At 40.9% G+C, this 72,089-nt stretch overlaps 2 protein-coding genes across 2 annotated transcripts; one reads left to right on the top strand and one right to left on the bottom strand.

Annotated features, from left to right (window-relative positions):
* Positions 1-10,159: 10,159 nt before the first annotated feature.
* LOC311037852 (store-operated calcium entry-associated regulatory factor-like) lies at positions 10,160-10,936 on the bottom strand (the record flags this gene model as incomplete). The annotated part of the gene is made up of 1 exon (XM_084047142.1): positions 10,160-10,936. One exon carries the CDS (start codon positions 10,934-10,936, stop codon positions 10,160-10,162), a length of 777 nt encoding a protein of 258 aa, XP_083903268.1.
* A 5,489-nt stretch (positions 10,937-16,425) lies between these two features.
* znf618 (zinc finger protein 618) lies at positions 16,426-63,619 on the top strand. Its single transcript, XM_084046739.1, has 15 exons — positions 16,426-16,870; positions 36,914-37,364; positions 38,571-38,648; positions 39,613-39,657; positions 43,183-43,272; positions 43,948-44,034; positions 47,029-47,127; positions 48,091-48,180; positions 53,297-53,359; positions 54,800-54,844; positions 56,089-56,166; positions 56,981-57,148; positions 57,891-58,234; positions 58,904-59,680; positions 60,653-63,619. The coding sequence occupies exons 2-15, from the start codon at positions 36,944-36,946 to the stop codon at positions 61,211-61,213; spliced, it is 2,946 nt and encodes a 981-aa protein (XP_083902865.1). The 5' UTR covers positions 16,426-16,870; positions 36,914-36,943; the 3' UTR covers positions 61,214-63,619.
* The last annotated feature ends 8,470 nt before the right edge of the window (positions 63,620-72,089 follow it).

The raw sequence follows: 72,089 nt of genomic DNA, 5'->3' as shown, positions 1-72,089 counted from the left end.
TAGCAGATCTACAAGCATGCACACAATGTGTTGCATCTGCGACGCATTGTGAGCCGTCGTACATTTAGTCACTAATCATTTGACTGTTAGTGTGCATATATATATATATATATATATTTTATATGAAAGAGCTTTGTATAACCTCTATTTTTGGGGCTGTTGTGCCAAACTCTGGAGCATGCAGCGAAGGTCTGGCAAGCGCTCACACCCATGTAGGTCAGGAAGAGGGAGAAAATAGCATCTATGTTGTCAGCCCCTTTTACCTGTTGGCAGCTGCCATATGCAGCAAAGTGCCCCAAAAAGTAGGTTGACTGGAGGTTGGAACAACCTTGAGAAGTGCTACGTGATATAAAACAAAATTACATTTATTTATTTATTTTTCATGATGGGACTACATGAATTAATGAGCACATTGCTTAGTAGTATATAATTAAAGTGTCATAATGGATTATGAATAAGAGTTAAATGAGGCTACTGCAACATATTGCAGCCTTAAATCACACACTTAAAACAAATCTGTCTAGAGAACAGTGATGTCTAGACATCACTATAAAATAATAAATAGTAAAATGTTGAAGGCTATGCTGCCAATTTCAATGTATGTATTTGAAAGGACTCAAGGATAAGTGTCCATTCCCCTCTATCAGTCAATGCACGGTGCCACACCACACCCCCCTTGTTGACATCAACGTTGCCACTCACAATAGTCACTTCTTTTGGGCTTGTTTTCATAGACCTGGTTGCTTATTTCACTCGCAACATCTGGCAATTCTGCCACTCATTTAGCTATGGCTGCCTGCCCTAATAACATATCCAGAGGTCTTGGCACACCATCCATGCTCCTGAACTACTGGTCTCACCATCTATTTAAACCACAAATCTCTCTATAAATTACACTAATCTCTGCAACAAATCTCTGCCTGTGTATGAAACGGTCCTTCGCATATTATCTCGACAACTGTCTGACCGATCGACTTCAAACTTGCTGTGTCGCAGAGGACCAGAGGGAGTGCGGTGCCCGGTGTGAACGTGGTCGATCAGATGATTCTCCCAAAAATATCTATATAAATCCTCAGATTCCCACATGGGTCTACGGAGATTCGAACCCCAACAATGGCAGACCTACAAGCTTGGACTGCAGATCTGCTATTTTTGGCATGCAACAACAATCACAGAGCTTGTAGATCTGCTATTTTCTGTGTGGAGTTTGCATGTTCTCCCAGGTACCCTCACAAAAAAACATGCAGTAATCCTGGTCTCTATACTGCCTCCCCCTGGTCAGCCTGATGGAGGGGAAAGGAACTGGTTGGAATAACGTGTTCCTTCCACGTGCTACATCCTACTGGGGAAACTCCCCCCTGTCAGGTGACAAGAAGCGGCCTGCTCACTCCTCATGCATTGAAGGAAGCATTAGCTCAGTTCGAGGCTCTCCCCAGGCTGGCAGAGGGAGAGTAGCGCCCAGGATTACAGCTTAGGCAATTGGCACTGGGTGAAAAAATGGATTACAAATATCGTGGGATAAAGATTTTGAAAAAAAAAAAAAAGATCTGCTATTTTCAAAATATGTTTTTATACATGACAAACTTGTGAAAAAATGGGACATACTGCATAGTGAGTACTTTTACTTTTGGTACTTCAAGTACTGTACGTATTGATGCCATATTACTTACTGTACGTTTACTCAAGTACATTTTGAATTCCAGACTTTTACTTGTATTATTTCTACATTGGAGTATTGATACTTTTACTTAAGTACAACATGTGAGTGCTTCTTCCACCACTTGATTTCATTTTTAAAGATCATATCCAATCTTGTTTAATCAAAGCTCATTACCGTACAAATTATAATGTATAATATAAGTTTCCATGGAATGTGTCAGTGCTTCTAGGATAGCTAGTGAGCGGTGAGCCTATCCTTTGTGTCAAACTGGAGTAGCCTACATTAACATTCACTTCTTGTTTTTGTTTTTTTACACCACTCATCCATTACCTTGTTACAATGAGAGTTCTGCTAGAAATACATGCTAATAATGATGTTACTTAAATCAGTGGTTCTCAAAGTGGGGTCTGTGTACAAATGGAACCAAATGGACCCTAACGGTTCCATTTGTACACTGTCAGAGTTAAATTAACATGGATTTTACAATATAAATTGGGGTCCCATAGAAATGCCATTAAATGGGGGTCCGTAGCCTAATGCATGTCAAACTGGGGATCCTTGAAATTAAAAAGGTTGAAAATCACTGCTAGAGCCGTAAAAAAAATCTCTTATGGGGGGCCTTGGCACATCTTTTCAAAATAAGTGTCAATTTGGGGGTCCTTGACATGAAAAGGTTTGAGAACCACTGACTTAAATCATGTGATTTTGCATCAGCATGACAGAGGGAAGCAGAGAGCAGCTGTACCATTCGATGTTACTTTGCTGCCATCTACTGGATAAAGAAAAACATAACGCTAGAGAAATGACAGCTGACAGTGAAGTGACTTTTAAGACCTTTTTAATACATTCAAAAAAATAATATCATTACTACATTTTTTTGTATTGAATACTTTATGCCTCAACTCCTACAAGTGCTCCCCAGTTCACATATGATTATTTTGGGGGGTCACAGCCTGACAAGGTTGAGAACCACTGCTTTAGTGGTCGCATCAACGTCAACCTATTATGAGTTGGGAATGAGAACGGCAGTTTCACATTCCAGTGAGGGTGGATTGTGGGCTAATATTATATATTTTTTATATTAAAGCAGCACTATGTAACTTTCCTCTTCTACCCCGGATTTGAACCTGGTTTTCTGCTAAAGTGCTGAATATTTATTTATTTGTTTGCTCGGGCCGGGGGATAAATTTAATCTTGACCATCAGGTCAAAACATTTGTGTCAGATCCTGTGTCTAGGTGAGACATTTGAGTTTTGACACAAGTTAAATGTCTCAATAGAAGAGCAGGGAGACCAAATACAACTACCCCAATTGTATTAGTTATATTGTATTAACATACTCTACCATACAGATTGGACAAAATTACAGTTTATTCATTTAAAACAAAGTTACAAAGTGAGGCTTTAATGTTGTTATCATCTTATCAAATCTTAGTGTTTTGCCAATTATTTGAGGGCCTACTTGTTATATCCTCACGGCCCATGGGCCCCCGGTTGAGAACCACTGACACTACAATACAATACTGTGTGTTGGACACATCCCTGAGTGGAGAGATTATGGGACAATAGAGTTATTACCATGGTGAACCAGAATATCACCTTTCTGCCACGTAAAGGCCTAATTTGTTTTTATCAGGAAACAATGGAAATAGTACATTCGCTATTTTTTTTATTTGAATCCTGAAAAGTAACAGTTATGGACATATGAGGTTTCCACCCGACAGAGACCATATACAATTTGAGTGGTTAATGCAGTTTCACTTTGAAACTGTGCATACATGGTACAGTAGCACTCCCAAGGGGATTAAAACGAAACCCAAAACAGCTGAAAATAAATTGGGTGGTAGTGAGACCATAGCTCCATGTCTTATGTTGTTGGCCCTTCCCAATTCAAGGGATTCAAATGTTTGACGATTGAAATAGGTTTAGGGTTACTGTAAGGGTATGTAATTGAGACTCACATATAAAGATCTTGCAAAAATAACGATGCCAGTTAACTAGAGGCATGCATGGCCACAGAGCCACAGACATTGTGCTGTATGCAGTGATGGAAGAAGTACTCCCATTTTTTACTTAAGTAAAAGTATCAATACTCTATTGTAGAAATAGTTTGTTACATGTTAGGTATAAAAAATTTACTTGAGTAAAAGTACAAAAGTGTTGGTATCAAAATATACTTCATATCCCTCAAAATTGTACTTAAGTACAGTACTTGAATAAATGTGCTTCTCTACAAATGTGTAACTGGAAGCATATGGCCTATAATATAATTAATAAACTAGAAAATGTGCTCCTCGGAGCACAGGTCTCCGCCAGGCGAGGTGGTAAAAGTCAATCTTAACCAATCAACCAAACAGGACAATGTGAAGTTTCAAGGCCATCGGACGCTGTGTTCATGATAGTATCACATTAGAAAGTTCTGTTCCTGATTAATTCTGTCTTACCTATTTATATTACATATTGTGATGTCACATGAAGCTTGACCAATGTTAGGTGTTCACAGACGGCCGGACGGACACACACACGGACGGACAAAGTGAAAACATACTGTCCACCATGCCTTCGGCCTGGCGGAGACAAAAACATGAATGAAATGTATTCATAGGCTATACTTTTTGAAGTGGTCTTTAACGACTTAGGTCTCTGGGTATATTTTGCATACAGTGCTGCAAACTTTCACAAAGCATTGCTGTGCACATAGGACATTGTCTTCAACTGGCCACTGATTTTACTTTGCAGATGGTAGTCTGCTCCACCAATGAATAATCCTACTTACTTCCACTTTCCAAAGTTTTTCCAACTAGGTTTCTGAAACTCTACACTTTTCCTATTCATTAATTGTCCCCTTTTTGCTAGAAACAGCCTTGGCATAAGCTATCTTGCTGCTTCCTCCTGGTGGTGCATTTGCACCATTACCAATTTGCTGTTTTTCCCCTATGCAGTTTTGCCTGCGTGTCTACCAAAGCCTCAACTATCGTGTAGCACAGTTAGTCTAGTGGGAAGAAGGGGGTATCAATATGTGTAAAAAATGTGTACAAAATGATGAGCTATGTTAAAAAGTTGTTAAAATGTCCCATGGACCATTTATATAGGCTAAATCGATTTTCACTATAAATCAGCCAATATTGCGCCTATGTTTTGAGGGTCAAGGATCAAAATGAAACTATTCTTAAAGTGATCACGTGTACCTGTGGCATGCTGGTGTGCAATTGAGTGCTGCCATTACAATACAATCACATTTGTACCAGTTATTATTATGCCAACCTTTTTAGTCAGCTGCAAAATAATAGCTTTCTTCACCAATGTGCTCGTAACAGTGTCTTCTAACACCTCTCAATTACTTCCGACCCAAATACTCTGGGAAACTTCGTGGGAACCAATCAAAGTTGAGAAGGCCTGGTGTGAAAAACGTAAAAAATATAAATTGGCCAATATGAGCTTGTGGGACGTCTAACTAGGGATTTGTGGGGGTGCTGAATCCATTCCAACCATTAGTGTTTTAGTAACAATGACTCCCCGGTCAGATAATTGGCCGTGCCTACTTTTCAGAGGGCTTATCCATCAAATTGTGGTGGCCATAATTTTCACTTTTTTGTTTGAGTGGTATATTTAGATTATTTAGGTTTCTAGAAAGTCAAATGGAAATGAGTATCAATTTGGCATTAGTCTATGTCCATGTTTGTGATAAACCATTCCCTTGAGTGCATACCGATTATCCGTTTCTTCTTCCCCACACCAATGATGAAGTAGGTAGGTGTCCTTGCATAGCTTATGGTATGGAATGGATTCAGCACCCCCACAAGGCCCTAGTTAAAGTCCCACAAGCTCATATTGGCCAATTTATATATATTTTTTAACTTTTTCACACAGCTTTGGCAACTTTGATTGCAGTAGTGAAGAAAGCTATTGGTGAGCGATTATTTAGCAGATGGAAAAAAAAGGTTGACATATAATAATTGGTAAAACTTTGATTATATTGTAATGGCAGCACTCATTTGCACACCAGCATGCCACAGGTTCATGTGATCAATTTAAGAATAGTTTCATTTTGATCCTTGACCCTCAAAACATAGGTCTAGACACCTTATTTGTTCAGTTAGGTGCAATATCGGCTGATTTATAGTGATAGATGTTTGGATAATGCCACCAATTTGCAGACAAATGGTATATGGGACATTTGACAACTTTTCAACATAGCTTATCATTTTGAACACATTTCTTCTAATCTAGAAACACTGATTAGAAGTATATATATTTCCGGGGGGTGCATTATACCCCCTTCTTCCCACTAGACTCAGACTGACCTACTGACCTGTAAGGGTCCATTTGGAACCCACCTCAAGAAACCCAGAGGGTCCCTGGACCCCTCTTTGAGAACCACTGCTGTCACGTGTTCTATGTGTTTAGACTGAATTTGTTGGACTACTTTTTCATCTTTTCTTTAAATTACATTATTGTCCAGATGCAAGGGAAATATCACTTTAAACTATTATGTCCTACCTTCTAAACTTAAGAAGGAATTAAAATGCACAAGGCTTTCATTTAATGAATTAAAGCCTGGTGCTTTTGAATTCCTCTGGTGGGATAGGGGAAATATTGGAAATGTATTCATCACCTCTTTCTTTCTCAAAGTGGGGTCCAGGGAACCTTGGGATTCCTGTTAAAGCTTAAAGTATTAGCCCTTGCCATTTCTTCACGCTGCACTGACGTTCAAGTGACGTATATGGGTATTACGTCACTGCTGAAGTAATACTGACGTAGATATATATGGCGACAGTTGGTGCAGATTTTGCAAGTGAGCATACACATACATGTAGAAGTAGAACTAAACATATTTAGTGTACTGCAGAAAGTAGAGAAGAGTAAGGAGATTTACTCAGAATTTAAGCGGTGGTGTTAGCCCATATTTAGCAGGTGTCGGAAGAATAATTGAAGACCTGTAACTCTGAGAGAGCGTGATAGTGGAAAAGAGAAGTTAATTATAGCCAACAGTCTAAAGAAGAATGTCCTCCTTGACGCCGCGCATGATGTATTTCGATGAGACATGGAACAAACTGCAACCGACAATCAAGGCAGTTCTGAGGCTCGACTGCGTGGACAGAGCTACGTGGAATGAGTGTTTCTCTGCTATTTATGCCTTGTGTGTTGCAAAACCAGAAAACCTGGCCGAAAGGTTATACACGGAGACCATGGTTTTTCTGGAAAATCATGTCAAGCAGTTGTGCGAGGAGACAAAGGAGTCTAATGAGAAGGTTTTACTGATGTACCACAAATGCTGGGAACAGTACAGCAAGGGCGCCGACTACATGAATTGCTTATACAGCTATCTCAACAATGCTCGTTTCACCAGCAAAGAAGAAATGAAAGAGGGAGACCTCCAGAGCAGCATGGACGATACCAAGCAACTGTTGGAGATTAGAGAGCTGGCCATGGAAATTTGGAGAGAGTTGATGATCAAGCCCCTTCTGGACAAGCTGATCCCCATGCTGTTTGACCAAATAAAGAATGACCAGGAAGTCATTCAGGGGGTCATCAACTCCTTTCTTCATGTTGGAAAGTACAAGAAGGCCCCGCTGACGTTTTATCGGGAAATCCTTGAGCGTTTTGAGTATTACAAACAGGAAGCCTCCAATCTACAGCAAGAGTCCAGCTGTTCACGGTATATGGAAAAGGTCTTGGCGCAGTTGAAAGATGAGGAGCTGCTGGCCTTCAAGAACAGCCAAACGGTGGCCTACAAGGAGCCACAGGACAGCACCCAGATGGACGAGACGGAGCTACAGAAGAACATGAAGTACCTGCTGGACATCAACATGCTCAACCAAGACCCTCAAAAGGAAGAAATAGAGTCCAGGTCCACCTTTTCCTTAAATATGGGCTTCACCGGTGAAATGACAAATCTGAAGATCACGACGCCAATGCAGAAGGACATACCACAGGAGTTGGAGCAGATGAGGAGTACCGTAGACGAGGACCGCAAAATGTATCTACAAGCTGCTATATTGACAATCATGAAGGACCGCAAGGTACTGAGACACAACACCCTCATCCAAGAGGTCATCAACCAGTCCAAATCCAGATTCAAACCCAGCATCAGCATGATCAAGAAGTGCATCGAGATGCTCATCGGCCAAGAGTACATCGAGCGCAGCCAGAGCTCGGCAGATGAGTACAGCTACGTGGCGCCGAAACAAGAAGGGCCAGGACCGTCCACAGACGTCCACCCACCCACCACCCATTGACCAAGTGGCTGGCCGGGTGGCCTGCACAGGTTAAACAGAAGAAAACAACAAGAACAGACTCCTTCATCCATTTAATTTTGGACAGACTTCCCGTCTCCCCCATCTCTGGGAATAAATGGAATAAACACACAGAAGGGGGGAAGGTGTGCTACAGGCTGCTCACTAGGAAGGGTAGAGGAGAGCTGAGCGAGCAAGCAAGAGCATGAGAGAGTGGAAGAAGAGGGTAAAGTGGCGCACAAGAGGGTAGTGGCGTTTTATTTCTATGTTTTATTTTACGACGTCGGCATGGGGTGTAAGCGGCTAACACGCTTCCATTAGGCAAGGGAGTCCCTGAATATTGTTTAGGGAATTCTTTTCACATTTGGCCATGACTTGATATTATCAATAAGACATCTCCATGGAGGGCATGGCATTATTAGACTTCTATGGCCTTTTTTGGTACACCCTGTACATCCAGATTTTTTTTATGCACCTTAGTGGGTGAATTTTCTCCGTAACACTTAAAACCAAGGTTTATTAACATTTCGATTTTTTTCGTTTTGACTTTTTGTTTTCAATTTTAGTTTGCTAGTTTAGTTTAATTAGTATTTTTTGAAAAGGTTTAATCTCCTGAGAGAACCCGTTTATGTTATTGTCCTTTATTTAGTTATTTATCTTTCTCCTCAAAACTAGCTCTAGCTCCAGTACGTTCATGCGGCTAAACTCGCAAACCGCTGGATTTCCTTTGCAATTTTACCAGTAGACCAGGAAGTACTTCCACATTACTTCTTATTTTGTTAGGACTTTGATTTATAATGGAAGTCAGTGGTGGTTGAATCGGGCTCCGGCAGAAACCTTGGGCAAGGTTCTCAACCTGTGGGTCGGGACCCAACCTGTGATTATTTCGGGGGGTTGTCCAGATGACAGTGAAGTGACAATTTTAGGACTTTTAATACCGCCCACAGGAGCCCTTCAGGATGAAGGCATCATGTGGATGGCTAAAGCTCACAGTCACAGCTGACCTAAAAATGACCAAACCGGTATGATTTGTTCATGTCTGTTTTACACTCCCACTGTGCATCAACTCTGTCCCATCCTTTTTTCACACATTGAACCACTTCAGGAACACATTTGAGCTGTGGTATGGTGGTGGTCCTTATAAAGTGTCAACGCATCAACATCACGTAGCGACACCCTTTCTCCTGGAACTTCATTCCAACTCCTGACGTGAACCACAAATAGAAGCTGAACAAGCAATAGATCAATCGTTTCATTGTCACTGTTGTGACAAACTATTTGGCCCAATACCACCTTCGGTGGCATTTGGACTCACCAAAAGTTTGTCTTTACGCATAATACCTCAATGCATCAACTGCCCCCTTGTGGCTTGGCGGTGCAATAACACCACCATATAAGGAATAATACTCAAATAAATCAAAAACACCCATATTGGCTCCTACAGTCACGGCTCCTAACACACCTCTGACGTTTGTAGGAAAATCGCACGCTGCGTGCGTGAGGCATTTTGTTCAAAACGGACCTATCCTGCAAACTTTGGAAGCCAATTTTGTCCCAATTAGTATGAAATATGAAATATTCATCCGTCTTGATCACATGACTATAGAGATACTGCATGTGTACCGATTCCCGAGATCTTTGGACAGTATTTTCGTTGGCCTCTAGGGAGTGTGCGTGAAAGGTTCACACAGATCGGTACAGTTATAGGTAAAAACATCAAAAATTTCTTCCTTGGCCTAATGGTAATGTGCGTGCAAAATTTCACGGGAATCACATGCTGCGTTCATGATTTGAGGTATTTTGTTCAAAACAACCCAATCCTGCAAACTTTGGAAGCCAATCTTATCCAATCAGGATGGAATATGGAAAATCAGACAGATCCGTGTTGATCACATGACTATAGAGATACTGTGTACTGATTTGCATGATGTTTGGACAAAATCTGTAGGAGTAATATTTAAAAAAAACTCTGCCTCCTGGTGGCGCTATAACAGGCTAATCTGAAAACTTCGGGGCAGAGGTTCGGCTTTGGCCAGGGAGTGTGTGTGCACAGTTTCACAGCGACAGGGCCAACAGTGCCGGAGATTAGCTGTTCACGGACGGACGGACACACTGCAAAACATAGTCTCAGCCATGCCTTTCGGCCTAGCAGAGCCAAAGAATCTATCAGTCTTGTACAAAAAAGGAGGGGTAACTTCCTTGGCCTAATGGCAATGTGCACAACAGGTGCTGGGTTGGTCCAGAGGGTTTGTGACACACAGCTTCTATCTTCTCTTGGTTCCTCCAAACCCTGATGCAGTGCGTGATGTCTCAGGGCTGGAGTTGGTGGCCTCTCTAGCAGGTTTAGGTTCGGTGTGGTTGTAGCTGTAGGGCTCATTCCTCCTCTGACGTCCGAACAGGTATCCCAGCATCCCTCCTGTCCCCAGGCCTGTCCAGAAGCCACCCCCTGTTCCTGTGGAAGCACAGCCTCCTGGGTAATCATCTTGGAAGCCATGGCTTGACTTGGCACCAGGATAGTGTGGAGATTGAGAAGGCCCAGTGAAGTCTCCAGTGAGGAGTGTGTACACGCCATAGGCTAACAGTAGCAGCAGTAGCATAGTCACTCCTGGCAAGAAGTTGCTGGCTTCTTGTGCTCTACTGCGGCCCTCCTCCGTCAGCTCCAGCTTGTACTCCAGCCCACAGGAGCCCTTCAGGACGAAGGGATCATTTGGATGGCTGTAGCCCTCACAGCTGACCTCGATATGACCAAACCGGTATGAATTGCCCATGTCTGTCTTACATTCCCACTGTGCATCGACTCCGTCCCATCCTTTATTCACACACTGGACCACTTCAGGAACAAAGGCCCCGCAGCCTGCAGAGCCGCCAACACATTTGAGCTGGGGGACAGGGCTGGACCGGCGGCCTGTGGTGTAGTGGTCCTTATAAAGTGTCAACGCATCGACATCACGTAGCGACACCCTTTCTCCTGGAACTTCATTCCAACTCCTGACGTGAACCACAAATAGAAGCTGAACAAGCAATATGATAAATCGTTTCATTGTCACTTCATCGCCGACTGATATCTTTGCTGGTGGAAGTTAGAGACCGGCCTCGTTGATTGTACAGTAGCACACGCACGACACAGTCGGCTGATATGGCAGAGAGATGCTACACCAAAAGAGTCAGTTGTCGTGCTATTCCAAACTTAGCTCGCTGATACAAGGTGAAGACTGGCTGCGCTGGTCCAATTTATACTGCGCCTAGTGGGATGCCTGTGCCATCCCACTGGTCACAATGACTCAGCCATAGAGTTCTCATTACATCTATGCCCAAATATGGTGTATGTCAGCTAATGTATCTGTATCTGTATAAGAGTCAAATGATTCAGCTGACTCCATATACTGTATGGAGCTCCAAGTCGACCATGACCATTTATGGAGTAATGACGTTACTCAAATTGACTCTCTTGCCCTCTGCAAACAGTATGATTTGAATTTGAGATCACCATATATGGGCATAAAAGGGAGACAGACAGACAGACAGACAGACACAACAGGTTCTCTGACAACGGGTACAATGGGTATTGCATAACCGGGTGGGGCATGCATTCCCAACTTGCATTGTTCCCGACTTGCATCTTCGATCGATATGTCCATATACTGTGGCATACATAGAGATCCGGTTCTAGATTTAGATAGATATTTAGAGATCTGATTTTTACCAATGCCTGGTAATAATTTCATGTGAATAGCATCAAGGTAAATACATTTACTGGACAAAACATTTGAAGCATTCAATATTTATTTTGTGTGTGTGTAAATGTATATGTTCAGTATAGGCCTATACGTTATTTTCAGGGTATTGGGGGTGTAAATGTATATTTATTATATATAATTAATGTTGTATTTCAGGGTATTGGGGTTGTAAATGTGTATTTATATATAATGTATGTTGTATTTCAGGGTATTGGGGGTGTAAATGTGTATTAGGATTTCCGCTAGGCAATTTGTGCTGGCCACCTTGACCGACAGGATTATATTTTTCCAGCCAAAGAATAAGCGAGTGCGGTAGAAGAGGGATATCCTTATATGGGATGCCTGGATGACTTATTTACGCTTTTATGTAGATCCCAGTGGACAGCATGCACTGTGATAGGTTTCCTTCTTTGAAGAACACAGTGTGGCTAATTGCATTTTAGGAAAAAAGAAAAACAAACAGCCAACCGAAAAGTAACTATTACTTCACAGCCTTCTACAAATGTACTTAAAAGTAAGATATTTGTCTTGGAAATGTACTTAAGTAAAAGTAATAAGTATTCAAAATATCTAAGTAAAGTGCAGATACTCAAAATCTGTACATAAGTACAGTACTCAAGTAATTTTACCCTGTTACTGTCCACCACTGACCCTTACCATAGTCCTAACCCTTCCAGTATGACCCGGAAACCAAAAGACAGAGCCTACAGTGGAAGACCCGAACTTCACCCAAACCCAAGAAGGCGCGCTTGTCCAGATCAAAGATCAAGGTCGTGCTGATCGCATTCTTCGACCAGAAGGGAGTGGTCCATCATGATTTCGTGCCTCAGGGTCAGACAGTCACCCAGCCCTTCTACCAGCAGGTCCTCAATCACCTCCATGACCGGGTTTGGCGCAGCAGGCGGGCTCTGTGGAGAGACAAGTTATGGCTGCTCCACCATGACAGCACGCCTGCGTACACAGTGCTCACTGCAAGCTCTGTCTCTTGGTTTCCGGGTCCTACTGGAAGGGTTAGGGTAGTTGGGTTAGGATTAACCCTAACCCTAACCCTGAAGCGTGTCACTTTGTGCCGTGCTACGAGCTTGCAGATCTGCTATTTTTGAAGAATCGTGAAAACTTGTGCAAATCTTTGAATATATTTATTTTTAAAGCAAACATTTTTAACTAAAATCTTTGCTTCTGGGAGTTACCTGGAACAATACATTTTGAGATGGGGGTGATCGGTGGCCAAAGCAGTAACAGCAGGGTAACAGCAATGTGCTACGTGCCAACTTGTTGGCATTACTCCTGGCAAAAAGTGGTGGCAGCTCCTACCTGGTGACCGGAAGGTATTTTCTGCATCAAAATGGCTTGGTTTCATTCTTGGGGGCTGTATTACAAACATTATAGCCCAATTATAATACTTTACCAGATTATACCTTTAAAGGGCCATATATGCCATAAGAAGCCATTTTCCTTCTGCCAAAAGGTTTTCCTACCTGGTGACTGAAAGTTTGTTTCTGCCTCAAAATTACCTGATTTAATTCTTGAGGGTTATATTTCAAACATGATAGCTCAGTCAGACCAATGTAACAGTGGACATACGTCTAAAAGGCCATATATATGCATATTACTCCTGCCAAAAAGGGATGGTTGGACTGTTGATCTGAAATGTTTAAAACAAAACCCTCAAGAATGAAACCAAGCCATTTTGATGCAGAAAAAAACTTCCAGTCACCGGGTAGGAGCTTTTGGGCCTGATTGAGCTATAATGTTTGAAAAAGAATCCTCAAGAATGAAATACGTTTTCAGTTACCAGGTAGGACTAATGTATATTATGGCTAAGGGCACGGTCACACCGCACTTTTATTTTACCAATGGGGCGGAATCTGCCAATGCTTTGTCAATGCAAATGCGTGGATCCGAGTGAAAGATGTGCAAGACCATGAATCCACGCATTTGCATTGACAAGCATAGGCAGATTCCGCCCCATAGGTAAAGCCGGTGGGACCGCGCCCTAATGGCCTTTTAGATTTCACTCTAAAAAAGTGAAATAGTCTCCTACAAGTGCAATATCCCCTAACCTTTCTCCTATATGCTGCTGAGGACTCCTGTTGTGCAATATTTCTGTCTCTTTATGAACTGACTGTGATTTTATTTATTAGTGAAGAGTTTAGTACTGTAGTATCTTAGCATTCTTTAACAAGGAGTAGTTTTAGATTATAGTAAGCCAGTGGAACGAAATTTCATTCAACTATGCATTTCATGTATTGTTGAAAGTATGTAGGCTATAGTGAAAGATTAAAGGACGACTTCACCCATTTTCAACTTATCCTCATTAATGCTCCTGATAAAATTGTGTTTTTTCTACTAATTTCTTTCTACTCACTCTGTGTCTCATAGGAGGGCTGTGGACATTTCAGAAACCCGTCTACCAGTGACATCACCCATGAAAATGGGTGAAGTCGTCCTTTAACTATTTCTAAAATAAATAGAATATTTAAGGTGTTTTTAATTTTACATTTTAGTTATAGAGGACAATTATAATGTAATAAGGTATATTTGGCATATTAGCCAGGGATCCTTTTAAGAGCACTCAAAACAAACTGATCAGGTTACTACTAAACAGTGGTGGAAAAAGTACTCAAATGTTTTAGCAAATGTATCAATATAATAATAATTGTAGATCTGCTTTTCAAGATTTTCAAATTGCCAAAATGTATATAGTAGGGTTGTCCGATATTGGCTTTTTTACCGATAACCGATATACCGATATTGTCCAACTCTTAATTACCGATACCGATATCAACCGATACCGATATATGCGGGGATTATTGTGATTAGGGTAAGCTCAAATTTCATATCACACACACCATATACAGTAAGAACTCCTGTAACTTATTTATAAAGCAAAAAAAATAAATAATAATAATACAACCGATACCGATATTTTCCCGATATTAATTTTTATGCTAATATCGGCCGATAATATCGGACATCCCTAGTATATAGAGTTGAAGTGGTTAAATTATGTTTTGTAAGATAATCAGAATGTACAAAGTTACTTTTTCTTATAATTGTAGTGGAGTAAAAAGTACATTATTTGCCTCTGAGATGTAGTGGAGTAGAAGTGAAATTACTGAAAACTGGAAATTCTCTGGTAAAGAAGAAATACCTCAAAATTGTACTTAAGTACAAGTGAATATACTTAGTTACTTTAAACCACTGCTACTAAACCTCACTCCTAGGAATCAGCTAACCCCTGCTGATTATGAGGGTGGGGTGGCTCAGGGTAGAGGACAGCAACTTGCAATGGGCCTGGTGGTCTTCAAGCACCGGCACCAAGATACTCAAGGGACCAGTGCAGTGCCCATGGACCTGTTTGACTACTTCAAGAAAGTGAGTGATGCCCACAGGCACAACACCAGAGGGAGCCTTTGCAAACTGTTAATAAAGTATTCAATCAATCAATCAATCAATCAATACTGTAATTCACAAAAAATTATAGTCTTAAAGAGATATTTTTTAATAATTATGATTGATACCTTGTTATGATCAGAATTCAAAACTTCAGTTTATAAAATAATTCAAATAACAAAACAATATGTGGGTTTTAGCTAGCCTATAATCCAGTTTGGATTTTTAAATCCAAACTGAAGACCCATCTTTTTACTCTTGCTTTTTAACATAGCTTGAGGTCATTGTCTGTTGATTGTTTGTCACTGCTTTGTTTTTGTTTTTCTGTTATTATTGCTACTGCTTTTATATGCCTTTACTTTTCTTTGTAAATAGACTAAGGTCTATTTGTTCTTGCTATTTGTTTGGAAAGCACTTTGGGTCAGCTGCTGTTGTTTTTAAATGTGCTATATAAATAAAATTGACTTGACTTACTTGACTATAGACAAATTATCTAAGATTCTTACACTTATTCACATGCCTGCAAAGCAAGTAGAAACAAAAGGGGAAAAAAACAGGCACGTTCAAAAGGTTCTGCAACTTGTGGCCAAATACATTCTCAAAACGCAAAGGATAAATACATTTGTTTTAATTCCAATGGCATTTTCTATTTTGAAATCAAAACTTGTTGGCCAAAAAGAAGCTTTCCATTGAGAAAGAGTTGGCTGCTGCCCCGAGATGCTGCAGCTGTAGTATCAAAATCAGGGATGTCAATTTTACACCGAGTGAATGCATAGATTATGCGAAAACTAGCCATTCTCCAGGAACAGACGGACGGACCAATAATAGATCAATATTAAATGAATCACTATGTTATTAGCCTATTATTATATTATTATGTATTTATCTATCAATCATTTTGCATTGTCAACTCAAATGGGAATAGTTTGAAACACGAACCCATTACATATTTAACATTGCCTACTTGCACATTACTTTATCTAAACAGTTCCTTATGCGAAAACGGGATAGAACGTGATATCTTGAACATAAGTGCGGATTAAAGATGTTAGTTTCATAATTTCTACCAACACTTTAGAAAGTGTTTGTTAAAAAAAACAATGTTGAAGCCATGCATGTGCTATACTTTCTTTAACTGATTTAATACGTCTATATAGGCGTAGGTTTAAAACCTATATCCTATATGAAGTATTTTTTTGCAGCCTGCTCAGGTTAATCTCAGTAAAATTTCACTATCTTTTTTTATTTTGCCTAATTTTCAACTTCCCCAACCAACCCTGTGTAACGTTATGGTCGCACAGCCCTTTCTCTCAATCCCAGAATTTTTCTTTTTTTTTCTTTTCTTTTTTCTCTTTTTTTTTCTTTCCTGTCATGCAGACTAATATAACTGGCCGGCGCTGCAATTTCGGAATCTGTCCTACAGTCCTCGTATATGGCGGACGAAAAAATTTCCACAAGAGGAACCGCAACAACACACAACCCTGTGAGTGTGTGTGTGCGGCGCGCGTGTGTGTGTATGTGAGAGTGTAACAAAATGTGTGTGCACGGGGGCAACAACGCAGACTGTACAACAAGCAGCACAGCGCGGACCAGAGAGAGAGATTTTTTTTTGTTTTTTCACGTCATGACGACTCAAATTGGAAAATGTCGCTCTGTTTGAGGCAATAAAGCGCGTCTGCGTCTAAACATTTTTTTTGGGGAAATTCTGAAACAAGTCAATTTTCAGAGAGAATCGCGGAGTCGTCAGTTGTGTTGTGTTTGTGTTGTGTTGTCCTCTAGCTCGAGGAAAAGAGAAGGTTTTTTAGCTGCTGACTCGCATGAGCTACATCGTTGCCACCGGAGGTACGTCAAACAAATCACTATATTATTGTTTCTGATTCTAGAAACAAAATTTTAGAATTTCGCAAGGGCCGCAATTAGAGCTTATAGTGCTCGCAGCCGGGTCTCATTCTTCCGTGTTAATTAATCATCATCTGAAGGTTGCACTTATTAAATGTATGAAATGTTGCTACTATTCTATATGTCAGGGTGCTGCTTTTTTTAGAAGCCATCCTAAAACAGACCTAATAATAATCTGTTGATTTTTGTCCCCTCTTCTTTTCTTATTTTTAAAACGGCGATTTCCAAATAAAGTTTTCAGCTAGATATAACTGATATAACTAAACTAGCCCCGGTTATGCACCCTAGTGTACTTTTAATAAAGCACTTATGAGATGCTTTGTCCATTCTGAAAGAGCGTGGGAACATAACATGAAGGACAAGGAGGGGAGGAACAATTCTCAAACACAAAAACCTCCTGCAGCCATGTTTTGTGAATTTGCCTGCAAATTTTGACCAAAGCTTGTGGCTGTTGTTAACGTCATGTATGCGCTGGTTTAATACTTTGGCAACATGTGATCTATATTTAACTAGTAGTAGAATCATTCCCAGGGGAGAGAGAACGCAAAGCTCAGCACCTTGTCAACATTTTGACTTCTATCTTCCCCAAAAAATATTCAGGGTTTCAATTCTTTTTATTTGTGGAGTTGGCGCCACCTGTAGGTGGTCATTTTGGGAAAGAATTACGAAATTGTAATTGGACTACTTTGAAATTTGTTTAGTTTTATGGAGGCTTAAGTGTTTATGCACATGTTGGCCACAATATGTTTAAAAATAACACATACATGTTTACATGTTGTTGTATGCATGCATGCCACTGTTGTTCAACACACTATTTGTTTTTTGCTTAATTCACTCGAACATACTTACATGCATTTAAAAAAATATTTTCAAAACCTTAATTAAGTACAATATATGTTCACAAGTACTATTGTATGTTTGTTCTATTCTTTCTGATGCTTCTACACTGACTGCCAGGGAATGTACAACAACTTGAATTTGTGTTGCTTATTGTTGGTGTGATGAATACAGGCTGTCCTTTGTGGTGTCTCATAATTACATAAGCTGCAACAATCCACTCTGATTCCTGTAAAGCTATACTACTTTTGATGGCTGACATCAACAAACAGAGAGAGATAGAGAGAGGTGTGTGTGTGTGTGTGTGTGTGTGTGCGTGTGTGTGTGCCCCCATGGAAATAGGATTGTGGTGCTGATGCGCAATTGTTAACCAATTAAACCCCAGCATGCTTATTCTGGGGAAAACTTTAGCTGAAAATAGCCAATCGAGCTTGTCTATCGGCTATTTAATGTATAGGGGGGGGGGGAAATGAAAACGACATTAGTATAGAGCCCTGTGGAACTCCGCTCAGCGATGCATGGGGTTTGAGTGGTTAAGCAAAGGGGAGCAATGTGCACCAACTCTGTAAATGTGTAAGAGGGACAACAAAACTTAACACATAATAGTGAACTGAATGGTGGCGAAAGAATTCAGGAGGAAGACAGTGTCAGCACATTTTTGGGACAGGAAAAAACAATCAACCTATCTCTGCACTGTTTACACAAATCTTCTGGATGCAAAAACAATTTCCCATCTTGCATGGCTTGCTTTTATTGTAAGGGAATCTGTGAAAGCCATTTTCCCTGTGTGTAATTTTAGCATTGACCTTCAGAACTGTATAAATTTAAATAGTTGATGGAACATTTTATGCTTTGCCTGATGAATCTGAGAATTAATTCAACTTTTATAGGCTTAGGTATCTAATCAAAAAAAGTACTAGGGAGCGTTAATGATATTCAGAAATTATACAGAAGCAACTTGCATGATTTAGGAGTGAAGAGTGAAGAGAAGGGATTGTTTGAAATCAGAATGCTAAAGGAACCAGGATGCAAAGCTCTCAGATAAGAGTGATACTAAGTTTGTTTTTTAATTAAACACGCCTTAGACCATGATTATACATTTGATGACAACAATTATGTTGACCATTGGGAATGCCTGACGTATTATCAAATATTAAATCACAAAAGCTGTTCCCTCAGGCAGAAGGTAGTGGACAAATGAGACTGAATGCATTTGCTGTATTTGTGGCTCAAATGATCATTAACTTAACATAATAGGTCGTTTCTTTATTCTAAGATGTATGCTATAGGAAGTCACTCACTACCTAAATGCCGTGTCAACTATCTATTATATGAATATGATTACAAAATTGTTATGTGAGCGTCGCTGTGTCTTAAGGAAAACACAACCCCTGTGGGCGTAATAAATGTATTTGAACACCTTATGCCCCTGTAGTTTTAGTATTCTCAGAGGCATGTTGCAAATGTCTCAAAATGGCATCACTCAAATTAGACTCAAGGGAACGGCTTTTCAGGGGTTTGGGGCTGCTGCATTAAAAAATTCTGTGCATTCTGCACATATTCTTTTTGCCTGCCTCTCCCTTTTTAAAAAACGAACCTTATTGGTCTCATGAATAATGCATAAAGACTTTCAATTGCTGCAGCAAAAGAAAATTAGGCCTGTTTTGCGTGCGGTGGTTATGTACGCAGAACATTTTTTTTGTGATGTTGATTATTTTTCTGGAAGGTAGAGCGATGGCTGTGCTGCATCTCTGAAAATACAAATTTTCAGCAAAGCAAATCTCATTTTCTGTGAGTGAAAATGGGAGGGGTGAAACTCCTATGGGTTTTAATGAATCCATAAATCACAATGCTTGCAGGTTTGCTCTGGCTGCCTCAGTCTGCAGTGCAATTTTGATTTTCATCAAAAATGTAATCTGCCAGCCTACAAGGGGCTTAGCAGCAGACCGGATGCCGGCTTGAATTTCTAATTTTAGGGCCTGATCTTTCAGGATTTATTTCAGTATAATTCAAGGCTGCTTTTCAATATCTCTAGTTATTAAATTTTAATTCATGGCATTACCATATAGATTGAAAAAGGTTTTTATGGGGGTTTTGGAGTGCACAAGGACGGAATTCTATTCAACTGTATGGCACACTTTCCTTTTTTCCCAGAGCAATCTAGAGGGGGTGGGTGGAATTCTGTCATTTCTCTGCATTATTGCTTTTTGAAATTGTTTTTCGTGAGCCATCTCTGGCGACAGTTATTGTAAAAGAAAGGATCATTTACATTTGTTTCAAGGGAAAAGGGGTAGCATATAGCGAAGTATTTAGGCTGAAACAGGTTTTGGTTCCCCCTTGCCACTGACTTTTTTTGGTTATTGCAAATATTGCACAGTGAAGCAGTACCCTTTTACATATTTACAGACATATTTCAGCTGATTCTTATTTTCAATTTCCCTGGAACATCAAGGTTATGATGAGCCTTGTGTTTCACTTTCTTTAAACCCTCTAAACGTCCTTTCCTGGAGTTCCCCAGGGATCTACTTGGTCCGCTCTTTTTTCCCCTCTATACACAAAATCCCTTTGCTGATCTTCGCTGATAGCTGATCTACAAGCTCACTCCAGAATTGGGAAGGGTGCTGATGTGTATGATGCATTTTAGATATTATTACAGTTTATTTTACATTGTTGGGCACTGGTCTACCCGGGAACGACTTGGGTATGCATGCCCCACCCGGTTATGCAATATCCATTGTTAGAATACAATACACGTTGTACCCGTCTGTCTGTCTGTGTCCCTTTTATGCCCATATACAGTATGAAGTTCTGTGTGCGGCATGCCAAATATAGTGTACATAGAGCTATATAAAAACTAGAGAACAGATGGAAAATCCCCGCCCATTCATTTCAATGAAAGTTGTCCACCCATGCAGTGAACGGAAGTACACTCCTTCTGGGGTTGGCACCACCTTTGGTGCCAATAGAGCAGGCGCACTAGGGTTTCACAAATCCCCCTGTGGGCCACTCGGCGCATCGCTCCCTTGGGGTTTGAAGTCAATCGGTCGGGTGGTTAGATGTGCTTGTGACTCTTACTCACTGACTCAATGACTCGCTCGCTCACTCACAGAGATTTTGTGAATGTACTGTATGTATAGATAGATAGATAGATAGATGCAGAACATACTGATGTGGATGTTAAAGCAAGTAGGAGCACCAGGATTATCCTAGTAGTGCAGTGATTGATTTGGTTCATTGTTGTGCAGGGACAGACACAGTAGTGCACACAATTAGGCCAATTATTTTAAGTACCTCAGTCAGTACAGTGCAGAATACTGAATTGTGAATAAGTGCATCATAGAGATGTATTTCCCTGCATGTGTGTAGACTCCCAGACAACTCCAGCAACATGGCAAATAATAAGCGTTGTGCAGTAGTCTCGCTAGCACATTGTGGTTAATATCCATGTGCTGACATTTAACAAAAACAGCTGCCCCCAATAATGAGCAGAACAGTCTATTGTAAATGTGCTTGCCTCCTGCAAAACTGGTTTCATAAATGGAAATTATCCACACAGTCACAAACCCATTCACACATTGCCCAAAGTTAAACTGTTAACCACTTAAGCCCTATATACTTTGTTATGCAACGAGTAGCTATAATAGCCGATCTACAAGCTCACAACGTGTCGCAGCACAACACGTTCTGAGCTTGTGGATCAGCTGTTTTAGCTTTTTATTCATATTTTGTTTTCTTGGAAATCTTTGAAAATGTTTACCTATAATATGTCGAAAATGCGGAAATGCGGACACCAGGTTGAAAGTAGTGGTTAACCCTTTAAGATCGGGACGCATCTGTGTGTCATTTTAAGATTTCTTAAAAAATAGCAGATCTGCTATTTTTGGAAGAATCGTGAAAATTTGTGCAAATCTTTAAATATATATTTTTAAAAGCAAACATTTGTAAAATATCTCTTCCAGGGACCCCCAGAAGCAAAGATTTGAGTTGCCCATGTTCGCTTTATAAAATATATATTCAAAGATTTGCACAATTTTTCAAAAATAGCAGATCTACAAGCTCATAGTGCGGCACTCGGTATGAGCTTGTACATCTGCTATTTTTGAATGGCCAAAGAAATCTAAAAATGACACAGATGCGTTCCCGGTTTGAATGGGTTAAGCTTTCTGCAGTGGTACTTGTGATGGATCTCTGCTAAAGCTCAGGTGAAAATGAAATTGATGGAATACAATGACCCCATTTCATGGTTGATGTGGCATGGAGCTCTGGGTTAATTCTATTGGCTTTTTGTTTTGGCTCATCAACTTGTGCTTTTAAATGTAGCCTAATGACCGCTGATACATATATTACCTGGAGTGGGCACAGAAAATTCCCGCCCACTCATTTCAATGAAACTTGCTCACCCAGCGCATAGGCTACTTGAGACCGCCGAGACAATTAAAGGACGACTTCACCTATTTTCAACCTCTTTTTTATGTTTGGTCCTCACTAATGCTAGTGATAAAATGGTAAAAAAAATCACCTCGGCCTGTGTCTCATAGGAAGGCTGTGGACACTTCATAAACCCGCCTACCAGTGACATCATCGTTAGGCAGGTTTTTTTTTCTCTTCCAAACAAGATTTCAAATTTGTATTTATTAATAACACGAGAACAATGGCTTCCAGCATGCAAAATTTCCAGGAATAGAAACACAGCGTTTCTATTAGCTTGGATTTCCCATCGATCACTGATCGGCGGGTTTCTGAACTGTCCACACAGCCCTCCTCTGAGACACAGGCCGAGTTAACAGAAATGGTGGCATATTATAATGAGCATTACAGTGAGGACCAATTCTATGAAGAGAGGTTGACAATGGGTGAAGTAGGTCCTTGAAGCGTTATTCTACACTTCGTTGCACAACAGTGTCGTGCAGTTGTTGATCTACAGGCTCACAACACATTTTTACGACATGTTGTTATAGCTTTGTAGAACTGCTAAATCTCGATTGAATCGATTAGTTTGATGTTGCACCTTTGTTAACATACATGATCTTTCTGTTTATTTAGGTATAATGTGCTTTTGAAAATACTAGACAGAAGGGCACTCGGCTGGCAGCGGTAAAGTACCTGTCCACCACCGCAGAGACTAGACGAGTTTGAATCCTCCGCAGGGCATATGATCCCGCTTGGATGAGAATACAAATACAAAGGGGCCTCCTCACTGGCCGGTGAGCCAGCGGGGATGAAGAGCATTAACAATACACAAGAGGGCCTGATGGGGAATGCAGAAATTGGTATAACGACTAAATTGGGAGAAAATAAGTGGCGGAAATAATTGGCTACTCTAAATTATAAAAAAAGAAGGAGAAAAAAACAGAATTTTACAGACAGAAATAAAGGTCACATGACAAAGAGATCCATCATGTGCCTGAGTGTATTAGTAATGGAAATTAACCCATTAAAACGGGAAAGCATTTGTCACTTTAGATTGTAGCTATACACTAACCACATTGGTTCTCAAACCAAGGTAAAAGTAGTCCATATAGCATCACAATCATTTTAACCATTATTTTATACTTTGGCTATTCAAAAATAGCAGATCTACAAGCTCACTCTATGAGCTTGTAGATCTTCTATTTGAGAAAAATCTTGAAGATTTGTGCAAATCTTTGAATATATATATATATTTACTCAAATCTTTGCTTCTGGGGGTCCCTGGAACAAAATGTTTTGAGATGGGGGCGGGTCCGCGGCCAAATACATATCAATTTGGGGGTCCTTGACATGAAAAAGTTTAAGACCCACTGCTCTAAATGTGTTGTCACGTGACAAAGAGATCCATCATGTGCATGAGAGACCCTGTGTTGCAACATGTGACGTTACACTCCACAGCTTTGTGGAGCTCTTCTCTAATGCAGCGCTTCTCAACCTGTGTGGGTCTGGACCAGGGTTGCCAGATCTGCTTATTATAATTTCCCTGCAAGATTTTTATTTGAAAATAGCCGATCTACAAGCTCACAACGCGTCGCATCGCGACGCGTTGTGAGCTTGTAGATCTGCAATTTTCAAATAGCTGATGCATATGTTAAAGTGCTCGTGTGGCCCATGGCCGCTTCTTTTGGGCTGGTTTTCCTAGACCTGGTTGCTTGTTTCTCTCACAGAATCTGGCAACACTGGTCGGGACCCCCAGGGGGGGTCACCGCATGATTATTTTAATTTTTTGGGGGGTGGGGGGGTCCCCAGATGATAATTTTAAGTGACTTTTAAGACCTTTTTAATACCTAAAAGAAAAAGACTATTACTGCATCAAAACTATTCTATTACAACAGGTCAAACATCGGCCAAATTGTTCAATAATATAAGAAAGAGGCAAAAATGTAGAAAATAGCCGCTCGATCTGTGGAACCGAGTCAAACTAAATGTAATGCCCGAACTCCTACATTCCAAGTGCTTATCAGGGTGGGGGGTCCCCAGTTAAAATATTATCTTTTGGGGGGGTCACGGAATGAAAAAGGTTGAGAATGAGAGCCACTGCTCTAATGCAGTGGTTCTCACACTTTTTTCATGCCAAGGACCCCCCAAATTGATATGCATTTGGCCCCGGACCCGCCCCCCCGCCCCATCTGAATGTTTTGCGTCAGGGACCGCCTGAAGAGAAGATTTGTGTTTAAAAAAACATCTAAATGATTCAAAATGTTCCGATACTTTCAAGATTAAAAACAAAAAGTTAAAAAATAGAAAACAAGCTTGCAGTCACTAAGTGACGGGCTGTGAGCTTGTATATCTGCTATTTCTTTAACGGCCAACGTATAAAATATGGATGGTGGTTGTGAGTGTGAAACTGTCAAATTTAGCTGGGGACCCCCTGAAACCCCCCCCCGACCCCCCTCCCACTGTGAGAACCACTGCTCTAGTGTGATTTACGAGAGACTAGTGATATGCTCAATATGAAAACCTTTTGGCCATCGATTGATCTGCAAGCATTTCAGTCCCGCAGGAATCTCAACGATCAATACATCTTTCTCATAATTGTAATTGTTCTCTCCTGAATGGGGGAGATGGCAGTGTGTTGTTTTCTATGGCTTGTATACAGTTTCTTTTTTGTATTTTTTGAGTGTTCATTTGGTTTGGCATTTTTACTAGTATGCTGACAGAGAGGCTGTATGAAAAACGTTGCGCACAGCAATGAACACATTCCATGATGGTGTGGAAATGTAGTGCTTCTTGGCAGATTTGAGATGTAACTGTAGCTACATTATTGTGAATGACATTGGCCTGTACTGCACCAAAATGTGTCATTTTGACATTGGATGGAAAAGACATGTGCTCGTATCCGTCATTCTCATGTAGACTAGCTCAGTAGCTGTGCAAACTAAGTGCCTGTCTATTCTAGTAGCCAATTCAGACTTACTCACACATTGATAACAATTCAATTCACTCATATTTATTCAATTCACTCATATTTATGGTGTACACACAACAAGATCAAAAGCATTTATTTGCCAGTGTTCCCTTGAGTGGTTCTCAAACTTTTTCATGCCAAGGACCCCCAAAATTGATATGTATTTGGCCGCGGACCCCCATCTGAAAATATGTTGTGCCAGGGATCTCCATACAAGATTTGTGTTAAAATGTTTCAAAAATGATTTGGCATAATTATGATCCCACTATAATGACAAATTTATACTCATTTGAATAAATATTTCACACCCATTAAGCACTGCAGTTATTGGCATGAACGCACATACGCACACGTCTGCCCCCCCCTGAACGCACACACACACACACACACACACACACACACACACACACAGAGCGGTGCACACAAGAGTTTGTTCCATTATTAAAGGCTTAAATCTCAAATTGGAAATTGAAATAGACGGCAAACTTGAATAGGCCCTGAATTTGAAAAGGCATTTATAGAGCTGTGAATTACTGGAACATTGTACCTGTCCGGTGCCTAAAATTCAACACTTATCAATTTATGTTTGTCAGTTATTTAAACTGTGTTTAAATAATTGACAACTCCAATATGTTTTGTTGCGAAAGGCATGTCAAAATATTGAATTTGAAAACATGTCTTTGTAAAACGATTCCTACACTAAATGACTAAATGTCAGCAGACACCTTTTCTAATTAGTGTTTCTAATCATTGCTCTTTGTTCCAGTGAATGGAAATCTTAATGCTACAGCTACAATGACATTCTAGACAATTGTGTGTTTTGCAGCTGTATAGCAACAGTTTGCGGAAGGCCATTTCCTGTTTTCAGTATGACAATAATATCCCCAGTGTCCCCCACACTCTCCCACATAGAAACGGTCTGTTGAGATGAGTAGGCCTGTCACAAATCCTATATTAATCCATTAAGACCGGGAACGCAGCTGTGTCATTCTAAGATTTCTTTGGCTATTCATAAATAGCAGATATACAAGCTCATAGCGCGGCACCGAGTGCCGCGCTATGAGCTTGTATATCTGCTATTTTTGAAAATTCTTGAAAATGTGGGCAAATCTAAGGGGTTGACACTAACGCCTGCCCACCTGCCCGGGGCAGGTAAATAAAATGGTCGGGCAGGTGAAGTTTGCTATCGGGTTGCCCGACCGGGCAGGTGCGCATTTTGAGTGGGGACGGAACAACCACATAACTGTTTTTATATAATGTTGAGGTATGACATTTTTTATCGTGCAGCTCCAGAACTCGCAAGTAGAAAGTCAAAAATAAGTGTTAAATTGAACAGTAATTAAAATTTTGCTTGCCATTTTATAATGGATGATTTACTTTTCGGGCAAGTGGGCAAGACCTGTGGGCAAGTAGAACATGACCTGTACTTGCCCGACGGGCAAGTGCCTCTGAGACCTTAGTGTCAACCCCACTATACTGGATATGTTTTAAAGTGAACATTTTTAACTCTGATCTGTGCTTCTGGGGGGTCCCCAAATATCCACTTATTTTGAGATGCGGTCCGCGGCCAAATGCATATCATTTTGGGTGGTCCTTGTCATGGAAATGTTGGCGCACCGCTGATATACAGTAACAACATAACTGTTGGGATTTAGAAAACATTTTTAGATTATGTATTTGGCCGCGGACCCCCATCTCAAAAGGTTTTGTTCCAGGGACCCCCCAGAAGCAAAGATTTAAGTTATAAATGTTTGCTTAAAAAAAAAAAAAAAAAATATATATATATATATATATATTCAAAGATTTGCAAATATTTTCACGATTAAAAAAAAAAGAAAATAGCCAAATAAATCTTAAAATGACACAGATGTGTTCCCGGTCTTAATGGTTTAAATTGCCTAGAGGGTAGACCAATGGTGGGTGGACGTCACGTGTCCACCCACCATTGGTTGCCTCCAGGGGCCACATTAGCCCCCCCCAGGGCCACAGGCACACCGTTGCTCCAATCCTCACCAAACATGCCACAAACACTGTTCAGAGGTCTGCCATATCAATAGTCACACACAAAAAACGGCAACTAAATTGCACACATAAGGGGCTACAGCAGTGTCTAACATTTCAAATGGGCATAACTCGATGACCATTGCTCTGATCATAGGACTGGATTTTCAGGCCTGAAAATCTAGTTATTACTAAATTGCCTAATTGCAATTATTTGACATAATCACAATTAATTTTTGTTTTATCGTCAATCGTTTTCCATTCATCGCTATGAATTAATCTGTTAAAAATGTTCATACATTAAAAAAAAAATTACCAGATTTACCGATCAGCTATTTCCATAATTTCTTTTCAAAGATGTCGAAAGTATTAGATTATTAATAATTGTGGCTTACTTTGGCCATAGTACATGATCTATTTTTGATTATTGGCACCGCTCATTGTCAGTCATTTCTTGGCATATTTAAGTTATTAGTATCACGTCTACCCTGTGTACATTCTTTGTTATGCAAAGCCTAAAAGGCAAAACGGGAATGTCATTTGTATTAATATACGTTTGTCAATGCCAAACACACAATTAAATCGTTAATTGCACTTATTTGTGTGACAATTAATCATCAACTAAACTTTCACAATGGTGACAGATGGGGTTGGGGTTAACACAGGGCTGAGGGAACATAAACATGCTCCCACAAACACTGTAGCACCAATGTGCCAAAACTAGTGAAAGATATCATCTGTCGGATGGAAACCTGATCTACAAGCTATGAGCTTGTAGATATGCTACTTTTGGAAAATCTTAAGTGTGTGTGTGTGTGTGTGTGTGTGTGTGTGTGTGTGTGTGTGTGTGTGTGTGTGTGTGTGTGTGTGTGTGTACAGTGTACACAGTGTTAAAGCGAACATTTTAACTCCGATCTGTGCTTCTGGGGGTCCCTGCCTGGCACAACATATTTTATGATGGGGGTCCGCGAGCCAAATACATATCATTTTGGGTGGTCCTTGACATGGAAAAGTTGGAGCACCACTGATATAGAAACATACTGTTAGGATTTAGAAAACATTTTTAGATATGTATTTGGCTTCCGACCTCCATCTCAAAATATTTAGTTCCAGGGACCCCCCAGAAGCCCCCAGAAGTATTTGAGTTACATGTTTACTTTAAAAATATATATATTCAAAGATTTGCACACATTTTCATGATTTTCAAAAAAAACAGCAGATCTACAAGCTCACGAGTGCCGCGCTATGAGCTTGTATATCTGCTATTTTTGAATAGCCAAAGAAATCTAAAAATGATGAGATGCGTTCCCGGATTGAAATAGGTTAAAAAATGGCAAATATAGCAGATCTAACAGTACAAGCTCAAAACACGTCGCTTCGCACTGCGTTTCGAGCTTGAAGATCTGCTATTTTTGATGCTTTTGTGTGACGCTGTAGTATGATCAAGGAGGGTAAAAAACTTTTAAAAATTAGCATATGGAGATAAGAGGTTTCTGCCCGACAGAAACGATATCCGAGAATAGTGGTGAGTGGCTCTGTGTACAGTAGTCCTACTAGTCCACTAACTTCCGGTTTCTACCATGGCGGTCTCTCAATATAGTTTTTACTAGGATGGCAGGGGTAGAGGAGAGGTCACTGTGGCAAGGTATTTATGTATTATGTTTATTTGGGAGGGACAGCACATATTAATGAACACCACACATACAATGCAATGTAATTACGCCGGATTTAGCAAGAATGCTAATTTCCATCCGTAGTCCCCATACAGAAAGCGAGCAACATTACAAAAAGAGCATATATAAACATGACGAAAAGGTTACAAACAGAAGAGAAAAAAAGCAACAGTAAAATAGGCCTATTTTGACCTAAAATACCAGAGACTCCTAAAAAAACTACATGTAAACCTATTTAAAAATGTTAACATTTGATTGTCCATGATCCATCCTTTTAGTTGGACCTTAAAAGATGTAAAGGATGGACACTATGGATGGACATTATGTTAGTGGGTAGTTTGGAGTAAGATAGGATGGCAGGGGTAGCATTGAGATCACTTTGATAAGGCAGGGGTAGATGAGAGATCACTGTGGTAAGACAGGGGTAGATGAGAGATCACTTTGATAAGGCAGGGGTAGATGAGAGATCACTGTGGTAAGACAGGGGTAGATGAGAGATCACTTTGATAAGGCAGGGGTAGAGGACAGATCACTGTGGTAAGACAGGGGTAGAGGACAGATCACTGTGGTAAGACAGGGGTAGATGAGAGATCACTGTGGTAAGACAGGGGTAGAGGACAGATCACTGTGGTAAGACAGGGGTAGAGGACAGATCACTGTGGTAAGACAGGGGTAGAGGACAGATCACTGTGGTAAGACAGGGGTAGAGGACAGATCACTGTGGTAAGACAGGGGTAGAGGACAGATCACTGTGGTAAGACAGGGGTAGAGGAGAGATCACTGTGGTAAGACAGGGGTAGAGGAGAGATCACTGTGGTAAGACAGGGGTAGAGGACAGATCACTGTGGTAAGACAGGGGTAGAGGACAGATCACTGTGGTAAGACAGGGGTAGAGGACAGATCACTGTGGTAAGACAGGGGTAGAGGACAGATCACTGTGGTAAGACAGGGGTAGAGGACAGATCACTGTGGTAAGACAGGGGTAGAGGACAGATCACTGTGGTAAGACAGGGGTAGAGGACAGATCACTGTGGTAAGACAGGGGTAGAGGAGAGATCACTGTGGTAAGACAGGGGTAGAGGAGAGATCACTGTGGTAAGACAGGGGTAGAGGACAGATCACTGTGGTAAGACAGGGGTAGAGGACAGATCACTGTGGTAAGACAGGGGTAGAGGACAGATCACTGTGGTAAGACAGGGGTAGAGGAGAGATCACTGTGGTAAGACAGGGGTAGAGGAGAGATCACTGTGGTAAGACAGGGGTAGAGGACAGATCACTGTGGTAAGACAGGGGTAGAGGAGAGATCACTGTGGTAAGACAGGGGTAGAGGACAGATCACTGTGGTAAGACAGGGGTAGAGGAGAGATCACTGTGGTAAGACAGGGGTAGAGGACAGATCACTGTGGTAAGACAGGGGTAGAGGAGAGATCACTGTGGTAAGACAGGGGTAGAGGACAGATCACTGTGGTAAGACAGGGGTAGAGGACAGATCACTGTGGTAAGACAGGGGTAGAGGACAGATCACTGTGGTAAGACAGGGGTAGAGGACAGATCACTGTGGTAAGACGGGGGTAGAGGAGAGATTGATTGATTGAATACTTTATTAGCAGTTTCCATTGGGGTCTTTTGTACTAATTCATCGAAACATTTAATGACAGACAAATAATGATAATAATAATAATAATAATACATTTTATTTGTAATGCACTTTTCATTCACAAGGAATCTCAAAGTGCCACAGGGTAAAACATCATCAATCATATAAAGTTAAAAAGCACAGTTTAAAAACAGATATGACTAAACAACAATTCAACATGAAAATGCCCTCTGAAACAAAAACGTTTTCAGGCCTATTTTAAAAGAGTCCAGGGTATATACAATACTATGCAAAACATCATGTAAACAGTTAGAAGATCACTTTGGTAAGGCAGGCGCACCAAGCAGCCGTCATTCTGAAACAGGAATTGATCTTCCCGCAAACTTGGGAAACACAAACACAGTGATTCTCAACCTTTTCTGGTTCACGGCCCAGGCCACAAGTGGTCAGATGGGTGGATCCCCAAATTGATGTAAATGGCCACAGAACCCCATCTGAAAATGTTTTTTGCCAGGACCCCCCAAAATAGAACATTTATGTTCAAAAAATACCTTCAAGATTATTTTTTTTAAAGTTTAAAAATAGCCGATGTACAAGCTCACTGTGAGCTTGTACATCGGCTATTTTTTAATAGCCAACAAATAAAGTGGTTAAAATGATTGTGATGTGAAATGTAGCTGGGGTCCCCCGGGATAGAAGGTGATATTGAAAAGAAAGAAATTAGGCTTTTCCTATTGTGATTTCCTGTATTTTTTTGTTTACCACACTGTCAGAGCTGGTATGTGGACTTCAGGTCTGCTATACAATTACAATAGCGCCGGTTCTCACAATTTTTTTTATTTCAAGGACCACCATAACTCTTTACAAATGGAACCAAATGGACCCTTAACACTCTCAGAGTTACAGGCATGTAACTTACATGCCTGTAACTCTGAGAGCATACAAATGGAACCAAATGTATGATGTAAGCCTAGGGTCCATTTGGAACCCTGTATAGGAATCGTAAAAGGGAACCGTTAATGAATCGGACCGTTAAGAGGGAATCCTTAAAAACCTAAAGTATCCGAACCCTCCGTCCAATACAGTATCCTCAACATGTGATTCTAATTTGAGGTTGATTGGATGTTGCATTCATGTCATATGGTGTTTTCCTTTGTAAGAAATGGGACCCTGGGGCGTGGGGGGTGTTATGCTGAGTTTAGCTCCTTTCCTGGCAACACTATTGATATGAAAGAAGTTATATTGTTACCTCCCTTATAGGGTATAAATACCTACCTTGGACGGTGTGGATATGTTGTCGCCCTATTCCATTGTCAAGCAGCTGAAATCCCCTCAGGATCAATGAAGCTCTGTCAGTCTGCCTGTTTGTCTGTCTGCCTTGAAGACCTTATTAACTTTTGTGTTGTAAAGGTGAAAGATTATAATGACTTGAGCTGATCTTTTTTTTCTTTTTTCTCGTGAAAATGATCAGTAGACTGCCCCAAAGAGATGATTAACTTTTTGGTGGAATTACATCATTCCTCCACGGTGGAAATGCCACATCTTGAGTTTGTTGACAGTTTGCATAGTGGTGGTGTGCAGTGTGCACTCTACTGAGTCCCCAGGGCTTTTGTTGTGTTATCCCTTTAGCCTAAATGTCTTGCTGTACCTCCGTGCTGTTTTACGTTTCTGACTAATAAAGCAGTGGATCTCAAACTTTTTCATATCAAGGTGATATATAAAATGATATGTATGTGGACCTCATCTGAAAAGATTTTGCCTGGGACCCCAAGAAGAGAAGATTTGTGTTAAACATCTTGGCTTAAAAAATTTAAGCACACATTTTCAAGATTTTTCCAAAATAGCAGATCTACAAGCTCATAGCGCGGCACGAAGTGACGAGCCAATAATTCCATGACCAGGTGGCTGGTCAGTAGGAGACTAAAGAGTCTCCTACTGATCGATGACCCGGTCAACTCCTTTAAAACACACACAAAGTATTTATTGTTTGGCCTGGGTGTAAAACTATGGACAGTACAGCCTGTTCCTTTACATCTTGTGGTGCAGCTGACATTTTTCATTGCAATTTGACAGGTGATAATGCTAATATGCTGATATGCTACTATTCTTAGATATTGTAGGTTAGGGGTGACTTGCTCGACATTTCTGTTGGGTGAGTCATGCCTTATTAACTATATTTAACTGGTATTTAATGGTTATAACATAACAATACATAGCTAAGATATTAGCCAATATATTGCTGCTGCTTCTTCTTTTTTATTATTATTATTATTTATTATTTGTAGTAGTAGTTTTATAGTTATAGTTGTGATGGTAGTGTTTGTATTAGTGGTTGTGTTTTGTTGTAGTTTTTTATAGTAACATTCTGCCACCATCTTCTTCAGTAGCCATCTGAAACACACATACTTATTTTGACATTTTGACATTTCAAGTTGGAAAATTGCAGTAATCTACAATTTATTTGGAAATGACATGGATGAAGACTTCTTATCTGCTCTGAGGAAGGCTAATGGCCGAAACGTTGCGTTAGCCGGAATTAAGAGATTTTGTATCGGAGCCCTTAAGTCTTGCATCCTTTATTTTTGGAGTGCCGCAATTTTCCACTTGGGTGGTTATTTTTGGACATGGATGTATTATTAGTGGTAACTCATTCAGTGCATACCACTAGGAAGAAGAGGTTACACTTGATAGTATTCTGTCTTAACTGTGTAGGCATAGGCTAAAAGAGGAACATGGATTGCATTATTAACCCATTCATTTACAGATTTTAGCGTTGGCAATTTAAAAATAGCAGATGTACAAGCTCACAGTGCGTCACTTCGTGCCGTGTTGCGAGCTTGTACATCTGCTTTTTTTAAAACATCTTTTGTTAAGTGTTTGAAACATTTTGAGGGTCCTTGGCACAAATACAGTTTGAGAACTACTGATTTAGAAGGCTTTTGTAGTATCGGCCTCATGTCTTTACCGGGTTAACCTAACTGAACATCAGTCTTTGACCAAGAGCAACCTTACATTTGTCATCATCCATCATTGCCTGTAGTGGCTCGTAGTCATTACAGAGTATAAGTTGTCCCAGACTTTAATGCAACATTTGCCTTTGGAATCTTGTTAAAGAATTCTGAGTCTGAGTCAAGGAGTATTTCGACCAAAGAAATACTTATTTTCTATCAATTACACACCCCATGAAGCCTTGAATTCATGGAGATTTTTTTTGTTTTTGTCGCATTCCTGAGCCAATTTGATTATTGGCTCAGGAATGCAACAAAAACAATCTCCATGAATTCAAGGCTTCATGGGGTGTGTAGTTGTTTCTTTGGGTGAACTACTCCTTTTAAGACTATGGCTGAAAATGGGAGTGAGTCTGCAGTTCTGACTGCAAATGGGGAGTTTATTCCACAGTTTGGGAGCCAGGAGGGAGAAGAGTCTAGAATGTGTTGTCCAGGGTGTTTAACGGAAGGCTTGAACAGCATTCCTGTGTTCGCTGATCTAACTGAGCGGGAAGGGTCATAGGGTTGGGATCATCTAGGTATGAGGGTGTCATGCCTTTGGTTGCCTTCTAGGCCAACAGCGGTGTTTAGCACTGGGCGCAGGCAGCATCCGGAAGCCAATGAAGGGAAGAGAAAAGGGGGGCTGGGGGCGGAGGGGGGGACATAAACATTTTAGGAGGTTGAATACCAGAAACATACTTGTGGCCCATTTGCTTGGACTAAAGAAATCATTGGTAAGCGGACAACAAGCCCTTCTAAAACTAATTGAACTATTCATGATTGCATGATAAATATGACCCCAGCAAAACTGCAGCGAAGGAATGAAATTATTGATTTTTATCACTGTAGTGTATGCCATCATAGTGTGAAATGATGCCTCGCACCCTTGCCATGGGTAATTACAGTATTGTGTTTTCCATTCTACAATGATATTATAATACTGTAGTAAAAGACAGTCATCATACAGTATTATATTTTATGGTTATAACAAAAACATTTTTGTGAAAAGGTTAAAGCTCTATATTCACATAGTAATCATTACTCTATAGAGTGTTTGTTCAATAACGGTTCTCCCCGTCTCTTAATCTATTTAATAAACAGAATATACATTTTTAGGTGGGTTGTCAATTTCATCCAATCAGAAGAGAGTACATTTATCAGCTGACATTTTATAGTGTTCCAGTTTCAATTTTGTCCGCTCATTTCTTTGTGTCATCAATTCCAATTTCACTTGTTTATTGTTGGCAGAATAACTTGGACGGATCACCCATTTTTCATCATTCTAGGTGGAAATGATCAGTAGGCTGCCCCCGAAGAGATGATTAACTGTTTGATGGAATTACATAATAACTCATTGAGCATTAGTGAGGACCAATTACTGGAAGCTTCTGTATGAGTTCTCTCTTCTGACTGGATACAATTTGTATCCCGACCCGAAAATCTTCTATTTAATAAAAAGCTGGAGAGACGAGGAGACCCCTGTTACTGAACAAACGCTCCTTAGCAATGATTGCTATCAGAATATAAAGCTATTTAACAAAAGAAAATCACTTATTGCACCTTGAAATCCATCCTTGAATAAACAGAAGGCTAGGTGAGGCTAGAGTGCTAGCCACTAATTAGGCAGACACTATAATAAAATCATTGGAAAAAACAGTCCTAATGGTACGGTCACACCGAACTTTAATTCTGCCTATGCGGAGGATTCTGACAATGCTTTTCAATTGGAACGGAGCGTTTTTTTTTTTGCAGAAATCTGCAAATGGCAACAAACTGCTCCGTTCCCATTGAAAAGCATTGGCAGAATCTGCAGCATAGGCAGAATTAAAGTTCGGTGTGAGCGCACCCCTAAAACATAAATTCTGAAAAAAAAGAGCAAAACTAGATTCATTATGTTGTCGAGCTAAGAGCTTATTTATTTGTGACCACCTAGTATAAATTAAAGTAAGATTGGGAAGGGCAGTGGCAGGTGCCAGGTACAGAAAACGAAACAAGACAGCTCCTGAATGACATATATTTTAATTTGTACGCGGTCTTAATCATTCTCCCTTTATACTTTGTTGTCTAATCCAGTGGTTTTCAACCAGTGGTCCGTGGACCACCAGTGGTCCTTGAGGGGGTACCAGGGGGTCCCCAGCAAAATGAGTTAACATAGTGTCTGAATCATTTTAACCACTTAGCTTTGGCTATTCAAAAATAGCAGATATACAAGCTCATAGCGCGGCCCTGAGTGCCGCACTATGAACTTGTAGATCTGCTATTTTTGAAAAATCTTGAAAATGTGTGCAAATCTTTGAATATATTTACGATACATTACATACATTTTTAACTCAAATCTTTGCTGCTGGGGGTCCCTGGCACAAAACATTTTCAGATGGTGGTCCGCGGCCAAATGTATATCAATTTAGGGGTCCTTGGCATGAAAAAGGTTGAAAACCACTGGTCTAATCGTAACCAGTCACCCATTGTATTGTTCAGCCACCTGCAGTGAGCTTCGTGTAAAAACAATCACGTCTTAGGTGAAATAACAATCTAAAATGGTACTTTATGAATAGTGTCAACATGAGCTAATTATTGTGCCTGTTTGCTGAGGTGTGTTGTTCATCAGTTCGTTTCCAAGAAAAGGTGTGTTTGGCGTATGAAAAGGCTCATTGTTGCCGTTTGGTGTTGCTATTATTAGGAGAGTAATTTCCCCTCTTTCCACTAAAATCAGTCATCCTGGCATTACTCTGTTTTGCTTGGTTGCATTCTGACCACCTTCTGTTGACAAAGCCCTGCTGCTTTATAGTCCCATACCGCATAGAAAGTTGTCTAATTTGGATATTTCTGAAATTAGAGCACTTGGGTGCCAAGACACTCTGCATTTTATTGTCATCAAAGGTCAAATGTAAACAATGAAGCCACTGTACACCAGAGCTTATTTACATAATCTTTATTTATTATTTTCCTCTTTTCTCTGTCCTCTGTTCTTTGTCAGCATGCTGCGGTATAAGCCCAGTGATTCTCAACTTATTTACAAGGACCCCCCGGGTTTGATATGCATTAGTACACAGACCCCCATTTGATTCAATGTTTTATATCTGAGACTACCAGTACCAACCTACACTGTATAACCCTCAGTGTTCATTTAACTCTGAGAGACAACTCACTGGAACCACATATTACACTATTGGAGTTACAGAACCGTAACGATCCATTTTGGCTCTTAACCCATTACAACTGGGAAAGCATCCACGTAACCACTGGACCCCCTGGACCCCATGTTGAGGACCAGTGCTATAGCTTTCTGAAGGCCGTAAAACTCTTCATTCTATAGTCATGTTTTTTATAGAATAGCAAGAGTGGTTGTCCTCACTTTTCTGTCCTATTGGGGGGCTGGCACAAAACCTTTTTGGGTGGGTCCGCGACCAAATATATATATCAATTTGGGGGTCCTCCGTTTGCACGAAAAAGTTTCAGAACCACTGCTTTTATCTCACTGTCCCCCTTTTCTTTTTCCCCCCTCCTTTGCAGTAGCACTGGCCCAGAGGAGGCTGCTGAGTTATGAGTGCTCCAGAGGCACCCAGTCCTGGGAAGAAAGAGCCGGTGGATACAGGAGGCGGGGCCAGAGATGGTGGCCCCTCCTCCTCCTCACCTGTCCCAGCCATAGCTACCGTCTCGGCCATCGCTGCTGCTACTGACGCCACCACCAGTCCCACCGCTGGGCCCGTCACACTGACGCCTGTCACACTGAAGAAAGAGCCAGAGACCCCCGCGTCTCCCATCTCTCCCGTGTCTCCAGTATCGCCCATAACTCCCACCAGGCCACCCGTGATTCCCGTGGCCAGTAACGGGAAAGTCGGGGACGGCAACCCTGCCGAGATCTGTGTGGTCATAGGAGGAAATGACCGCGGACCTCAGACCCAGGGTATGTTTGCCCTGCTTGGTTCTGCTCCCCCAACGAAGAACACAGACTCATGCATAGGTGTGTGTGTGTGTGCGTCTGTCTCTGTGTGTGTGTGTGAGAGCATACAGTCATTTGTCTGTCTTGTCTGTCTTGTCCAAACATGACTGACTGACCCCTGAAGAGTTTTGGAGGAGCACATTTATCTCCCTGGTTAACTCACACCTCAGATCTCTCTTTTTTTTTTGCATTACGTCCTTCTTATTTAGAACCAACTATGCTGTAACATTCCATGGTGACCTTCAAACTCTTCTGGCCCCATGTGAACACTGGAAGTGGATTTCACACCCCAATGATAAAAGCTAAACCCAGGTCTCTTCACGAGGTGGTATTAGATTAGGTTTCTTTTTAAGTCTTAGTTGTTTGGAGGGTTCATTTGTGCAGTGTGAATATTGCGGCACCAAGCTCTTTTTGTGTGTGTGATACTTACAATCCCAGTGTTGTTGACATTGTATGCCAGGTGACATTATCAGTATACATATATATATGTATGTTTATAGTTATATCTTTGCATAAAATTAATTTAGTAAGAGCAGGAGTACTTTCTTTCAAGAGTGCCGTCTGCCCAAACTGACACTAAACAAACCTTGATGAATCTTGGTAGCTGGAGAAGATTAATTGGCTCAAAATGCAATCAAATTAGTTTAAGGCATACTATTTAAAACAGTCTATTTTTACTAGACTATTTTAAATGACTCTAGTATGCTCTATATCTACCTACGTTATACGATTTAGGCCACGATTAGCATGATACAATTCAAAAAAGGGCATATGTTTTATGGCATGACTTTAACAACAGCTTTATTTAGACCTGGACCATTAGCCTCAATGGCTGCCTGCCAGTACATAGTGGACCAGCGCTGCTGGCCGTGTCCATCCTAAAGCCAAATTTGTCCATTTCAAAGTGTGCTTTTTTCCTAAAACAGTAATGACTTTTTATCTAAGCAGAGAAGTTGGACCCAGTGTGCTAGCTAAATCATCCTAAAATATGTTTATTATTTGATATGGAGACAGTGTATTTATTTGGAGATACAGTAAGCCTGGTGTGCCCGTGTCGCACACTGAAACTAGCCCATCTACAAGCTCACAATGTCGCAGCGAGACACGTTGTGAGGTGGCAGACGGGTTCAGATTCGGTGCGCGGCAAGACGCGCAAACCAAGTATAACTCGGGCTTTACACATTGATTATAACGCTCTCTGCAATGTGCTTTTGCCTTTTCACACAGGTTCCTATGTGTGCGGGGTATGTGGGAAAAAGTACAAGTACTACAACTGTTTTCAGACACATGTCAGGGCACACCGAGGTAAGACATCTTTTCAGACGGCATATGGGGCTGTTTGTGGAATGCCACAGAATAATTGAGTCATGACGCTATCTATTTTTAACCCATTCAAGCCGGGAACGCATCTGTGTCATTTTTTGGATTTCTTTGGATATTTAAAAATAGCAGATCTACAAGCTCATAGCGCGGCACTCAGTGCCGCGCTATGAGCTTGTATATCTGCTATTTTTTTTGACACAGATGCGTTCCCGGTCTTAATGGGTTAACAAAATCCTGTTCTAGTGGCATATAAAGTATGCGTCTAAAATTATATGCCACCTTTACGTGACTCGTGTATTTTTGACAGAATTTGATTTGTGCGCTCGGGCGGTGCAGTGGTAAAACTCCCGCCCACCATGGCAGACACTATGGGCTCAAACTCCTCCGCGGTGCATCCGGCTCGGTCCGGCCCGTCCGTGCCAACAGACACAATTGGCCGCGTTCGTGGGTGGGAAACCACGAACAGGTGCCCGGTTGGGGCACTGCAGTCTGAGCCCAGCTTGTATCTTGTTTTTGTTTTGTTTTTCCCCATGGTTTTAATGTTAAAACTGAATCATCACAATGTGAGACTTGGGTTTGTGTGCTGTTAACCTGTTAAAACCGGGACATTTTTGGTTTTAGCTATATAAAGCAATATACATTTTTCGAAATACTTAGGATTTAGAACAGTGATTTAGGATTTAGAACAGTGGTTTATAACATTGGTTCTCAAAAATAGCAGATATACAAGCTCACAGCACGGCACTTTGTGCTGCGCTGCGAGCTTGTATATCTACTGTTTTGGAAAAATCGTCAAAGTGTTAGGAAATGGCACAAAGTTTGAGAACCACTCATTTGGAAGGCATTTGTACAATCGGCCTCAGGTCTTAACACAAACTGTACCATTCATCTTATCACATTGTCTGTGATTGCAACTCTTTGTTTTTGTCTCCTCCTCTCACTGCAGAGTCAGAAATCATGGTTGGAGATGGACCACCCCCAACACCTAACAGTGAGTCTACCTCTGGACATTCATCTACCACACACACACACACACACACACACACACACACACACACACACACACACACACTGGGGCTTTCTTGACATTTAGAATTGAAATGTTAATGAGGCCAAGTATGTATTCATTTTCCCCCTGTATTTCTAAATAAATACATTACACCTGATTATTTCCCCCTGAGAATCTCATAGTTGGCTAGTTTACACCACGGTGATACAGTTTTGAATGTATACACGGTAAAATCCTCTTTAGGGTCCATTTGTGGTTAAATGAAGACTCAGGATTTTATTGTGTGTAAGTTAACTTTTGCCCTGTTCACTCAACAACACTATAATCATTATGGAAAATAAAATGACAGAAAAGTTCTTCAAGTAGGGGTGGTGGGGGATATGGCCAACAGATCATGTTAAGTTATTTTCCAAACTCATGACAGTATTTCCTAAGTATTTAAGCAACAATATTTTACTAATATTGCTACCAAAGTCAGTTTTTACAGTTATTATGCATGCTTCCCTTTGTAAATGGTTAACCACTGTTCTCATGTGGTTAACCATGACATGTTTTGCACATTTTACAAATTGGCATTAACATTTTGGCAGTGTTGGACTTTGCAAATCGTTGCTGTCAGGCAGAGACCTCGTATCTCCATATTTCATATTTAGTTCAAAATATGTTTACATTTTATTTTTTAATTTCCATTTCTGCTAAGCAGCAAGCTAAATATACTTAAATGATTTGGATTTATATCAGGATAAATTTACGCGACTGTAAAGACGAAACGGAAGTGGTGAGGAGGCTTCCGAGTCCCAGACTGTATGACCGGAAACATTTGAAAATTGTGGGAGGCAACAGTCTGGCCACGCGAGACTATTCATTCATACACACCCCATGACGCCTTGAATTCATGGAGATTTGTTTTGTTTTTGTCGCATTCCTAAGCCAATAATTTGATGACGGGCGGAGACTCAAAGAGTCTCATACTGAGTCCTCCTACTGACCGATGACCCGGTCATCAAATTATTGGCTCAGGAATGTGACAAAAACATCTCCATGAATTCAAGGCTTCATGGGGTGTGTAATTGATAGAAAACAAGTATGTTTTTGGGTCTACTACTCCTTTACAGGGTTCCCACGGTCATGACATTCCTGGAATTATTTTGAAATTAGAAAAAACTGTTTTCCAGCTGTGGAAAAGGTTTGGAATTAATGCTTTTAGAAAATGTTATACAGTGTTTTTGGCTATTTGTTCATAAAAAAACATGTCCCAAAACATATCTAACATTATGTGAAATATCTGCTGCTAATGTATATGCTGCTAAAAATAATAGCAACATTTTACATTGTGATATGTTGTTAGCTTGTAAATCAGTTATTTTTGCCACGTGACACCTTCTTTCCAGTCTGTCTTGGGGCATTGATATTATACAGGTGAAAAAGCCTCAAAATACTTTGTAAAAGTTATGGAATAGTGTTGAAAATTCCTTGTTACAATGTGTGGGAACCCTGCCTTTAACATGTTTTCCAATATTAAGAGAAAGGAATCGGTGACCATAGTAAATGCTTATCCAATCAGACGTGTGTGTTTTGATGCATGACACCAGTTGAAGGAATAGTCTCCAGTTGGCATTTAGTCAGTCGCTGTCAGGCAAAAAACATTGTATCTCCATATTTCAAATGTTTTTATGGGGGAAATTAATGCTCTACTCCGTCGTACGATAGTGTCACGCCAAAGCAGCGAAAATAGCCTATCTACAGGTTGTGAGCTTGAAGATCGACAATTTTTGTCATTTCTAATCATGTTTGAAATTTAAACTTAAAATTTGAAAAATAATTGTGAAATTGCTTTATATTCTGATAGTACTAATTGATATAGACTGTTTGTAAGAGGGGTCTCCCCGTCCCTCCAGCGCTTGATAAAACAGAAAATGCAATTCCAGGTTGGGATACCAATTTTATCCAATCAGGAGAGAGAACACAGAACACAGGATAAACAAGTCAAATTGGAAATTATGACACAAAGAAACAAGCAGACAAAATTGGACACTATAATAATGAAGCTGATAAATGGGTACTTTTTCCTGATTGGCTGAAGATCGTTTTTAGGCCCAGAAGCTTCGACTTTAAGAAATTAATCGAAGGTCAGCCCTAGTATGAGGTTTCTACACAACAGCAACAATATGCCGTTTTGGAGCAATACCCTCTCCACCTGCCTCCGTGACAAGTTTGTCAGTGTCGTGGTGCTTCTCTTTTTTTTTTCAGTCAGTCAGTGGCTCATTCCACTGGATTTGTGTCAAGGATCTCTTCAGTCATTCATTTGTGCCGGCTGGCTGCCATGCGGGCCTATATACAATACCTCCCTCCATGTCACACCGTCTGCTTTATATAGCAGCAGCGGATGTCGAGAACTCCTTTATGTAGAGATAATCTATTTCCCTTTCTCCCCCTGTCCTATCTCACCCCTCTACAAACTTAGCCAAGCCAGAGTGGCTGAACACGGTCTGCAGATAACGTGTTACTATGGGGAAAAAATGATAATGTGAAGTCAAATTTGCTTTTTATTGCTCTTTATAACCCCAATTTATTTTCCAGGGATTTGATAGAACCTCCATGGCAATGATGGCATGTCTCAATCTTATCTTATCAATTCTAATGACTATTATTGTATCCCATAGTATGCTGTTAATATGTAATGATTGGTCGCCCTGTATTTGATATATTCTATCTGATCGATCTCGCGTTTCGAGCTTGCAGATCTGCTACTTTTGTGTGACGCTGTAGTATGATCAAGTAGGCCGTTATTTTGCGAAAAAGTTTGTATATGGAGATAAGAGGTTTCTGCCCGACGGTAACGATACTAGCCTTAGCTTAGCTTCTCTAACTTTATTTCTATATACCTACCTAGGTTCCATTTTTACATTTTTTTTCCCCCATCAGTCACTGAAAAGGAAAAGCTGTTGCAGCTTATTTGTTGTTTAACATGCACATCTTAACAGTCCATGAATAGTTGTAACACAACACAATTGATGGGTGGTCCATGAACACTTTCAGGATTTTCAAGTGGGCCCTGATCCAAAAAAGGTTGAGAACCACTGTAGACCCAGGGGTCTTCAACAGGCGGTCCGGGACCCCTAGGGTGTCCTCAGAGTTACTACAGGGGGTCCGCCAAATCTTTGTGCGATAGGATTTTTTTTTTTTTTACATTAACCACTTCAACCCTAGCATCCCTTTTCTGAGGAGAACTTTAGCTTGTAGATTGGCTATTTTTGGCAAAGAGGTATTAGGTCTAGACTCTAGGTGAAGAGGGGGAACAAAACAGACCAAGTAAAAAAAAAAAAGAAGTTTAATCTGAAACACAATTTTATACAATATAGTGGGGGTCCGTCCCTGCTTCATCTCTCTCTCAGCTAGGGGGGGTCCTTGGCCTGAAAAACTGAAAGTTGAAGACCCCTGCTGTAGACAAACTATGCGTCACAGAAACAAAACTGTGTGTTTCTTTGTGTGATGTCCCAACTGTAGATAACTTCCGCTACTCCTGTGACATCTGTGGCAAGAAGTACAAGTACTACAGCTGCTTCCAGGAGCACCGAGATCTGCATGCAGTCGATGGTAATTAGGCTTTTTAATCTAATTCATGGCCAGATTGGTTGCATTTTACCTACACTTTTTAAGGTGAGCTTGCTTTATTGATCATTTGATGCACTTATAAGCACTTTGACCCTGGCGTCTGTTTTTGACCAGTTTTCACATTTAAACAATGGCAAAAATAGAAGATCTACAAGCTCGCAACGTGCCACGACGCGTTGTGAGCTTGTAGATCGGCTATCTCAGCTATTTATGAAGTAGGGCTTAAGGGATAGTTCACCCCCAAAATGACTTTTTTCTACAGATTTGTCACCCCATGGAGACTTGAATTAATGGATATTTTCTTGTTTTTGTCGCATTCCCTAAGGCTAGCCAATAATTTGATGACCGGCAGCGGTTCCGGTAGGAGACACAAAGAGTCTCCTTTGTGTCTCCTACCAGAACCGCTGCCTACCGGTCCGCTGGTCATCAAATTATTGGCTTAGGAATGTGACAAAAACCAAAAAATATCCATGAATTCAAGTCTCCATGGGGTAATCTATAGAAAAAAAGTAATTATTTGGGTGAACTATCCCTTTAAGTGTTTATAGTAAATGGCTATAACTTATTTGTTCTTTGTACCGGGAAAAAATAATAGTATATCTGCATAAACATGGGGTAGTTTTAATGATATAATGGTGTTTCTTGCTCTCTCCTCAGACCCATATGAACACCAACAGGTTATTTTACCTGTGGATGACCTCAAAGAAGAAATGCCAGTTGAACCCTATAAGAAAATTGGACCAAGTAAGTCACGTCTGTTTGGTTTGACTGTATTGTTATCTTCGCCAGGACGGGATGGCAGGAGGTAGAGATTGTTTTTGGTCCTGCGAGTCGGTTACTTAAATCAGCAATGGTGGAAGAAGTACTCAAAAGTTTTACTTATAAATACCACAATCTAAAAATACTCAGTTAAAAGTGAAAGTCTGATATTCAAAATGTACTTCAGTACCAAAAGTAAAATGACTCATTATGCATAATGTCCCATTTCACAAGTTCAATATACATACAAATCTTTTGAAAATAGCCGAAGTATAAATAAGGCTAAAGTGGTTAAGGTATGTTTTTTTTTAATAATAATCAAAATCTACAAAGTAACTAGTAACTAAAGTTTTCAAATAATTGTAGTGGAATATTATTCTGAGTAATATTTGCCTCTGAGATGTAGTGGAGTAGAAGTAAAAGTATAGAACATTTATACTCACCACTGTAAATCAGTAGCTACACATTATCTCTGGAGTGATGATTGACTTCCAAAGTTTGCCGGCCCTGGGTAGCCAACCCTGTTTCTAGTTATTTATTTCCTGCAGTTTCTCATCATCAGACTGAAGCCATAGAACTTGAGTGAAAGACATTGCAATTCCAGGTCAAAGAAAGATTAGAAAATATGACACATTTGTAGTGGAATTTGCAGTCGGAATTGTTCAAATCTAATGGATAGTTAAAAAACAAAGTATCTTGCAACATTCTAAGAGAGTTTGACTACATGTCAAAATGCTGTTAAAACTGCTGGAGCTACACAGTACTTACAGTATCTTTCTACATGTGTATATATCAGTCCCAAAACATTTTAAATGCCCAAAGTAATTTTTGACACTGTAAATGTAATACTTAATCCTCCGGTTACTGCCAGCCTTGAATGTGTCCCCAACATTTTCTTACATTAAGTTGTTGATCGTTAGCTGACATTAGATCCTGCATTTCATCTTCTACTAATGATTATGTCAGCCTAAGCCTCTGTCCCTCCCTTGTTTACTGGAAATACTGTAGTTTCCCATATGAAACCCACAGCCTGCTCGCGTGATATACTGTACCTCACGCCTCCTTAAAGAGAGACTTTTGACAGTTTGGGCTAGGCATCTTTTGACAAGATGCTAGGCATCTTGTCAAAGGAATGAACAGCTGTCATGGTCAATTTTATTTTAACCCATTAAGACCTGAAGCCGATTCTACATGTCTCCTAAATCCCAACAGTATTCTGAAAAAGGTATGTTTCTATATCAGTGGTGCTCAATCTTTTTCATGTCAAGGAAGGAAGGAAAATGTATTTGGCCGCAGATCCCCATCTCAAAATATTTTGTTCCAGAGACCCCCCAGAAGCAAATATTTGAGTTAAAAATGTTCGCTTTAAAAATATATATATATTCAAAGATTTGCACACATTTTCTCGATTTTTCAAAAATAGCAGAACTACAAGCTTGTAGCTTGTATATCTGCTATTTTTGAATAGCCCAAAGTGCAAAATAATGCTTTTTAGCTCAAATCTAAAAATTACACGGATGCGTTCCAGGTCTTTAAGGGTTTAAGCACGCTGCTGTTTATCCTATACAAAAGGTCAATTATTGACCCCACAGTCCTCACAAATTGTAGTAACAATCAACTTACTTTTGCTAAGTGATAATAACATGGAGAATGTTCTATTCTGCTCCCCTGACAGCACTAATGATATACCGTATGTTCCTCCCTTGGACCACTGTCTTCCTTCACTAAACCACATGTAAAAAAAAATCTTGGCGTGTTGTGAAATTTGACAAGCACATCAACTCTGTTGTAAAGGGAAGTGTTTTCTAACTCACAGTCAGACAGACAGACAGACAGAGCCCAAAACCAAGTCCAAGTCTCTTGTCTCTGATATGAAGAAAGTGATTCATGCTTTAATTTCCTCCCCGGCTGGACTATTGCAACTCATTGCCGGTACATAGCAGTTGCTAGCTCCTTCCTCCCTCCCGTCTGTGGCTTGTCCGGAACACTTGTTTCCCAAAACAGTGGGTCTGGACCCATGTTTGGGTCGCGGACGCATTTTTATGGGTCGCGAGTAAATATCCCCTTTTTTTGTTTCTGTACATACAAAAAACAAAAAAGTTTAAACAAAAAAAGTCACAACTTCTCATCAATTAAAAACAATTCCAACATGTTTGCGTCAAATGTAACTATTTGTCGAGTTATTTTATTTTATTTATTTACTTTTTACACCAATATTCACCAAAGTATGTACACATGACCTCGGGAGTCATGTGACAATGAGTGTCACACGGCTTTTTAATATCGCACCCGCAATTGGCTTCCAAAATTCCCCTATTTCTTACAAAGAAAAATGCTCCTAAAGCGGTTTCACTTCTTTTTTTTGTGTGTGCTATTTAGCCCTTTTTCTCCCCAATTTTGTCGTTGTACCAATTTATTCCTCCCCACACACACACAGCAGTGTATTGTCACTGCTGTTCTATTCTACTGACTCACCTGACTCACCTGCCAGTGAGGAGCCCCCACCAGGAAGACGTAGAGCCTTCGTCTTACTCCTCCCGCGCAACACTCCCTGCTGACAGGTGCCACCCCCAGCCCGTAGGAATACGTGCAGTGATATCATCCGCCCCTGAACACGGGCCAATTGTTTTCGTTATTGATAGACGCTCGACAAAGCTGCTGCACCGTGGTGGATTCGAACCCACAACCCACAGCGGTGTAAGGCAGCTACTTTACCACTGCGCCACCCAAGCGCCATAAAAAAAAGAAAAGCGGTTTCACTTCTGCCCGTGAGGGCCACCACAGATGTGAAAAGTTGAACCGTGTCGTAGAAACACTATCTCCCCCCCCCCCGCAGCTTCCTCTGCTCCTGGCGGCTGCAACCCACAACTTACACAACCCTGGCTAGCTTAAGGCCACCTGGCCTGGCAGAGATATGCGCTCTGTTATTGTCTGCGTGGATTGTGATAATAATCACTTTCTTTGCTTTTATTTGTCCAGAATCAGGCAGCTATTTATGTGCGATCTGCGGGAAGCAGTACAAGTATTTCAACCCATACCAAGAACACGTGGCTCTTCACATCGGCCTACCGACGGCGGGTGAGTGGCTTTTCTATGAAAGTATTACCAACCTAAAACGTTACAGGTGTTACAAGCTAGTGATTACCCAACATATTCAAAGTTCCAATTCACATAGAAATATGTAACATAATCGTCTCTGTCGGGTGGAAACCTCATATGTCCATTATGTTCAGAAATAGCAAAAAGCAGCAGCTTGTAGGATCTGCTACTTTTGATAACATTTTGAATGCAAAGTACAGCATCTCAAGCTCCTCCTGAAGCAGTATTTGGCTTAAAATGACCTTGTCTCACTCTGACTGGTTACTTGGACGTCAAATCTAGGTTTCTGGCGCCAATCTCGGCTCTACAATTTCGGATGTTTCATTTTATACAGTATGTGGAAGAGTAATATTCCACCTCAAAACCAGTTGCTTTCACAGTCCGTTGCCTTTGTGAGAATTCAACCTAGTCCTGCCCTGTTACCATGGTGGTGTGACACGTGATTTCCAACCACAAACTGCACTAAAAGCAGGGGGTTAAAAAAACGGGAAGTAAAACTGTCTGGAGGGGGGCTTTAAATGGAAAAGTAGATGTTGAATATAGCACTGCAATTCTCTTTGTGTGACGCTTTTGATAAAATGGCAGGCAAGAAGATGTAGTTGAATTTGAGTACCACCAATGTTATATCGTCACATCCATACTGTATACAAATATATTGACTCTGTCGGGTGGAAACCTTGTATGTCCAAAACTGTTACTTTTCAGGAGTCAAATGAAAGAAACTGCAGAAGTACCACTCAAAGCAAGCTTTGAACTTGCAGATCTGCTACTTTTGATGCTTTTGTGTGACCCCGTAGTACGATCACGTAGGGCGTTAATTTACGAAAAAACACAAAGTTAAAATATGGAGATAAGAGGTTTCTGCCCGACAGCGACGATATCATGGAAATACCTTTATTTATTTATATACATTCAGTAATTGTAACTGTTATCCTCTCTAAGATCTAGGTAGCCCCTTTGAATTGAAGTCATCGCCGGTACAGAAGCGTGTGAATATGGACATCATCAGTAAATATGTCCCCAGCCAAACCGGTAAGGCAAGTAAGTATAAGCAACCCTTGGATATAGTGTCTCTATCATTTACATGAAATCGCTCTACTATGCTGGCCGTTCACACTGTGGGGGTGCATGCTTGAGTCCCAAGTCTATGACCAAAATCTGTTTGTTGAATCACCATTCATCAAAATCAAAACTTTTTAAACCATTCAATCCGGGAACGCATCTCTGTCATGTTAAGATTTCTCTGGCTATTCAAAAATACCAGATGCCGCACTATGAGCTTGTAGATCTGCTATTTTTTTTTAAATTGTGATTTTTTTTTGTGCAAATCTTATATATATTTTTTTAAAGCGAACATTTGTAAAATATTTTGTTCCAGGGACCTTCGGGAGCAAAGATTTGAGTTACAAATGTTCGCTTTAAAAATATATATATATTCAAATTCAAAAGAAGCTTAAAACAGTTTTCTACAGAAAGGTCAAGCCACTAGGTGGGCGTGGCCCATCATGTTTGAGTGACAGCAGGGACGAGACCTAGTGTCAGCAGTCTGCTCTATTGGTGCTCTCTCTCTCTGAGATGGAGAAAAAGAGAGATAAATGCTAATCTGAATTAGATGTTTCTTAACCCATTTAGACCGGGACAGAATCTGTGTAATTTTTAGATTTCTTAGGCTATTCAAAATAGCAGATCTACAAGCTCTTAGTGCGGCACCGAGTGCCGCGCTACGAGCTTGTAGATGTGCTATTTTAGAAAAATAGTGAAACTGTGTGCAGATCTTTGAATGCGTGTGTGTGTGTGTGTGTGTATATATGTGTAAAAATTATATGTATTTGGCCGTGGACCCCCATCTCAAAATATGTTGTTCCAGGGACCCCCAGAAGCACAGATCGGAGTTAAAAATGTTCGTTTTAAAACATATATTAAAAGATTTGGACAAAGTTTCCATGATTTCTTCAAAAAATAGCAGATCGTATATCTGCTTTTTTTGAATAGCCAAAGAAATCTAAAAATGACGTTCCCGGACTTAATGGGTTAATTGAAAGAGTCAAGTTTTGACCAATTGCAACTCAAAAATGCATGTTTTGGGTCAAAGTCTTTTTCCTTTTTTTTAGGCTTGCGTAACATTGCTGCTAAGGACCAATACACTGCTGTATTTTTTACAGAAATGCTCCCAGGCCAGGGCCTATAATTAGGACTTCTGTTTTTTCAGGGCTGAGCTGAGGGAAGTTACAGTATGTGAACATCCAGTCCTTAGCTGAAAAACCACTTAAACCCAATATACTTCATTGACCGGGGTCCCCCAGGGGTCAACCCTTGGCCCCCTCCTTTTTTTCTCCCTCTACACCAAATCCCTTGAATGTTTGCCCATCATGACATGCCCTGAATAGGGATGCTATAGGATTCAAAGGGTTCAACGGTCTTGCCAGGAGCACAGCTTACCAATATAAGGTCATTCGGTTTGACTGAGAAATACAACTGTGTGTCGTTCGCGTTAGAATAAGAAATATACTTGAGATGACTAAGATAAACACTGAAATATGTTGGCTCACTATGTATTTGCTGCATTTAAAATCTTAACCCATTAAGACCGGGAACCCATCTGCGTGCCATTTTTAGATTTCTTTGGCCAATCAAAAATAGCAGATGTACAAGCTCAAGCTACGAGCTTGTAGATCTGTTATTTTGTTAAATATTGTGAAAAAGTTTTGCAAATCTTTGAATATTATATTTTTTTCAAGCGAACAGCGGGGTCCCTGGAACAAAATGTTTTGAGATGGGGCGGGGGGGGGGGGGGGCTGTTTGAGAACCACTGATAATGGCAGCATAAGTTATTATTTTCAAAAAACTGTAAGGATTTAGAAGAGATTAGTAGAATTTGAGTTACAAATGTTCGCTTTAAAAATACATATAAAGATTTGCACACATTTTAACGATTTTTCAAAAAACATAGCAGATCTACAAGCTCATAGCGCGGCACTCCCTGCCACAAACTATTTTCAAATGGGGGGCGTCCGTGGCCAAATACATATCAATTTGGGGGTCCTTGACTTTGAGAACCACTGTTGTACAGTAGATCAGCTATTGGTGAACATTCTCGAAGATTCAAAGAAAACGTTCACCTATATAATGACATGCCCAGAATAGGGACGCCAGGTTGAAAGTGGTTCATATATCACTGCCTCTCTGCGGCATCTGATCTGAGTTTTCTGTGACCTAAATGTAAGTCTGTCTGTGGGTCAGGCTGCGTGACGACGTTGTCGGGAAGAAACCTTGTATCTCCATACAGTATTTACACTTTTTATGTTTTTTTTCTCCGTAGATTAATGCTCTACTTCGTCATACTATGGTGTCACACAAAATAAGCAAAAATAGCCGATCTACAAGCTCAAAATGTCTTACGATGCGATGCGCTTTGAGCTTATAGGTCTGCATTTTTTCTTTGCTATTTTTGAATTTGAATCCTGGAAAGTAACAGTTTTGGACATGAGGTTTCCAGCCGACAGCAAAGATGATCCTATCTCTGTGGTTCTTGACGTGAATCTTTTTTTTGACAACCACTGATATTATAGCAATATGAGTATAGCAATATGAGGATTTAGAAGATTTAGAGCAAAGATTTTACTTAAAAATCTTCGCTTTAAAAAACGTATATATTCAAAGATTTGCACACATTTTCACGATTTGTTTTCGAGCCCAAAGTATAAAATGATGGTTATAGCAACAAAAAATGAAAAAAGACCCGGTATGCGTTCCCGGATTGAACGGGATATACTGCAACTGATAAAACCTGGTGAACCTGGTGTAATGTGTATTCAGCCGAATGCTAAGAATGTATGTTAATTATCGTCACTGTCGGGTGGAAAGTGTTGTATCTCCAGAACTGTTACTTTTCAGAAATCCCCTATTGACAACTATCTACATCACGATGAGTATTTATTGTAATGTGTTAGGCTAGGGAGATGTAAGTCTATACAATATTATGTAAGGGATATGTTGATTTGAAAATTGCTATATTTACCACGATACAACACGTTATTTTCACTACTTTTTAATATATTTTTTGACATAATAAAAAAGGAACGGTTTTGTACGTACAAGGTTTCCGCCTGACAACAGCGCTATGAGAAGTAGGAGCAGATATCTTGTTGCTTTCAGATCTTGTATTGAGGTCAACAGTTCCCCTTAACTTTTCTTTGTTAATGGCGTTATTGACGGTGAGAATTACAAGCACAAAAAGTGTTTGGAGATCGTTGCTGTCGCGCAGAAACCTTGTATCTTCATATATAATCTTTTTTCATAAATGAATGCCCTATGTTATTACACTTTGTATAATAGTGTCGCACAAAAGTAGTGAAAATAGTCGAACAGCAATCTCACTCTGAGAGATTAGAGCGGTCTGGGTATTATTCAATATTGTTTGTCTTCACCTGGCTTCATTTAAAGGTCCGCTTCATTTTAAGTTGTCAATACATGCCATTGTCTACTACCAGCTTGGGCCACATCTATATAGTGTATAGCCACAGTTGTCCCACTTGTCCGTTTATTTATCCTGTTTGTGTGTATATTTGCATTGTCCATAGTCTTGAAACGGTTACCAAAATTATTATCTGAATAATTATGGTCGTGTTGGCTTATCAATCTTTTCTCCAGTGACTGTTCGTTATTTGGCTAGACTTTTCAAATCAATCCGTCCTTAAAAAATAAATAAATGCACACATTGATTTTCAAAATTGAGATTCAAAATTGTATACCACAATTGTACAGACAGTATATCCTACTGTATATTAAAATTGCCTTGGACGGCGGACGATCGACATCATTGTGAAAATATTGTAGTTACACCAAAGTACTTTTCAACTCCTCACCGCCTACCTCTAAGTTAAGCTTCAAATCTGTGTGTGTGAATGATAATGTTTTGTGCTATTGACATACTGGCATTTCTGTATTGAGTTTTGACATATTTAATCATCTGTTATTACATCTATTATTAGTCAACATTTTAAACCTTCATACGTTTGATTAACAGAAATAAAAGTCAATGGTTGGCTGGCAACTTCTTTTACTTCATTTTTTTTTTGGCAACTAGAGAATATTGAGAATGTTTTGCCCATGTTTTGATTTGCATTACAATGGGGTTTAGAAACACTGAAAACATCGATTTATTCATGTTTAAAAATACAACCTTTCGTACAGCTTGTTAAATACATGCTCAAAGCTAAACATTTATTTGATTAAACGCATTTTCGCCGGTTATTTATATAATCTAATTCTCCAAGCACACTGTGCTGTGTGAGCTGTTTGTCAAAGGAAATTGGTGACGGAAAGAAGTAATCGTCACACTTTTCAAAATGGTGATTTGCTGTGTTTGGGCTCATTTTACATTTATTCATAATAATATGCATCATTTCCACTGCTCCGCCGTTTTATGCTCAACCTACAATGTCAAAGCAATCGTTTCTCTTCCTCTTCTGTTATCTCTGGTATATCTTTCATTTGATCGGTCCCCCCTCCCTCCTTTCCCCTCTTTGTGCTGAAGAGCAGTTTGCCATAAATAACTATTTAAAGCATGGCACACACTAAAACATCCACACAATTGGGTCAAAAAGATGGAGTGGAGAGAAAGAGTTAGACCTATATTCAAATGCATTATGGATCATTTCGATTTTATATATGGCTGCTTACACTCAGGTATGTGTAATGATGCAACACATTGTAATGGACAACAAATTGCATGTGCTTGGCATCGCTCCAGCTCGATATTATGTTCGCTGTCAAATACATAAAAATAGACATTGTTATCAAAGTTATCTTTGTTATTTAGAGCAGTGGTTCTCAACCTTTTCAGGCCGTGACCCCCAAACATATTTGAGCTTGTAGATCGGCTATTTTGACAATGTTTGCCTCTTATATTATTTGAGAATTTGACCAATGTTTGACCAGTTTTTATAGTATAGTTTGTCGATTACTTTTTTTAGGTATTAAAAATCTTTTAGGTATAAAAAAGTCCTTAAATTATCACTTCACTGTAATCCGGGGACCCCCCCCACCCAAAAAAAATCATTAGGGGACCCCCCAGGTTGAGAACCACTGATTTACAGTAGAGTTTGTGTGTGTGGCTTATTGTTTCTTCTGTATTGTCATTTTGTAGACAGCCTGTTCAGCGCCATGCCTCCTAGCCTGGTCGACACCAACAGCTCGCAGAACTCAAGTGGTGAGCACTGGGACACCTCTTATTTTACCTTACCTTATTGTGTGTGTGCTTTTATTATTCTGGCTTCCACAGTGAAAATGAAAGTTTGACTCCTACTGTGTCACTGGCAATAAACATGGAAATAAAAATGTTTTTATTGGTTCCATTTGTGCACTCTCAAGAGTTACAGACCTGTAATGGTCCATTCGGTTCCATTGGTGCACTCTGAGTTATACAGACCTGTAAGAGTCCATTTGGTCGCACGTTGTGAGCTTGTAGATCGGCTATTTTCTAGTTTGGTTCCGGGGGAGACTTCACATTTCTTTTTTGGGTCTCGAGCTAAACGTTTCGGAACCCCTGCTGCAGATGACTGACATCATGAGTGGGAACATGAAGTCTGAGATCCATATGGGAGCCACGCCATTATTAGACCCCCAAATTGATATATATTTGGTCACGGACCCCCATCTGAAAAGACTTTGTGTCAGGGACCCCCCAGAAGAGAAGATTTGTTTTTACAAATCTTTGCTTTTTAAATATATATATATATATATATATATTGTGGGGCTAAACTGGCAGTGGAAATCCAGCATTTCAATAAAGATTTGAACAAATCTTCAAGATTTTTCAAAAATAGCAGATCTACAAGCTCATTGTGCGGCACGAAGTGATGCGCTATGAGCTTGTATATCTGCTACTTTTGAATAAAAACCCTAGTGAGTCCAAACACTACAGGATAGTTAGCATTTGACAACTGAAAAGGGATGCCTTTGCATTTGATGAGACTGATTGACCTTTTAAATCTTTCTGTGCACCCACTCACTCAGCAGCTTCACTGTACAGTATAGGCTTATAGGACTGGTTCTGAACAGGGGGTCCGGGGACCTCCAGTGGTCCTTGAGGGGGGGTTTCCAGGGGGTCCTCAACTAAATGATTTATAGTTTGGAATCAAATGGACCCTTACAGGTCTATAACTCAGATAAATGTGTACAATCTCAGTTTGAAGTTATCACTGAGGAGTTTACTGTGTAGATTGGGGTTGTTAAGCTTATTTGGTGTACAAATGAAATCCTATGACTTATGGAAGCAAATGATTTGGATCAGGGAGACATCCAGTGGTGGACAGTGATTTAAGTACATTTTGTTTTGCAAGCAGATCACTTTCACTACGCTACATTTCAAACACAAATATTGTACTTTTGTCTCCACTTCATTTCAAGGAAGGGAAAAAGTACATTATGAATAAACCACTTAAGCCCTGTTTAACAATATTGTGAAAATAGCCGATCTACAAGCTCACGTGTTGCTATGTGACACGTTGTGAGCTTGCAGATCTGCTATTATCACTATCTTTGAAGAAAATGCACTTGGTAATTTGTGTTTGCTTGAGTGTATACTTTCCACGCCACTGGTGAATGCTGGTAGACCATGTGCTTGTGCTTCTCTCATCCTCACCCACAGGAACTCAGAGCCCCCTGGTGGCCAGTTCCTTCTCTACATCACAGAGTGAGTCCAACCACACCCACCTTGCTCAAAACAAAACGTTTGCCCACTACCTCTTTTTCCATCAAAAGTCAACTTTTATTTCACTGTTTTTTTTCTCTGCCCTTGCATTATTTTTTTTTAAGTTGCCGTGTTTCTTTCTCTCATAATCATTTTAATTTGGTGCCTCTTTCTTGCTCAGTTAGCGCAGGGACAATTCAGGAGGACAAGAACTTTATATTGTCTGGTTGTATATGTTTCCAATGCAAAAGAAGAATGTGCTGTCGCGTACTCCTGGAGGGTTCTTTGTGTGCTTCAAGAAAACAAGATTATGTTTAAGTGTATTGCAACCATAGACTGCAAGGAAAATTGCCTGCAAAACTTGCTGATGAAAAGCATCTTATAAATGCCTCCCAGAATGAAGCCCAAATCCAGTATTTGAATGCCATACTGTATTTTTTTTTTAACACGGCTGGCTTAAAATTCCCCTTCAACATGAAATGAAATAGGGCCCGTATTTTCGTCTTAGTCAGATGTTTAAAATTAAACGCATAACGGGCAGCCGGAGTTGGCCTAGATACAGCAACAGCGTACGCCTGATTTATACTTAGTTGCACGCTGGTGTTGCGTGCCGTGAATACCCGATCTACAAGCTCACAACGCGTCGCGGACGTGACTCGTGAGGTTGTAGATCTGCTATTCAACCCATTAAGACCTGGGACGCATCTGTGTCATTTTTTGATTTGAAGCATTATTTTACACTTTGGCTATTCAAAAATAGCAGATCTACAAGCTCATAGCATGGCACCGAGTGCCGCGCTACGAGCTTGTAGATCTGCTATTTTTGAAAAATTGTGAAAATGCGTGCAAATCTTTGAAAATATATTGTTTTAAAGCAAACATTTTTAACTTGAATCTTTGCTTCTGGGGGGTCCCTGGAACAAAATGTTTTCACATGGGGGTCGGCGGCCAAATACATATAAGTTTGGCGCTCCTTGACATGAAAAAGTTTGAGCACCACTGATGTAGAAACATACGTTTTTCAGAAAACCGTTTAGGATTCAGAAGACATTTTGCAGAATCGGAACCTCAGGCCTCAATGGGTTAACCGAGCACGACACTGGCACACACAACAAAGTCTAAATCAGGCTTTTCCGGGTATATATATTAGGCGACATCGCTCCACAGACATTTTGGTACAGTGGTTTTGACCTCTGACCGAGAGCCCACCTCCTCCCTCCTCTTCTGGGTCCTTGTGTTGTTTCTAGAACCCTTCACATGTGGCGCCTGTGGCATCCAGTTCCAGTTCTACAACAACCTGCTGGAGCACATGCAGTCCCATGCTGGTGAGTCCACCGCTTAGGGCTGCAGTTCTCAAAACTGTTTTCATGCCAAGGAGGACCCCCCCCCCCCCCCAAATTGGCCATGGATGGACCCCCCACATCTGAAAATATTTCCCCCACCCACCAGAAGAGAAGATTTTATATAAAACATAATTCAATATTTTTTTCTTTTTTAAATTTGGGGGAAAATAATTGCAGATGTAAAAAGTATCCGCTCGGCGTTATCCATTGCACAGCTGTGGCCGTTTGAATGACGTTTGTTTTTGCCGTAAAGCAAGAGGAACGGAGATATATCGATTTTTTTTTAAATGACGTCAATTCTGGGTGTACTCTTCTTCGGTGGTACTTGGATCATTCACAGGCTGCTCCCTCCCCCCCCGGTCATAGTCGTCCTTGGCAGTGAATGAGTTAATGAATCAACGTGAAAAGATCATGAGTTCATTTGCATAGTCATTTAATATATATCTTTTTAAATAATTGATTAAATCAATCAGTCGCACCCCTAGGTGAGTTGACCCATGTTAAGTTGGATAGAGAGCTAGAAATTAAATGGGAGGCAGGAGTTGGAGCTAGTTAGAGCAGTTAGCTCTTTTATATGGGAGGTTGTGCATTTGGTGGCTTATAAACGCATAAAATGCGTCAGAGACATAGTTGTGAGGGAAAGTTAGCAGACACATTTGATTCTGTCTCACATTTTTATTCCTTTTTTCTTTCTTTTTTCTCCACTCATATTCTGAACACCTAATATCAGACGAGACTGCCACAGTTTATGGTCATGTTCATGTTTGTTCTTTATGTTTTCTGTGTCCTTTTATAGCGGACAATGAGAACCACACCAAAGGGGATTCTCCAAAGATATCGCCGGCTTCTGGTCACCAGGAGGCGCTGTGGAGAGGCTCTCAGGCCCTGGCCCTGCCCACACTCACACTCCAGGTTCAGTCTCATGCTGCTCATCCTCCTCCTCAGCGCAATCACTCTCTCAACCGTAAGTACTGGAGGAAATTAACCCGTTAAGGCATGAGGCCGATTCTACAAAATGTCTTCTAAATCCTAACAGTTTTTTGAAAAAAATACTACAGTATGTTGCTATATCAGTGGTTCTCATACTTGAGAACCACTTGAGAAAACGCACTATGAGCTTGTATATCTGCTACTTTGCCGGAACATTATAACTATTTCAGTCTTTAAAATCAGTGGTTCTCAAACTGTGGGTCGGGACCTCCAGGAGGGTCCCCAAATGATTTTGTTTGGGGGTGGGCCGGGAGGTCCCCCCTCCCCACACTTTTTTTTTTAACTCTCTGGTGGGGGTCCCTGGAACAAAATATGTTTAAAAAATATATGTTTTTTTAAAAATGTAACTGTTAGGATTTGTAGAATCTTCAGAAGCAAAGATTTGAGTTAAAAATGTTCGCTTTAAAAATATATATGTATTCAAAGATTTGCACACATTTTCAAATTAAAAGAAAAAAAAATGCAGATCTACTAGCTCGTAGCTTGTAGACCTGCTATTTTTGTATAAAATAATGGTTATAGCTAAAAAATTATCTAAAATGACAGTATGCAACTATGCGTTCCCGGATTGAATGGGCTAACACAATGATGCTTTTTAACTGGAGCAGGCAGTTCACCTGTAGTAAATGTGGTCTTGTATTTTGCCCTGCCTTCCCCATCCACCAACACCATCCACCTTCCACCCTCCACCTTCCATCCACCATCTCCATCCTCAGAGAACAACGGCCTCCCGGAGAAGGAGCGTCAGCAGGTGGCCGAGCGCCTCCTGAGGCTCATGTGTTCGGACGTGAGCATGCTCAGCGTGCTCAACAGCAAGGACTTCCTCAAGCTGGCGCAGACCCTGGTGGACACGGGCGCCCGCCACGGCGCCTACTCCACCCGCGACGCCCTGGGCAGCAACATGAGTGCCTTGGCGCTGCGCCAGCTGCCGCGCATGTACAACCAGGTCAAGGTGAAGGTGACGTGCGCGCTGGGCTCCAACGCGTCGCTGGGCATCGCCGTCACCTGCCACTCGCAGACGTCGGGGCCGGACGCGTGCTACGTGCTCACCGCCTACCAGGTCAGTGGTGGAAAGTAACTGAAGTACATTTTACTCAAGTACTGTACTTAAGTACAATTTTGAGGTATTTTTACTTTACTAAGAGTATTTGCAATTTTCTGTACTTTTACTTCTGCTCCACTGCATCTCAGAGGAAAATTACTGTACTTTTACTCCACTACAATTATAAGGAAACTTTAGTTACTAGTTTGTAGATTACATTTCGGCCAGTTGAAAATAGCCGATCTACAAGCTCACAATGCGTCGCGATGCGACGCATTGTGAGCTTGTAGATCTGCTATTTTCAAAAGATTTTCTATACATTTGAAAACTTGTGAAATGGGACATTCTGTATAATGAGTATGTTCAACTTTTGGTACTTTAAGTACATTTTGATTCCAATACCTTTGTACTTTTACTCAAGTAAATGTTTGAACACCGCACTTTTATTTTACCTCTGGGGCAGAATCTGCCAATGCTTTGTCAATGCAAATGCGTGGATTCTTGGAAAAAATTGGAAAAGACCAGGAATCCACGCATTTGCATTGACAAAGCATTGGCAGATTCTGCCCCAGAGGTAAAATAAAAGTGCGGTGGGAGCGCGCCCTAACAGAGTATTTCCACATTGCAGTATTGACACCTTTACTAAAGTAAAACATGTGAGTACTTTTCCCACTAACTGTACACCAGGTGGAGGGCTCCAGACTGAAGCGCTACATCCTGGGCGTCAGGGAGGCCGAGCTGAGGGAGGGCCCCGACCAGGTGCACCAGTGGGTGCAGAACGTACTGTCCGAGTTCGTGATGTCGGACATCCGCACGGTGTACGTGTCGGAGCCCCGGCTGTGGGCGGCGGGACTCGCCGGGTCGCCGCTGGGAGGCGGCGGTGGCGGCGGCGCCGGCGGTCGGGGACGGCTGTGCTTGCGGTGCGCGGGCTGCTCGCTCGGCGCCATCGTCCAGGCCGTCCTCGGGAAGCGCAGCCTCCAGGCGCGGGGCTTACACGAACTGGCCGAGCTCCTCTCCACGTGCAGGGACATCGCCGCCTCCACCAGCCTCTCCCTGGAGCCGTCGTCTTCCAACCACGCGTCGGCGAACAACCACGCGACCGACGAGGGCCCGGCCCAGTCGGGCCCCGCCACGCCGCCGTGCTGGGACCGCACGGCCGAGGCCCTCCTGCAGGTCCACGCTCACTTCGAGCACGTCTGCGAGGCGTACGGGCGCAGCAAGGCCACGGCGCCGCTCCTCCAGGGCCTCAACAAGCACCTGCTGGGAACGCTGGCCTTCCTGCTGTCGCCGCTGCGCCTGGCCGCCCTGGAGCTCAGCCGCCAGCGGAGGCCCACCCTGCAGCAGGTGGTCCCCGTCTACCTGCGCCTGGAGAAGCTGTTCACCGCCAAGGCGGGCGAGGCCGGCACCGGCACCGCCAGCAAGCTCTGCCACTACTTCCTGGAGGCACTCAAGGAGAACTTCAAGGTAATGAAGAACAACGACAGAGAGGCGGGGCGACATTTTCTTAACTACTTAAGCCCTCTATACTTCATTGTATGACAAATAGTGGAAATAGCCAATGGTACTGTACCAAGTTTACAACGTGTCCCGTTGAAGATAGCAGATAGTAGATCTGCTATTTTAAACATTTGGTTGAAAAAATTAAGTCTTGACAAATGTATAAATTGGGATGCCAGGTTAATGTGGCTAACACAGGCGGCCTCTCTACACATTCAGCTATGGCTGCCCTAGCAATAAATGGTGATATTATCAAACATACTGTATATATCAGACAGTGTGCGTTTCCACAAAAGGAAATGCATATATTCAATTCATCTGACCAGAAGCAGGGGATAAAACATATCCCCCCCAGCGATAAAAAATGTGGGACCAGATGTGGGATATCAAAAGCAGCCCCCCCAGTAAATCGAATCCTGGGTATTGTAATTTTCAGTACTCCTCTTTCCTTGTATCCCTTCCTGTCACATATTTTGATAGAAGCTAGGTAATGTTGTTGGTTCACATATATTTTGTTATTTAGAAGATTTTGCTTAACCACAATGCTAAGAATGTTGTTTCAGATGCTTCTTTACCTCATATCCTACAGTAGCTTCTTTGAAGCACTAAATTGTTTTCTTTGCACTCTACTTACTGTATGCGACTATTTACCCTGGTGTTGTTTTGTGTTGACTAGGGCCATTTTAACAAGCACCTGCTGGGAACCCAAAATGAAACTCTAATTTTACACTTTCGCTCTGATTAATGCCTAAATTGTCAATTGAGTATAGCCTCACAACATGAATAATGTTATTCCATTTGCCTGAGATTTCACATTACCATTATATTTAAGTGACACGGAGGCGTTGTTGCACAAGTGATTGTCTGCCCAGCATCAGTCTTTTTTAAGAAAAGAAGACACAGTTTGATCGTGGAGACTTTCTTTTCCTCTTGTCGCAGGTGGAGCGAGCCCACCAAGTGGCCATGGTCCTGGACCCCCAGCTGAAGCTGCGCCCGGTGCCGGCGTACCAACACGAGGACATCATCTCCCGGGCGTGCGAAATGGCCACCGAGACCCAAGACGGAGGAATAAGCGCCGGCGGCGGGGGGGGGTCGGGGGGAGGCGGCAGCGACGAGCGGGACGCGGACGGGCCGCCGGCCCTGAAAAGAGGTCGCATGGACGGCGGGGTCGGGACCAACGGCGGAAACACCCTGGGCACCTGCTCCATGTCCGGCGGCGACGACAACCAGAGTCAGGTCAGACAGGAGATGTTTCAGTACCTGGCCGAGCCTCTCCTCCAGGGAACGCCCGACCTCTTCCAGTACTGGAGCTCGGGGCCGGTCGGGGAGAGGTTCCCCCGGCTGGCGCGCCTGGCGCTGTGGCTGCTGGCGGTGCCCGCGGTGGGCATACGCAGCGAGTGCGTCGCCATGTGCGAGCAGAGCCTCGCCATGAAGAGGAGGCAGCAGGTAACCGCCGAGGAGATGAACAAACTTATCTTTCTCCGTTCCAACATGGGCTAAAAGGACGGAAAGAGAACTATAACTTTCACCTTCCCATTTCAACCAATGAGTCCAGACTTTATATTTATATATGTTTTAGAAAAAGATTGTAAAGATAAAAAATGCGTATGGGACACACACACACACACACACAGTACTTCTTAAGATGAGTATTTACAGGAAATTGCGAGTTCTACGTTGCAAACGTCAATAATAAGGCAAGGTTTAATTTATGTGGGAAAGCGTAACCATGGAAGTACTGTCGATGATTAGTACCGTTTCAAACAAAAAGACATTTCATTTTAATATAAACATTTTATTTTATCAAAAACGTACACATTTTGTTTGTTGGCATCTGGTACTAGTCTGTCATCTCGGAGTTTGGGCCTAAATGTCTCTCTCGTGCGATTCCCTTGAAACCCCTAGAGGTAAATAGAGTTAATATAACGCCTTTACATTTGTTACTCAAAGGCCTTTTTTTCTCCACCATTTCAGACGGCTTTTGGGTGTTTGAACAATAGTAGGTTTTTCGTGGCTTGGGGTTTTTGCGGTCGGAAACGATGTGCTCTGGTGGTTTTGTACTTATTTCAGTTCTTAAACCACTGTGCTGTTGGACGTATTGCTTTCTATCCCACATTGACATACTGTTTTTAGCACGAGCCATATTACGTATAGTCAAAGACAACCAGAAAACGTAAGGTTCTTCTGATATTTTGTTCAATCATTCTAATTATGTTAAAACACGTCATTAGTGCACTCTTTAAAACCAGGTTTGAATATACATGCATATACCACTAAATGTCATTCCAAGTAATCGTATTAAAGGGATAGTTTCAGTTGTTAAAGAAGCCCTGGTTGTTTTATGATAAACGTCTGCCTTTCCTTTCAATGCAAACCAAGTTGATCCTCACAGAAGAAATTGTAATAACTCTTAAAACGGGATATAGAAACGTAGTTGCCTCAGTGTTTCGTTGTAATAATATCGGAAACATTATATCGTCTGTCGGGCGGAAACCTCATTATGTCCAAAAATGACACTTTTCAGGATACAAATGTAAAAGTATCAAAAGTAGCCGATATACAAGCTCGAAACGCGGCGCGAAGAGGCGCGTTTCGAGAGTGTATATCGGCTACTTTTTATGCTTTTGTGTGACGCTGTAGTATGATCAAGTAGGGCATTCATTTACGATAAAAAACACAAAAAGTTAGAATATGGAGATAAGAGTTTTTACGACCCGACAGCAACGATTTCTCAACATCTGCTAACGCCGTTCAGACACAGGGACACATTCAAAGTGCTGCATTTTACCATTTTAGTAATTCAACTCTTTGACTAGGGAATTAAGATTATTTTTTACTTTTATTTTTCTGAGAACAATTGCTTTCACTCTCCTTGAACAGAGTCGCCATTGCCAAAGCAATGGCCCTCAGCCTCAGCTTCCAATACCTCATACTCAAAATGCTTGTGCATGTGCTTTTTTTTTTGTCGGAATAATATACTCAAGTTTCTAATTATCAATCATCAAATAGTATATCTTCTTAAAAGCATGAACTGTGCTTTTTAGGAATGCTATTAAGATTTATATTCAGACTATATAAACACTTTTTTTATTGTATCGTTTCATGTTTATATCTATCTTCCTTTTTTTTTGCACAAAATGTCTTTAAAATGTCAGTCAAATGAACAAATTAGTTTTAAGCTGTTTCAGCACTGATTTTCTTTATTTTTTTATTCTCGATTTGGTTGGTTTGAGTTTTATTTCACTCGAGTTTCATATTTTGTCCATCTTGTGTTCTTACGACAAGCAGAATTTAAGAAACATTTCAACGGCGAATCCTGAAGTCAAGATGTACACTGATATTCTACGGGGGCTTTGTAATCGTTGATTGTAAAGGATCCATTTGCTTTAAAGCCTTTTGTTTTGTATTAATATATGGATCCAGATATCTAAAGAGAAGAGGATGTAATGGTTCAAGTGAATTGAAACGAGCGTCATTACCGAAATGCTAAAAACTACTGTTTGGTTCTAAGAACAGGCTATCGGCAGTGGAGACAATTTAAGTTAATCGTTTCTTTCGTTGTTGTTTTTTTGTTCTGTTTTTGCTTTTTTTGTAATAGTTTTTACAGTTTCAAATACAAATTGCTCTGGGACAAAATACCATAGTTGACACGATGATGTCGACTCATGTTTTGTGGGTGACAAGAGAATTATTAATCGTAAGATATGCATGCATACATTATTAAGAGTACTTCTATATAAGGATAAGCGAGAGTGTTTTTTTTTTCTTCTAAAGAATGATTTACACTTCCTGGTACAACGGAGTCACGCTGAAAATAGCTCATCTAGTCTACTAGCTTACAACATATCGTTGCTGTCGGGCCCGTAACCTCATATCTCCATATTTAAATGAATACAAGTGTGTCACACTTAACTCTCTGCCTGCCAGAGTTTTTTCAGAACAGTCTGTAGCCTCTGCCAGGGTTTTGCCATGATTTTGGTACCTGTTCGCGTAGCCACAGATTTTTTTCCTCCAGTATGATTGATCCCCAGATGGTTTCTAATAAAAACAGATGAGATTCAGGTGTGGTTTCACAAATGTCAACGAGGTCATTTTGACCTCGTTGACATGTGTTGTTTGATGTTTCAATATAGCTCAAAACCAGTAGTTTTAAACCAAAAAACAAAGTGAATTGTTTGTCCGTTTGAATTTTAACATTGAAGTGAATGGAGCAGCAAATCTTCGAACATTTTTAGCTCCTAATCTGTTCGTAATTCGACAAGGGTTGAAATTATAAAAAAAATGCAAAAAAAAAAAAATTTTTTTTGAATTTTTTTTTTTTTTTTCTTTTTTTCCATGACGTATATATACGTCTTTGGCGGACAACAGCTGATAATTAAAAGACGTATATATACGTCATTGGCAGGCATAGAGTTAAGTGGTGAAAATAGCAGATCTACAAGTAAATCGGCTATTTTCACTATTTTAAATTGTTTTAAATAATCTTTTTTTTTGGTTGGGTGGACACCACGTGTCTAAAAGTTAAAGCTGTTACTTTTCAGAATACAAATAAAAAAAATAGCAAAAGCAGCAGATCTACAAGCTTGTGGATCAGGCTTGTGGATCTGCTACTTTTGATACTTTTGTGTGATATTGTAGTATGATCAAGTAGCGCGTTGATTTACGAAAAAACAAACAATACACATACATTTCAAACATGGAGATAGGAGGTGTCCACCAGCTCAGGGGCCTTGCGGTTAAGAGTGTTGCTCTGAGATTGGGAGGTCAGGGTTCGATCCCCGGCCGGGTCGTATCAAAGACTTAGTTACTTTATAGATTTTGATTACACATGATCGGGACAGTTACTGGATTATGATGGGTGTTTTACATAATTCTACTGACATCGTTCAAAAAATGCTCTATTGGTATTAATATAAAACACAAATCCACTGGAATTACGTGGCAAAAAGATGTTTGATTATTACAAACACACTAACCACTTCAGCCCTATATATATATGTTTCGGCCATTTGAAAATAGCCGATCTACAAGCTTGTAGCTTTTACGTTTGGTACTTTAAGTACATTTTGATACCAATACTTAAGTACATTTTGAATTCCGGACTTTTACTTGTAACAGAGTGATTCTACATTGGAGTATATTGATACTTTTACTTAAGCAAAACATTAGAGTACTTTTAGCACCACTGCTAAGCATGTCATCCATTGACCACGCGCATGTCTTGCAGGGATGATATGCCCTCGGAAGAAAACCTAGAACACACCACTGGGCCACGTGGCTTGGCCCATCAGAGACGACGTTTATAATAAGGAACGGTTTTGGAGGTACAAGGTTTCCACCCGACAGTGACGACATTGACGATCTGCTGTTTTCAGTGCGTGCCACCGGCGTGTGCAAAACTAAGTATATACTGTAAATCAGGCTAGAGATAGAAGTGATAACATTTGGACTCTTTGAGTACAGGTTAGACCCCCCCCATGTGGGATCAGATAAGTGTGTCCCCAGTTAGACTTGTAATCCTATGAGGGGGAGGGGGGGGGGTAAAGCAACACTGACCACATAGACACTGGGTCTGTGTCTGTGGGGTGACGTCATCCTTTTTTCAGAAGGATGCTGTGTGTAAATACAAGACAAAAACTGCTGTTCTATGCCCACAAGAGGGCGCCGTCATTGCAGAGATAGGGAGCACCGATAACGTCATACCTCTTTTTTCTATACTAGACTTTCAACAAAAAGGTTTTGATATAGAAACTCAAGCTAGATACTGTCGTTAGAAAACAACATTCTAATTGTTTTATTTTGTTTTTTTTAGTTTTTTTTTTTCAGGACCTTAACTTATGATAAAGTTAACCGTGTAAAAAAAAATGGTTTTAAGATGGCTTAGGCTATGTGGACATTTGTTTTTTGTTTTAGTATGGATTTAAATCTATTATACAATCAGGTTGCGATATCAGCGTTGTGTTCACCGATTTGCTTTTTTTTATACTCTGCTAGGTTGCAAATAAAACTGATTTGATCCTGTTTATTTAGTCTTTTTTAAATCACACTCGGGCAGATAGTTGTGTAGATTCAGATCTGAGTTGCTTATTTGGTAGGCTGTAATTTATACTTTTGTAGCGACACTATTTTTATATAACATGGAAGAGAGGATTATGTGTCTTTTTTTTTGTTTTTATTTTCTGTGTCATATATGGCAACTCTGTTCGGTGTTCTTGAATACATTACCCATGTATGTGATGTGTGAATAAACCATGCTCAAATTCACCTCTTATATGTTCCACTCATGACTAAATGCTTGATTTACTGAAAATAGCAGATCTACAAGCTTGTTAGTAGATCTGCTATGTTTTGGGTCAGCGACTCCCAACGTGCAACAAAGTATAAATCAGGATTTAAAGGTAGGGTAAGTGATTTTCTTAAAGGTAGGGTAGGTGTAAATTACCACTATATTGTGATAGTTCTCATTGCTATAGAGTGTTTGTTCAGTAACAGCAGTCTCCGTGCCTCTCCAGCTCTTTAGTAAACAGAAAATTCATTTTCAGGTCAGGATACCAATTGTATCCAATCGGGATAGGATAGAGAACTCTGACAGGATACAGATTAAACAAGAGCAATTGTGAGTGATGAGACAAAGAAACGAGCAGACACAATTGGTACTGGAACTATAACAATGGAGGTGATGGATGGGTACTCTCTGCTGATTGGCTGAACTTTTGTCACCTGCCTGATCATGTATTTTCTGTTTATTAAATAGCTGGAGAGACGGGGAGACTCCTGTTACTGAACAAACACTCTATAGCAATGATTACTATCAGAATATAGAGCTTTAACTTTTTAACAAAAACCTTTTTGTTTAACCAAAACAATCACTTACCCTGCCTTTGACTCATTAAGACCAGGAACGCATCTGTGTCATGTCATTAGATTTGACCTATAACCATTATTTTATACTTTGGCTATTCAAAAATAGCAGAACTACAAGCTCATAGCACGGCTATGAGCTTGTAGATCTGCTGATTTGTGCAAATCTTTGAATATAAATTATACATTTTTAAAGCGAACATTTGTATCTCAAATCTTTGCTTCTGGAGGTCCCTGGAACAAAATATTTTACAAATGTTTGTTTAAAATATATATATATATATTCAAAGATTTGCACAAAATAATGTTCACGAATGTTCTAAAATAGCAGATCTACAAGCTCACAAAAATAGCAGATATAGAAGCTCATAGCGCGGCACCGAGTGCCGCACTATGAGCTTCTATATCTGCTATTTTTGAATAGCCAAAGAAATCTAAAATGACAGACAGATGCGTTCCCGGATTGAATGGGTTAACATTGCTGTATACTGTATCTACAGTCAGAGGGAAGTACAGCAGAATGTGTACATGTGGGTCAGAGGCAGCATGGAGGGGGGGGGACCTGGAAAGAATGTCAATGGCATGAATTTTGATTCAAGTTTCTTTCTCTTTTTCTTTTCTTTGACTCATTTATGCCCATGCAGATGTGTGTGTGTGTGTGTGCGTGTGCGTGTGTGTGTGTGTGTGTGCGTGTGCATGTGCTCTCTAGGAGCACCGTCACGTCAAGCATCCAACATAATGTGTTGCTGTCGGGCAGAAACCTCTTATCTCCATATTCTAACTTTTTGTGTTTTTTCCCCCTAAATTAACGCCCTACTTGATCACACTACAGCGTCACACAAAAGTATCAAAAATGGCAGCTCCGCAAGTTCGAAACGCGGCGCCGCGTTTCGAGCTTGTCGATCTGCTATTTTTGAATTTGAATCCTGAAAAGTAACAGTCTTGGACATATGAGGTTTCCACCCGACAGAGACGATTACGTTGTTTGTGGAATTCTGTTTCATTTGGAGGAAGTAGATCGATTCACTTCGATGCACCCCCCCCCCCCCCCCCCCCCCCCCCGGCGGTTGGATTTATTTTTATTATGTATATTTTTTGCCAATATATGGCATGTATATGCAGAATATATGCTGCATATATGCCATACATATTCAGGTTCATATATGTGGATTTATAGGAAATGTATGTCTCATATTTAGCTTATATATGTCCACATGGATATATATGTACATATATGTAGAAACATATGCAGGCGGCCAATTTCGGATGTCACATATGTGATAAACATATATGTTTCAAAACAAAATTAAGGGAAGTTAAACGCCTACATGCTGATGAATTGAATACACAGGACCACAATGGAATACACAGGACCACAACAAGTCCCCAGGACTTTCAGTTTGTTGTTCTTTTAGCTTTAATGTCTTAATGTACCACATGCTGTTTTACATTTCTGACTAATTAAGTATTCAATCAATCAATCAATCTCCTTGATAGGAAACACTTATTCAGGACATGGCAAAACAAACGCATAAAAACATAAAAAAAAGAACAAAAAAAATAATAGAAAAAAATTAGTAAAATGACGGCGCAGAAGAATAAGTGAAGAAATCTTGATGAAATGCATGCGGCAAACGTGTTTTCATAGCTGCGATTTAAAGAAAAGAGTTGCAGGTTTCTGGAAGTCTGTCCCATTCAAGACTGACTCATTGTTAACATCTCATAACGAGTTGCACAAGAGCCAAAATGATTGTTTTGGTTGCTCAGCATTGTAGCAGCAATAACAAAAACTGAAGATAAGCCCTCCGCCCCTTTTTTTTTGTGTGATAAATTGTGATATTGTATACATTTCACTCAAAATGGGGAGAAGCGGGGGAAACGTTAACCACTTAAAAAACCCATATGGTTGACCGCGGAGTCCCTCAGGGGTCTACAGTACACTAGTGTCTTTTCTGTTTTCTTGTTGTTGTGGCGAAAATAGCTCGATTGACAAGCTTGGCGGCGTGTTGCGAGCTTGTCAATCTGCTGTTTTCCTGCGAAAGCCTTCGCCGCAATATAGGATGCTGGGGTTTAAGTGGTTAATACGAGAAAGAGAAAAAAAATCTGCTTTTGTTATTTAGCAACGGAGGGAAAAACTTGAAAGAAACCCGAGAAGAGATTTGAATGCTTTCCATGAGCATGAAACATGGCTGGTTTTCAGCGGTGCTGTGCCGTGCGTGCGTGAGGAGAGGAGAGGACTCCCACATAGAGAGAAAGAGGAAGCTGGGCCTTCCTCCACAGTGGCTGAGAGAGGGAGAGAAAGATTGAGGGCCTCAAACATATGTAGAGGAGGGGGAGAGAGGCCTTATATAAGGGCAGAGAGAGAGAGAGAAAGTGACGACTGGTGGAAAAAAAAGTACTCTTGTATTACTTAAGTAAAAGTAGAAATACAATGATGTAAGAAATATTCTCTTGTTACAAGCAAAATACCTGTATTGAGAATTTTACTCGAGTAAGTACTATAAAAATATAATTGCAGTACAAAAGTAAAAGTACTCGATGTATTTCCTAACGTGTCAAACTGTCGAAAATAGCAGCTCACGTAGAAGCTGACGTGAGCTTGTACTGTTAGATCAGCTATTTTCAAGCAGACCAATAAATAAATAAATAGGGCTTAATTGGTTGAGTAAAAAGTACCAACTTTACCCTCTGAGATGTAGGAAAGTACAAGTGCAAAGCATAAACAAACAAAAAATGAATACTCAAAATTGTACACGTACAAGTACACGTACAGTAGCTACTTGAGTAAATGTATCTTAGTTACTTTCCACCACTGTGACTCCTCACACATGGAGGGAGAGAGAGAGAGAGAGAGAGAGAGAGAGAGAGAGAGTATACAGAAGGCTGGTTGGAGAGGTGCGTGCGAGGGCTCCCCGGGGGCTACTGGTGGGGTGAAAGAGCGAGGGGGGAGTGAGAGAGAGAAAGAGAGAAGGGGGGGGAAAAAAGAGCAAAAAAAAGCGAGTGTTGGGTCTCTCAGCCCTGCTTGTCTTTTCCTTCCTCCTCTCTCTCCCTCTCTCTCTCGCTCTCTTTCTCTCTCTCTCTCGCACCCGGGTCAGGGAGCCCCTGAGGCGCAGCAGCGGCGGTCTGCAGCCATGCAGAAACACCCTCCGCGCTCCCTCCAGTCTCCTTGGTTACTACCACCACCACAAGGAAGCTGCCCGCCGAAAAGCCTTAATTCACAGCACATGCGTTCGTCTCCAACTCCTAGTCCACCCCCCCCCCCACCCCCCTCCTTTAAAAAACGTGATTTATAATTTGTCGTACCGCGTCGTCGCGTGTCCCGGAAAATAGCCGATCTACAAGCTGATCGACGAGCTCTAAACGCGGCGCGTTTTGAGCTCGTCGATCGGCTTGTTTTCGACGCGTGCCGCACAGTCGTGCGAGGGGAGCTTAAATTGGGCAATGCTCTCCCTCCAAATTGAGCAATGCTTCACCCGCCCCCCTCCCCCTTCCCCTCACCTCACTCACTGCTGAAGGTGCATGAGTTTTTCCACACCGTTTAAACCACAGAGCGGGGATGCTAAAGTTTTAATTTTGCTTGCAGCACCAAGTGTTTGGGGGCCCTCATTTGCAGTCATTTAGAAAAGTGAAATTGGGGGGGGGGGCGGGGGGTAGAAAAAACAACAGCCCACCCGTTGAACAATTGCTTCCGTTACGTGCTGCTGCTGGGTTATGGAAAAGTTGCAACAAGCTTTTTCTAGCGTTTCTAGCTAAGACGGAGAGCGGGCGTGCGAGCTGCCCGAGGATGCGTGCGAGCAGAACAGAAGGCTCGTGTTTGGGCTGGTTTATTTACTCTGGTCATGGATTAAAAAAAAATCTAACTTTATTTTATTTTTTATTTGGATTGTGATCATAAAAGTAAATACAGAAGCAGTGGAGTGTGAGGGTGGGGGGGGGTTTCCTCTAATGTGTCGACAGTTCATGTTATGGACACTAGGTGGCAGTGTCTGGCTTTCAGTCTCGCCAATATAGCACTGAGCAGAGAGGTGAACGGGAACACTTTGACAGATTGGCCAGCCAGCCCGGCTCCTCCTGGTAAAAAGGGTGATTTATACTTTGTTGTGCGCTGGTGTCTCACACACCGCAAATAGCGGATCTACAAGCTCACAACGCGTCACGATGTATCACGTTGATGAACTTGTAGATCAGCTATTTTCGGTGGCGTAACTGGAGGTGGGCTGTATGTATGAGGTGGTGTGCCTTCATGAGGGCCAGCACAAGGCCCTCGTTCCACCCTGACTTTTATAATGATTTTGGCTTTATTCTTGGGCCTAGTGTCTATACCAGGACAATGTAAAAAGTGTTACTTTTGACCCCAGTCTCCCCTAAATGTACTTAGTTACTTTACACCACTGAAATGACCCAATCACCCAAAAACCAGGCATGGGGGGGGGGGGGGCAGGGAAACAAGCCTATGCCTTCCATGATGTCACTGAGCACCCACCCACCTCAGACATCAGCAACACAATGAAAACCACAGAACCATAATAGTGTGGGTGAAAATCACCCGACGTTAATAGTGTTCCAGGGTTAAATGGAGTTTGCTCATTTTGGGCTCGAGCTTCCTTTTTTTTTATCATTATCTAAACCAGTGGCTCTCAAACATTTTCATGTTATGGACCCCCAAATGAATACTTATTTTTCCCTAACCCCGAACCAGATTTGTGTTGTTAGAATGTTTCAATATGTTATTTAAAAAACATTTAGAAAATAACAGCTCTACAAGCTCACAATGCATTTATGAGCTTGTAGATTGGTTATTTTCAAATAGCCGATGTATGCGGTATATAGGTTTGAAGTGCTCACGTTGGCCTATAATAGTCACTTCTTTTGGGCTTGTTCTCCTAGACCCATGGTTGCTTATTTCTCTCACACAGTCTGGCAACACTGGTCTATACAGTACATGTGCATGTTTATCCTATATGCCATATACACTGAGGCAGTAAAGTAACTTACTTTCCAGAATGAGGGAAGTGAGAGGAGTTTTGGCAGCCTCCTGCGTTACGTCTGTTTGGGTTTAGTGCAATATTAGCTTTCCTTTCCCTGGGACATTTTATGTATGCTCGTGTTGATATGTAAGGTGTGCGTGCGCGCGTGTGTGTGTGTGTGTGTGTGTGTGCGTGTGTGTGTGTGTGTGCGTGTGTGTGTGTGTGTGTGTGTGTGTGTGTGTGTGTGTGTGTGTGTGTGTGTGTGTGTGTGTGTGTGTGTGGGTCTGTCAGTGGTGGAAAAAGTACTCCATTTCTTTACTTAAGTAAAAGTATCAATACTGCAATGTAGACATAATCTGTTATAAGTAAAAGTCCAGAATTCAAAATGTACTTGAGTTAAAGTACAAAAGTATTGGTATCAAAATGTACTTAAAGTATCAAAAGTAGAAAGTACTCATTATGCAGAATGCCCCATTTCACAAAGTTTATTTTTCAAATGGCCTAAATAGTATAGGGCTGAAGTGGTTAGTGTGTTTTGTAATAATAAT

The sequence above is a fragment of the Gymnoscopelus microlampas genome (assembly GCF_963454915.1).
Source record: "Gymnoscopelus microlampas genome assembly, chromosome: 21".
NCBI lineage: Eukaryota > Metazoa > Chordata > Actinopteri > Myctophiformes > Myctophidae > Gymnoscopelus > Gymnoscopelus microlampas.
This window is presented reverse-complemented; position numbering and strand designations above follow the sequence as displayed.

Excerpts from the sequence above, each read along its gene's own strand:
- znf618 (XM_084046739.1), top strand. The coding sequence starts at position 36,944 with ATGAGTGCTCCAGAGGCACCCAGTCCTGGGAAGAAAGAGCCGGTGGAT. Across the intron at positions 47,128-48,090 it reads CATCGGCCTACCGACGGCGG|ATCTAGGTAGCCCCTTTGAA; the intron begins GTGAGTGGCTTT and ends ATCCTCTCTAAG. Across the intron at positions 59,681-60,652 it reads CACTCAAGGAGAACTTCAAG|GTGGAGCGAGCCCACCAAGT; the intron begins GTAATGAAGAAC and ends CTCTTGTCGCAG.